Raw genomic sequence first — 72,089 nt, forward strand, 5'->3', positions numbered from 1 at the left:
ACCATCATACAGACAACATAAATACAAACAAAGATCGAGTAATTGACCAGCTAACATATACCAACACACTTCGAAACGTGGCCTAGCCTCAAACACTTCACCTTATCGGAAGGAGCAAATCAACGTTACCTTAACCACGGGTGGTCCACAACGGAACCAAAAAAGGACAATAATCTGGAATCCATGTTCGTCCACATGGAACACGACAAGCTATTCGACAAAGAGAAACCAAGGTCATATCAATGTCAAGCAACGCGATTTTCGATCTGCAATACATGAAACACAGCCTTCACCATCAAGACACAACCTTCACCATCACAGGATATACACATTGCAAGTTGACGAACATAATGTATGGAATTTTCTTGGAGCAGTGCGAACTTGAAGCATACATGGGCCAAAAAAGTGACACAATACACACCCATCTGCAAAACCACATATCAGCAATACGCTGTAAAATGAACGACCTGGTGCCAAACCATTTCAACTTTCTTTATCACACAAAATTATCGGAATACAAAAAAACAAATATTGCACGTCGGCCAATAGACTAACCAATGAAATATTCTAGATAAAAAAGCTCCACACCCTCAGCAACAATATTATCAACCGAAAAAAAAATAGAACATCACCACTTGGATCACAGAAAGGTATCCCATGAAATGGAAAGGGCCTACTAAGACAACCTATGTAGCTAAGACTAGGCGAAAGGCCTTGGCCAGGATCACTTCCGATTTGCTAGGAATAATCAAGATAACTGCCTAAGAGAGAGAGAGAGAGAGAGAGAGAGAGAGAGAGAGAGAGAGAGAGAGAGAGAGAGAGAGAGAGACAGACAGACAGACAGACAGACAGACAGACAGAGAGTACTTTTATGTTTCATTCAATTACTATGCATTATAATACATGACTCGACTAATTATGTCAAAATATATGAAACATAATTTTACGACATTAAAATCCCTTAAAATACAATAAAATGTAAAGAACAACGTTTTTTGGCGAGGACCTCCAGGACTGTCATTAACACTGTTTAGTGACAGAGAGAGGGGGATAGACAGACAGACAAACAGACCGACATACAGGCAGACAGACAGGGATGGAGATACAGAGGCAGACATACATTGTAAACACTGGCTGATACTCACGGATGTTTGAAGTCGCTGCTTTCAGTGGTGATCTCCATGGTTGTTGGGTGTACAGGGGAAGCCGTAGAGATGCTGATGTTGGCTGCATCTCCCGCAAACTTCTTGTCATTCTCCAGCGCGCCAAAGCCTTCAAGGGCCATCCAAAACGTCGTCGCGAAATCTATGACACCCCCGATGATAAGATACAGAACGACGACGAACGAGTAGTCGACCAGGTAGGTCTTGAGACCATTTAGAAGATACAGCATTCTTGGAATATGGAACTTGATCAACCGTAAATTACCATTTCAAACGCTGTCGATGATCTAGCAGCAACAGACGAGTGAGTCTGAACTGCGGGCATCTGTGCTGCAGGTCCATCCATGCACCACTGTCATCGTGGTATGTACAGAGCATGCGCAGGATCTGCGATCACATCTGCTGGTTACACTTGTTTGACCAAAAGGTCTCTATGCAATTCATTTTAAGACAATAAACTGATAAGATGGTATTCTACAACTATCAGAAACTAAGAATGAAATTGCCTTTTTTGTATCAACCGGGCAAAAATTGAAAGCCATTTCTATTAATTTCTTTACAAGAACAACATTGCTTAAGCTTATAGGTTCACCAAGAAAACTGCATAAATACGCAGCTGTATATTTTCATAAATATTTATCAGACAAAAAAAAGACCACAGTTAATTAACGTTAATCGAAGTTAATGCGTGCAAAATAATATAACCCGTTAGTTTTATTTGTATCAACAAAATACACCATGTGGTACATCGATTTCACAAGCAATTCAATAACCAAATAATATCATTGCCGTGCAAACATGAAACTGATTCCTAGTGCGGAAATAGCATGTATTTGAAATTATAAACCAAAGCTTAAGTATTGACTTTTATTGTCGTTCACAGCTACCTATTCTACCCGAATTATTTCAAGGAATCTCTATCTGTCATTCCTTTAATTTGTAGTATATACATGCACTGGTCAGACAACCCAACCCCGCCAATATGATGACGTAATGCAAAAAACAACCATCGCAAAAAATTATCATTCGCGACCCCACCCATCATAAAGCACGAGTATGCTGATCTATGCCTTGTTTTGGTTTTCTATAAATAAAGGAATTGGTTTATAAAAAGCAAAACTATATATTACATCAGTATCGGCCATATTCTGCTGTTATTTGCCCGATAACTTTCGTGTGTTGACCTTGCACAGTGACACGCATGAGTGAACGTACAATTTCTGTTAAAATTAACTCAGTCAAACGTCATGGTTTTCGAACCGTTTCTAAAAAAAGGGCTGATCAAGAATGACTGTGCAATGCGCTGCCATTCTGTGAATGAAGCGGGTACGTATCGCTAGTGAGGTGATACATGTAGAATAGCTTACCATGATAGAAAATAACAGATAACCATTTTGGGCGTTTCTATGTGCTCGCACAGAAAATAATATTGAACCATATTGAATGTTGCTCTGTGGTTACACAGAATGTGACGCTAACCTTGTTCATTGAATCATTGAGAAAAGGTCATGGCTGTAAAATTTAAAGTGATCTTTTTAATATATTCACCGTTTCTTCCCTAGGAAAGTGGGAACGGCTGAGATAGTAAGAAGACTAGCTGGATGGCAGTTAGATAGCTTACACATCAGTTTCCATTCAGTGAAAAAAATAGCCTTTCCATTTCGTCATCAAAACCAAACGAGATGCGTGATGTTGCATCAATAATTCATACTATGACATTTGTACGACACGCTCTGTCGATAAACTGCCAGCCATATCATCGTTTCGGGGGAAGGCTACAGCCAAGCAATGCTCCTCAGTTGTAGAAGAGTACGAAGGCTGGTCAAGAAGATCACACCCGCTCTTTTCTCGAGACGCTATAATTGTATATATTGTATGATTCTTGAGACCAAAACAAGCGGATATATATTTTTCCTCTATGACAAACTACTCAGTATTCAAAGTTACAATTCTGTCGATGATTCTGAAAGTAGATAATACAGAAATATTCAAATGTAGCAAGCACCGACAGGACAAGAGCTCAGGCGTAGACAATCTGGCTTATCGGTTTTTTGGTATGTCCAGTAATGAGGATCGAAAACTACTATGAAAAAAATTAAAATGGAATTTACATCTGTAAAATCCACAGAGCAGGATGAGTGCTTGATGCATACACTAACTTCCATACGAATTAAATTTCATTGAAACAGTTGACCCTCAGTAACTGCGGAAAATGTTATGTGGTTATACAATGGCTGATGTGAGTGTTACTTGATCATGTTGCCGAATGGTACGCAGACGATTGCTTTTTTATTGTATCTCAAAGCCACCGACCTTATACAAAGAGGGTTATATCTATACAGAGGTGGTTAAACATCCGTCAAAAAGGGCCAATTCCGCATACATACATACATACATACATACATACATACATACATACATACATACATACATACATACATACATACATACATACATACATACATGCATATATACGAACATACATACATACATACATACATACATACATACATACATACATACATACATACATACATACATACATACATACATACATACATACATACATACATACATACATACATACATACATACATACATACATACATACATACATACATACATACATACATACATACATACATACATACATACATACATACATACATACATACATACATACATACATACATACATACATACATACATACATACATACATACATACATACATACATACATACATACATACATACATACATACATACATACATACATACATACATACATACATACATACATACATACATACATACATACATACATACATACATACATACATACATACATACATACATACATACATACATACATACATACATCACATATATACATACATACATACATACATACATACATACATACATACATACATACATACATACATACATACATACATACATACATACATACATACATACATACATACATACATACATACATACATACATACATACATACATACATACATACATACATACATACATACATACATACATACATACATACATACATACATACATACATACATACATACATACATACATACATACATACATACATACATACATACATACATACGAACATACATACATACATACATACATACATACATACATACATACATACATACATACATACATACAAACATACATACATACATACATACATACATACATACATACATACACATACATACATACATACATACATACATACATACATACATACATATATACAAACATACATACATACATACATACATACATACATACATACATACATACATACATACATACATACATACATACATACATACATACATACATACATACATACATACATACATACATGCCAAAGTACATAAAGCAGATTCTGTAAATAGGAAGTCCTATATACAAGATGGCGGATTTTAAGAAATTAATCATTTTAGCTTAAACTGAAAGTTTGTGAAAAAAGCATGGTACCCATGTCCACAGAGAAACATAAACAGAGTCGCAACGGGTATTGTTTAAGGCGTGAAGCGGTTACGTAACCCATCCATAGTCGCCTCGCCTCAGTAGTCTGGTTCCCTGACCCATTTCCCCGGTAGAGGGCGTTGGGAAATATAGGGTCAGGCCGGTACCGGGTAGCCATCTTGAACAAAATTTTTTCAAGATGGCGAAGGTTAGTCACCTGACAGAACATGCAACAACAAATATGGCTGCTACCATGAAAACCCCAGTCAAAATTCGACTGGATCAGAATTATGTTCGAACACTGGTATCCGAACCAAAAACATTGGCACACGAGACGGGAAAAATAAACTGAAAGGATTAATCCAGAAGTACGGGGAAATAGAGGTGATTGAAGGCTGGCTGTGATATCGCAGCAGTACTTGTGGCGTGTATCGAACGCGCTAGGGTCATTGAGGTCATCGCCGACTGTGGCGTGACCCCAATGACCAGAGCGCGTTCGATACACGCCACAAGTACTGCTGCGATATCACAGCTAATTGAAAGCAAACTTTGTTGGAACTGTGAACGACGATTGATTTCGATGGATAGAATGGTGTCCGAATTTCGTGAAAAATGCCAGGCATCATGTCAACGTTCTAAAAGTATCAAGAGGTGTGCTAAATCACAGTGGCAAAATCTTTCTTTCTACCTCCACGGCTTTGTGGTACAAACAAGAAGTTGGTGTCAAGTGAGCCTGAAAGTGCGAAACCCAAGAAAAATGAGAAGAAGTTACAAGTGTTACTTTCATCCAATCACAGCTTGTTTTATTTTAACCCAATAGCGTCCATGTTTACATTAGCCGGTACCTGACCCTATATTTCCCCACACCCTCTACCGGGAAATGGGTCAGGGAACCAGACTACGCCTCAGGTTGCTCTAGCCTCTCTTTTCCGAAGAGTGCCGACCATGCATCCTTCGGTAATTCGGATTTTCGCCAATTGTTAAGCGAAAGTATGTTCGGCAAAGTTTGTGTTGTTGTTGTCGTGTGGTGCTGAGCGGAATTGACGTGCTGGCGAAAACAGGAGTGTTTTGAGCTTCAGGAAAGTGAGTTTTACCGTTTTAAAAATTCCACTCATATTTTTATGAATATATAATGAGTGTGTTTGAACCAAATTTGAAAGTCTTTTATCGATACTGTCTGGTTTTACTCAATGGTTTACGGTCAGTCATACCGTCTTTTACACGTTTGTCAAGGAAGGACATGTTTATGAAACTGCTGGCGTGTTATGTTTTGATTGGCGTGAAGCAGTGTTTCTGGCCTGAGAGCTCACAAAGTAACTATGGTTGCTACGCGACTGGCAGTACGATGCCATCTCGTCGTATTTTTCGCATAATCTCGTGTAATTATCAACCACAAACAAAGCCTCCATAAAGTTTAACACCTTTGAAGCTCATTTTAATATGAAAAGCCAATGGTCTACCGAGACGACCACGGAACAAAAGACATGCAAGCGTTGCGACTTTGTCTGTGTTTCTCTGTTCCTTGTCTAACAGTGTCTCGGTGCAACACTTGGGTGAAAATAAAGGCGGACCTAACTCTCGGGCGTCTGAAGGAAAGCCTCTTCGCGAAGGGTCAACCACTCAGTAAAAGTATCGTGTAGAGAAAACTAATCTTAACAAAGAACACTAATGAGAGAACGTCTTTTTATTACATGTCAACACATTTTCACCTACTCACACACACCCGTATTAAAGCACCATGCCAAAGTAATATCATTTAATTAGCGTAAAGCAATCAACGGCCAAAAAGAGAGTGACTATGAAAATTTTATGGACGTAAGTTAATCAAAGGCCCAAAAGGAGCTCCAATTGGTTTTAAAGCTATTAAAACGAATTAAAACTGGCCACAACAATTAACTAGGGCACTGAAGAACGGCAACAATCAAGAGGGCAGATGGAGGGCGACGCCCTCAAGGTTACATCCTACACAATACAGAATGCCATCGGGCATAATGTATACATCAATCGATCAATCAATCAATTAATCAGCGCATTTTATACAGCGCCCAAATCCAAAAACAGTGTTTTGCTCTATGACACTCAATGGCTAAACCACACTGTATGCTCTTGAAAACATGTGCCTTTTCAGTTTTCTTCACCGGTTTCCAAGTTTGGGGATTCTCTGATGCCGAGTGATAGTGCATTCCATAGCTTAGGTGCAGCAGCGTTTGGAAATGCTCGGCCACCATAGGTGATGGTTTTGTAGTTTGTCCATGTTAAAAGTTTCTTGGTGGATGAACAGAGTGTACGAGTAGGAACATACATGATGTACATGTACGAAGGAGTCTGGCTGTGAATAGCCTTGAAAGTTAACAGCAAAATTTTTGTAGTCAATCCTGAGACGAACTGGTAACCAATGGAGTTAAGGGTGAGAACTGGATGTTTGCCGTAAACTTCCTGGTGCGTGTAATTATTCTCGCTGCAGTATTTTTAGCTCGTTGTAGCAGGCATATTGTTTATCTTGGAGTCTATGCAGAAGTGAATTACAATAGTCAAGTTTGGCTGACAAAGTTACATGTACTAAGGTTTCGCATGCCCGCGGACGAAGTCCGGGGGGACTTATAGATTGGGTCATGTCCGTCCGTCCGTGCATGCGTGCGTCGGTTCACGCAGATATCTCAGACATGTCCTGGTCAATTTCTGTCAAACTTTGCACAAGGATAGTACTCTACCCCATACAGATGCACGTCGATTTGTTTCACAATGCGATCAAATTTGGCCGTGTTAGAGGACTTTTTAGTTTACACCTCCATAGACTCCCGTGTATGAGGCACTTCTCAATAGACTCCCATGTATAAGTCAGTTCTGCACAGAATCCCATGTATAAGGCCAAGTAAAATAAAAATTTAGTTTCTCACCGTATTCATATTGCAAAAAGGATGCAGTGACACAGTTTTTAGCCCCACAGATGAAGTCCAGGGGGCTTATAGATTGGGTCATGTCCCTCCGTTCACGCAGATATCTCAGATATTTTGACAAAATGTCACGTGACCTCGGTGACCTTTGACCTCAAATATACATATTTGTCCATAACTCAGTAACCACAAGTGCTACACCCTTCATAAATGGTATGATTGGACACCTTATGACGCCACATATTGTACCTCATTAATTATGCGCATATCTAATTTTGAGAAAGCCAATAGAGCTAGAGGTCTGATTTTTGGTATATAGGGATAACTTAGCAATACAATTTTTTTGACAAAATGTCACGTGACCTTGGTGACCTTTGACCTCAAATATACATATTTGTCCATAATTCAGTAACCACAAGTGCTACACCCTTATATTGTACCTCATTAATTATGTGCATGTATAATTTTGAGCGAGCCAATAGAGCTAGAGGTCTGATTTTTGGTATATAGGGATAACTTAGCAATACAATTTTTTTGACAAGATGTCACGTGACCTCAATGACCTTTGACCTGAAATATACATATTTGTCCATAACTCAGTAACCACAAGTGGTACACCCTTCATATTTGGTATGATGGAAGACCTTATGACGCCACATACTGTACCTCATTAATTATGCACATATCTAATTCTGAGCAAGCCAATAGAGCTGGATGTCTGATTTTTAGTATATAGGGATAACTATAGGATAGAAAATTTTCGATCAAATGTCATGTGACCTCTATGACCTTTTACCCAAAATATACATATATGTCAATAAATAATTAACCACACGAGCTATGTCCTTTATATTTAGTAGGATGGGCGACCTTATGACCTCGATGACCTTTGACCTTGATTATACATATATATGCATAACTCAGTAACCACAAGTTCTATACCCTCAAATTTTGATAGGATATTAGACCTTAAGATGTCACATCTTGTACCTCATTTATTATGCACATATGTATTTCTTGGCTTGCCAATACAGCTAGAGGTCTGATCTTTTTTCCCGATTTAGAACCATAACTTAGACATGCCTCATGTGTTTCAAATTTGGAACAACGACATAGACCAATATGCCCATAGATCTCAACATATAGCCTACACTCCAGTGATACTTCTTAATGACCACATTTCCCTGCCCCATCAAGACAAATACTCCCCCATTACAAGTGGGGACTATGCTGATCATTGATTTGCAAGTGTAATCTATAAGCTGACTGAACATGTGATTGTTGCCAAGGACCATGCCGATATTGCGAGCAGATGACACAGCTACGATGGAAGTAAAACCAACATAATGTTGACACTATTGACAGGAGCAGGTCACAACTGAACTTGGAACGAATCAGAAGGACTTCTGTTTTATTGTCGTTGAGCTGGAGTTTATTGTGAGTCATCCGTTCCTTAATGTCACGGATACAGAGAACCGGGCAACAGGAAAGTCATGATGGGAAAATGAAAGATGGAGCTGATTGTCGTCTGCATATTTTTGGAAGTTAAGCTCATGCTTGTGAATCAAATATCCTAATGGAGCAATGCAGATGATGAACAAAACAGGGCCTATGACAGAGCCCATTGGCACACCAAAACTGAGTTCTGATGGTTCACTGATGATATTGTTGATTATGACGGACTGGTCCGTTTGCACCAAGTATGAGTTTAGTTGAACCACTACAGGCTTAGATTTTCGAAAATCGAAAATTTCATTTTTTTCTCCATAGAGTTAACACAGGGATGGCGGCAATTTTTACTGTCAAATATCGATAAATCTTGAGTAATTTGTATTTCTAGTACCAAACTTTGCACGGTGACCCCAAATTTTTATCTTGATTTTGAAAGAAAATAATTAAAATATTCCTTGAGGAAAGTTTCAGTAAAAGATTAAGATTTTCACTTTCGAGGCGCATACTACCCAATAAATACATTTTGGGATTTTCACCTCTGATAGTCAAGCTATATGTTAATGCATGCGATGAACTTTAACCTAAAATTCAATGTGCGATACTTACGCCGACAAAATATTCCACATAAAAGCAAACCCAAAGCTAGTGAGAATGGTTCATATTTAAAAAAAACCCAGATAAGTATCAAATGATCTTCAAGGCAGTTACATCATCATCAGCATCATCATCAGCATCATCATCAGCATCAAAATACATGTAACCAAGTAAACTGAAAATACCCACAGGGTTAACAAGACGATTAATCAAATCATGGAGATTTACGAGTGCAGTCCAGCTGCCACGTTATTATCTACGTCTGTATTCACGTTCGAAGTATTACGGACGAGCGCCGACTTTTCCAATTGAATCATTGGATTACGCATCAGTGAATATGCAACCAGCAAGTACCGCCGGGCTTTCTAGAAGCTTGGCAGTCTGGTAGTTTCGATATCACCGGCTGATTGCAATATCAATTATAGGTGAAGAAATAGCCGGTAGCAGTTTTAGTTAATGGATATGCTCAAATTCCTGACTGAGGGCGACACAAACATCTGTTACGGCATGATACATCAACTTAACCTAATATATTACAAACTAATGAAACAGTCTGCTAAGCTCAAAAGTCTTTTAAATGCTAAGCATTTATAATTTATTAATTGTCTGTCCAACCTTCATCTTATTTAAATTATACTTGTACCCCTCCCAGCACCGGGCAATTAGGTTGGTGACCCGAGAAAAGGACATAATGTGAAAACGTAAAGCTTTGCTCTTCCATGAAACACAATGTAGCAGATCATTTACAAATAAATATCAATTTAAATATTTCCGTACAGTTAGAATAAGAGATAATTTTCCTCGGCGATTTGACCCTGAAGCTGGGGTTTCAAATCGTTGAAAGAATATCGGAAACAAAGTAAACCACTTTTTGATAATACTTTTGGCGTGCTATTTGTTTTGTTTTATTTGTCATCCTAAATACTATATTCTCCTTACACCTTTGAGGTGTTCTTTTCCTCATCAGGTTCCTGATGTACACAGAAACAGACGCTGACTAGGAATTGAACTTTCTCTAGAAAATAACGAAGAAAATACTGATAATTAGTAAGAAATATTGTGTTATTTCTTATGAAGGTGGAAACACAATTTACTTCGAAAAGTATCCATGGCAGCATAATCCAACACCTTCAGCAATTTAGTTATTATATGCAAATTTACAATCCCGAGTCTGATTACTAACTTGGACGTGCCTTTTTGACCAGCTAAGGAAATATATTGTCTTGTTGTTGAATTTTAGCCGATGCGCCTGGGGATTTAATTGTCATTTCCGTATCAAACAATGAGAGAGAGAGAGAGAGAGAGAGAGAGAGAGAGAGAGAGAGAGAGAGAGAGAGAGAGAGAGAGAGAGAGAGAGAGAGAGAGAGAGAGACAGACAGACAGACAGACAGACAGACAGACAGACAGACAGACAGACAAGGGGAATTGTATCCCTAGCTGTTCTCGTGTTTAACGCGAGCGGTGCATTTTTTGTAATAGATCTTAGAGTGATACTGAAAAACGTGACACTTTGATTGACTTAGAGGAAATCAAGTAGTCAATCTGAAATCAAAAGAATTAGAAGGTCAACAGATCATTCATTGATCATGTGGTTACAGCTAAACCAAGGACACAACAACAAGTGAGTAATTTATAGGCATCGTTTATCTACAAAGAATCCAAGTATGGAAGGTGACGTCACACTGAAGGGCATCATACATCCGATTCTGTATCACGGGGCTGAAACGAGACAGCATGCTTTGCGAGACGCCATTGTTGACTGGCTAGAGACAGGTACATTATAGTCGTATACCAGTCTATTATGAGTCATTAATTTGACATTGGCTGTAACGTTTCATGATTCTTATGTAATAAAAACATCATGTCTTATTCAATCTGCTCCCTGGATTATGTTCATCTAAGCGACAGCCCTATCATTTGACAAATGACACTCTGTCCGGACTTAAATTAACTTCATCTCCATTAAACTATTTATCATTCCTCGTTACTCACACTACGTTGACAAGGCAACGTTTTAGCGTGGACAGCAAAGTGACTGTTACAATCAGAACGAAGATGAAAAACATCTACAGTTACTCTCATCGAGTTTGATTCTTGACCCGACGGCAGCAGATACCGTGAATGTATAATTAAGAATAGGAAAGACCTTTACTCTCACTGAGGAAGCAGTATGGAAATTCTTTAATTGGAGAACTTTGGCTATCTTTTACAGAAGAATGTTTTAATTCAAGGATCTTATTGAGATCATCTATGATCCAAGGTCTAGCGTAAAATGGCTCGGCCATACCGTAGCCCTCTCCGAGCGTCATCTGTATCTGCAGGTCCGAAACTCTGATCTGATGGATCCACGGTAAAAATAAACACCAGCTGACGAGCTTACCATGCTATCATATTTCAATGTATTCATCATATTCATTTACAGTCCATTAACGTTCTCATTTCTTCCAGAGAACAATTATATTGAGGTACATGTGCTATGCTATTTTTACTACAATCGTGTTTAATTTCTGTGAACTCCTATGAATAGTTTAGTTTTGTTCTAACTGACACGAATACACCATTTTAATTATTGCATTTTCGTCCCTACGAATCAATACTTCGTTACCTGGATGCATGCATGCATACATACATACATACATACATACATACATACATACATACATAAATACATACATAAATACATACATACATACATACATACATACATACATACATACATACATACATACATACATACATACATACATACATACATACATACATACATACATACATACATACATACATACATACATACATACATACATACATACATACATACATACATACATACATACATACATACATACATACATACATACATACATACATACATACATACATACATACATACATACATAACACACTGTTGTCACCGCTCGGGGCGTAGAATTACTGTCAACGTGCGACGTCAACAAAGGAAACATAATCAACGCGGGATTTTTAGTAAAAAAATGTTTGATGTCTTTCAGCCAGCAGAAAATTTACCTACACATGGACTGCTAACGAAGAGTGTTATTAAAGGCGCCGGATCCCTTGTAATCTTTAGCGAAGTGCTTGCCCATGGGCGTGCGCATATTCTGAAAAGGCGTCACAGTTAACGCTGGCAATACATTTACTGCTAAACTGAGCGTATCAAATAAAAATTGATTGCGGTTGATAACCATGTTTAATCTCCTTTAGAGACGCCATCTCGCAGTCGCGGTAAATATCTAAACATGTTCACTATATAAACTATGTCTTTTGTGGAATCCATATATACCCAAAACTGCAGATCACGAGGCTCCTGCCTTCAACCAATACAAATATTGCATTACTTTTTGTCACCTAGGGCTTATATATTATGTAGATTCCAATCACGTCGGAAAAAAATATTACAATACCTTTAAATTATTGAGTACAAAGCGAGACTACTATAGTATGACTTGATTATAAATGCATTTCCTCTTATGAAAATTTCAACCACTTAATTCCTTTTCCCAAAGCTTACCGTTTCAGAAATCTCATTGAATGCGTGTGAGTATGATCCATTCGGGATGACAGTTTGGGAAACATCTATACGTAAGACTTTTCTTGTGGAGGACAAGAAGGTTATTTATTTATTTATTTATTTATTTATTTATTTATTTATTTATTTATTTATTTATTTATTTATTTATTTATTTATTTATTTTGTATATGTATGTATTTATCTAATCTTATTTCATTAATTTTTATTCATTTATAAACATATGACTTACTGTTTTATATATTCATATCATTATATTATTATAACGATTTTACTGATAATTTCTATCGATCTTTATATATATATATATATATATATATATATATATATATATATATATATTATATATATATATATATATGTTTGTTTGAACAAGGTTATTTATCATTCTTTTCTTTTATTTATATATTTTTGTCCATTTTTGTTTATCAGTCTTTGGAAGATAAAATTTTGCATTTCGAAAAACTAAGCCGGTGAAAAGTTTTCTGACACCAAGAGCTTTAAAATGAACCACCTCAAGTGGTATACCAGAAAAGAATTGTTAAAGTTTGAGGGTCCGAATTGTGTCCCCGATGCGCGTTCTACATTAGGCTAGATTTATGAAGCTTCTATGAGACTCGGACATAAAATCTTACTTCTTCTTCTTGACAATTCATGCAGTAATCTAGCAATACATTCATGAAACAAACCAATGCAACTTCCTGAAAATTCAGTGAATACAGTATGGCAATATCAGAACGTTGTAATTAAGAAAAGGTTGGGTCGATATTAGCGGACATCATGATCTCAAAATCATTTCAAGAGTATTTCTTGAGTATCTTCAAGAGTATTTGCAGCCCTTGTTTATAGAGGGCGCCCTTCGTGTTACGCTTGCCTTCAAGAGCCTTCTTAAGGCAGACTTAAACAATTGGAGACCGATAAGTCTCCTCAATGTAGACTATAAGATTCTTGCAAAAGTAATTGCTAATAGGGTGCGGAAGGTAATTGGCAAAATATGTAGCCCAGATCAATGTGGATACATCCCCGGGCGGGAGATAGGTGATAATATTGTCTTTACTAGAGATATTATTGAATACGCTAATTTTACTGATAAACCTCTTATTGTCATAAGTCTTGACCAAACAAAAGCTTTTGACAGGTTAAACAGAGACTTCCTTTTTCAAGTCCTTGACAAATTCAACTTTGGCACTGACTTTATCAAGTGGATAAAAATTCTTTATAATAATACTACATGCAAAATTACGTGTAATGGCTTTCTTTCTCGCAGTATTCAACTTCAGAAGGGTGTGAGACAAGGTTGCCCCTTATCACCGTTACTGTATATCATGGCAGCAGAAGTGCTAGCCGAAAATATTCGTAAAGATGACAGCATATCAGGATTCATACTACCAGACAAACAAGAGGAAAAAATTAAGAGTTTTGCAGATGATACGACTCTTTACTTGAGAAATTTGAAAAGCATTACTCAGTCATTGAAAATGTTTAACAAATATGAAAAAGCAACAGGTGCAAAGCTGAACAAAAAGAAATCCAAAGGTTTATGGGCTGGGAGTTTTAAAAACCGCACTGATTCAGTGGAAGGGATCGATTTCTCAAACAAGGTTTTACAGATCTTGGGAGTTGGGTTTGGAAACAGTAACACATCTAGAGAAAACTGGAAAACAGTGATGGAAAAATTTACGAATTGCCTTAAGATCTGGAATACTAGAAATCTGTCGTTTAAAGGCAGAGCAATAGTAGCTAATATGCTGGCTGCATCAAAATTATGGTACCTGGCATCATTTGATCACGTACCTAAGGAAATTATTAATGAAGCAAATAGTAAATTATGGAAATTTATTTGGAGAGGTAAACGAGAAGTTATAAAAAGGGGTATTTCATTCAAAGATATGATGACTGTGGCAAAAAAGTTGTCGACATTGAAGAAAAAATTAATGCACTCCAATTAAAGTGGCTTATGAAACTATTTGAGAAAAATCCAGATAAGGGGACCCCTAAATGGGCCAGCTTATCAAAATATTTCATAGCGAGTTATGACAATAAACTTAATAGTGATTATCACTACCTCATCTCAATTTCAAAGTCAACAACAAACGAACCCCAATGGTGTATGGGGATATGTTAAATACCTGGAAGTCACTTAGACTTACAAGAGTGAATCTGCCAACATCAAAACAGAATCTTCTTAGTGAAGTTCTGTGGTATAACGACAATATTAAGAATGAAGGAAGTGTCCTCTTTTATGACAAATGGTCAAAGAGTGGAATTTTAAGGCTTAGGGACATCTGGAATGATGACAGAAATGACTGGCTTCAACAATGGGAAATAATTGCAAAAATTAGAGGAGGTACAAATAGACATGTGCAAGAGGAAATCAAAACAGAGTATGAAACACTCCTCAATGCTATTCCAGATTCCTGGAAACAAATCATTTCTTCAAACATCCAAAATGAAGAAAACTATGATATCTTAGACTTAGAGAATTATGGTCTGACAAAAAGTGAGGTCAAAACCAAGTCACTTTATTGGAAATTAGTTGATAAGAAATGGCATGCAGTCAGAGGTCAGATTGGTCAAAAATGGGCTGAGAATCTAAGTCTTACTGACAGTTACAAAGCTACTCTATTCAGCCGTCTTAATTCAACAGAAATTGTCAGCAATTCAGTAAATGATTTAAATTGGAAGATTTTCCATCGAGGCCTAGTCACAGGAAGCTTGGCCAAAACTTTCAATTTAAGTGATGGGAAATGCCATATTTGTGGCCAAGAAGAAACACTGGAACACATCTTATTTGAGTGTAAATATGTTAAAGAAATCTGGCAGAAATGTATTTCTTTCTTTGTCAGAAACCACAACTTTGATAATAATATCAATATCAAAAGATTAGCAATTGCAGGAATCGAAAATGACAATAATGCAACATCTGACATTATTTACTTTATTACTTCCTTTGTAAAATATACAGTTCGGAATATTCGAAATTCGGTTACTCTTGATGGGATTAAAGTTTCCCTTCAATCCTATGTCATGCAATTGAAATGTCATCTCTCCTCATGGATGAATACATTGCATTTCATTTATAAGATGATGAACAAAACTGAGGATTTTATCACAAAGTTTTCAAGCCTTGTAAGACTGGAAGGAGAAGAATGCATCCTGAATGCATTCATATGATGATCTTTGTAATCAAACAGCTAATTATTTGTTTTTTCACACAAGACGCATTGTAATTTTAACGCATTCACAGTTATGTAGATTTGTTTTATCTGTGACTATGTTGAAATAAATTTATCTTTTTCAAAAAAAAAAAAAAAAAAAAAGAGCCTTCTTGTCCCTTTGCGACGGCTAAAGCGCAGCAATTTCACAAGTTATTGGTGTCCATATTTACACTGTTGTTTATGTTTATAAACTTTTTAGACTCAGCTGTGACTGCAAGTTACTTACATTCATCACTGTGGGCAAACAACTAATTATTTCTTGAAATAATATTTTAGCAAGTAGGCCCTTATCATAGAATAAGGCCAATTAGTTTGACCAGGTGAACAGTTCTCGTTGGACGAGATCTCACGCTGGTTATTGTAAAATGGTAAAATAAAAGTGCTCAAACGGGCCCCTCAACTAACAAAGACGTTTAATGCCGAGACAAAGAGCGTTTAGCGTCGACGTTAAAATTACTTAAATGATTTAATACATGGGGATAACTAAAAACAGAACTTAAAATCATGATGTTTTTAAGCTTTTTCGGTGCTGTTAGATATGCCTTGTTGCAGCATGTAGCGTGTGCTTCGCCATACCGGCGCTGTCACTTTTTGTCGTCTGGGTCGGTCGCTTCAACCAACACAGCCGTGTTCGAGGAACGCGTATGTCTATCCTCGATCCCAGGTTTGGAATTTCAGTTCGACGTAGGATTCTTAATATTTGATACTGCTTTCTCTGTTTTGGACTCTGAAATGATGACGAATTTTAAACGCCAGAAATACAATTGTTGATATGATATGATAGCAATAACACCATCCCCAGGCTGGTATGAACTCGATTTTGGTTCTATACGAGCCGTATACGGCACCACAGCAAACTCTTGCTCCTTGTTTGTTTGTTTATGCGTGTTTGTTTATTTGTTACGTATGATTATTTTCATGTACAATAAAGAACCAATAAAGAGTTGTATTTGTATGTTTCCGTCTCTCATCCCTTCTTTGCCATACCTCCGTTTCCGTTAGCCTCTGTTTTTCTATTTGTTTGCCTGTCTGTCTGACAGACTCTCTCCTTCCACCCACTGCTCTGTCTCTGTATGCCGCCCCCCCCCCCTGTAAAGGCCTCTCTGTCTGTCTGTGAATGTTTCTATCTCTGTCTGTCTCTGTTTGGCTGCCTATATCTGTCTGTCTGTCTCCGTCTGCCTGTCTCTGTCTGTCTCCGTCTGCCTGTCTCTGTCTGTCTGTCTGTCTGTCTGTCTGTCTGTCTGTCTGTCTGTCTGTCTGTCTCTCTCTCTCTCTCTCTCTCTCTCTCTCTCTCTCTCTCTCTCTCTCTCTCTCTCTCTCTCTCTCTCTCTCTCTCTCTCTCTCTCTCTCTCTCTCTCTCTCTCTCTCTGTAAAAAATGAAGGCTCCCTAGAACACACCGTCTGATAAGATTATAGTGATAGTGGTAGTTGGATGGTAGTTTAATCAGACAAACTAATTAAATTGATATTCTCACTATGGAGCGATTATCAGTGTATATGCTTTGCGGTAGATTTGGTATCTATACCGTATCAATGTTATGAAACAAAATAGAGTGCAAAAGAGCAGGTAGTACTTGTTAACCAAAGCTGTGTCTGAATTGCACTCCCAAAATAGGGATCGAACCCTCCAGAGCCATTCTGAACCTGTTACCAGGGTCTTTCGATAGTCTACAGTATGAACATACACCAAAGATAGCAATGGCTTTCGCAAGAGCTTTCAGAACGTTTCCTTATGCTGTTCAGATCAGAAATTAATAACAACATGTAACCAGGGGGTTGTAATTGAAGTCAAATGCCGGTTTGCTTTCAAAAACGATTTTTTTTTTCAGTGACGGCATCCCATTTAATTCGGCGATCGGTTTATTTTGTGCCTTTGTTTTATCGGTATGCTACTCGGCGTTTTGAAGGAACCATTAGTTAACCTTCCTCGGATATTGCAAAATAGGTGCCGTCAGTGACTAAATGCATTCTGCCACAAATCGACTTCTCTGCCAAACATGTTGTTAAGGCAAACTGTGCGACCTGGATTGTACGAGAATTTGAACAATACAGTTGAAGTGAAAATGAAATAATTGCAGTAACGGATAAAAGTGTGTTGTAACTACACCATCTCTGAAATAAAAAATGGGGAAGTACTTATAAATACTGTGTTGCGTGACGTGACTGTTCAGCCACCGAAATCGCAATGAATAGGCATGAAAGAATGTTGATTAAAAATAAATGTTTGGCTACGCATTAAATGTGCATTCCGCGGTCGGAAGGGGGAGCTGTAATCGTGCTTCATATCTGTAACTGTTACCATAGCCACTCCCCTGGGTTAAGAGTGATAGATGTCAAAGGTTATTTGTCCCATCGAACCTTCATCTCTGTATGCCTCACACAGGTATAGAATAGCTGAACTGTAATAATCGTTTTCGGACTAGACTGCCCGGGTTAATACTGCCGCTTGTAATAGCGAATGAATAAACATATACATAAAACTGCATATGCACATACATTTAGCAGAAAAAAATATTTAAAAACGGACATAAGAAATATTGCAATATGTCCAAAGTATATATAAGAAGATGACAAAATACTTTAAACTATTTCATAAAAATGCAACCACCATAAAAAGCAGAAGGCCGGTGCGATTACATGTCGGCTATCTCTTAATGTGGTATTAATTGCATCGATCGCCAACAAACTGGACTTTGAACAACAAGTGCATGTTTAGATAGGAGAGAGGAAGTCGATAAGGTGGTAAATTTAATCACGTTTGCACGAATAATACTTCGCACTGAAACAGAGAGAATGCTGGTAGAACGAGTTCTCGAAAGTAGATTATGTGCTGTCCGTGTTCACGCTACAGAGTGTTGTTTTGGTCTCTGGATTGGTCAGCGTCTCTTGGTGTTGTTGTAGCCACCAAATGTAAGTTTGCACTTCTCTGTATAAACCAATCGTTCTCTGTGTGGATGTCTGTGTATGAATGTCTATGTAAAGTGACAGAGGACTATTTGTCCACCTATATGAATGCACTCTACGAAGGCTGCGCATTGCTATAGGTGCACGTACGTACATACATTTGTGTATATGGTATTTTAGATATGACATTCTGGCGGTAGGTAGGTAGGTAGGTAGGTAGGTCGGTCGGTCGGTCGGTCGGTCGGTCGCTCTACAGGTAGGTAGGTCTACCGGTAGGTAGATCTACAGGTAGGTAGGTCTACAGTTAGATAGGTCTACCGGTATAGGTAGGTAGTAGGTAGGTATAGGTAGGTAGGTGTACAGGTAGGTAGGTAGGTAGGTAGGTAGGTTCAAGGAATGGATGTGTCACTAGACCAATATGTTTTCATTATGTGTATGTCCCTGAATTCATGAAACTCTACATACATATAGATACATACATACATACATACGAGAGCGCTACGGTTTGTCGGGCATCACCCTCAGGCTCAAACTTTGGGGTTCAGTTGGTTTCGAAACCGCAGTTTATCATAGCATTCATCTCAATTCCTGTCCTGCAGACTTTATGTGCACTATCAATGCACACCGTGCAATAAACTACATGTACGTACGCCTTTACGTCGGCTATCATGGTTACGGCAGGTTGTATATGAACTTATCACTTCTTTTAGAAAGGGAGCCAGAAGCAGTGGACTTTAAGATACTTAGCCCAAAACGCACACTGGTTTTCGTACTAGACATGAACGAAAGCGCCATTGTCTGATAGAAAGTGTGATACCCTGGCATTACACAATAATACTTCTGGGTTTTTTTTTTGCGCTCAAAACATCCAATAAGACTATTCATTACATTAACGGCTGTTACATATATTGGAATAAGATCAAACCTCGAAACAAAGCAACCACTGTCGTTCCGTTTGGTTTGTTCAATCACAGTCCGTCGGAGGGACTGTTGTTCCGACGTTTATTTTATCTCTTATCTGTGATGGCGCTGTAATTCATCACCAATTTCTTACCTCATCTCCCGCCTCAGCACTTCCCGAGTAATCTCACGGTGAAAGCTAGGGCTTCACATAAAAAGTGACGTGACGAGATGAAAGGATATTTCATGTACTTCAGGTAGAATTTCTGCAACTCTAGACACTTCCCTATTTGCATTCGACTTGATTCCTCCCCAAGATTCTTCAATTTTCTTGTACAATGCCATTGGATTGGATTTCGAATGACTGCCGCCAGAGCAACAGGAAATCGGGTATATTAATTAAGGTCACAGAGACCAACATTGGACTTAAAATGTTTCGGTGTCTGGAGATTGGAGTGCCGCGAATGAAGTTGTTATAGCAACAGGGGCATATGCAATTCAGTTGAATTGATGTTTCAAAAAAAAGAGATTTGTAGTTTCTGTGTGAGAGAGGACATGTCCAACAATGAAAACCGTCTAGAAGGTCGGCGCGATGAATTCTCATCGCATTTTGATGGCAACCTTGATCCTTTTATCAAGAACCACTGTATTTTCCGGCAGCAAGGCACGTCGTCATAGCGATGGCAGATATTCTCGCAGCACAAATGCTGTGACGGTATAATTAGAGAAAGTTTACGCAAACGCTTCGAAGACGCTTTTAGTGTTTCAAGGTATTTATGGATATTGTATTGTTTTTTCATGTGGAGTCACAAATTATTCTTTTCTCTTCTTAAAGTTCCTCGCGGGCGATAAGTCCTAATTTGTGATCGCCATGTCTTTAAGCCTTTGAGCGCCAAAGTCTCAGTATTTTCGTCCCCTTTATAAAATAAACCGCAGTCAATTTTTCTCAGATTTTTGCCAAAATTTTGAGAATAAACTGTATCCAATGAAATGTCATATCCATTCGGCCCAAAATTATAAAAGAAAATACAGAAAAATTCATAAAAATTGGTAAAATGTTGCACTAAAATTTTGGCGGAAAATATTACAGCGCTCTAAGGGTTAAATCATCGTTAGTCACTTCATCAAGACGTTCACTTGTGACATCATGATGAAAGTCGATGTGCAATAGGTGTTATTAGCGTTGCCGCTTTGTTTAAAATATCTTCTGGGCTTACTTCAAACGTGTCCGTTCAATGGATCCGCTTTGGCTGTAATTCGTTATGATTTCAGTTTGCAAAAATGTACATCTGATTCAGATTGATCCAGTCTGTCTCATGTATGAAACCGCCTCGTCGACCTCAATTATCGACGTCTAGTTCTGACTATATAATATGCGAACAACTACAAGCCAATAGAAACTGTCGATAGAGACTTAAGGTGATAGAAACGAAATCTACACATTTAATTTTGTTGTTTTTTTGTTTTTACAATATGTCACAATATATTTTACAATAATTTTCAATATGTGCATGGAATGATAATCATATAACCTAAGCTGTACCCAAACACGATGTAAGCAAGCTAATGTAATAATCTCCACCACAAGAAATTATCCATCAATTCTAACCGGGTTTTTTGTGAACTTCTTGCCAATTCATCTTTTTGTAATGTATGATGCGTGTAATTGCACTTTAATGTGATATTCAGCCGTCTGATTAGTATACTTCGCCGGATACGTGTAGTCAAACATCGGCTTTGTTTCTGCATGAACTCGTATTAAACGGAGAGAGAGAGAGAGAGAGAGAGAGAGAGAGAGAGAGAGAGAGAGAGAGAGAGAGAGAGAGAGAGAGAGAGAGAGAGAGAGGAGGAGGAGAGAGAGAGAGAGGGAGAGAGAGAGAGAGAGAGAGAGAGAGAGAGGGAGAGGCAGACAGATAGACAGAGACAGATAGACAGAGACAGACAGAAAGACAGACAGAGCGACCATTCCGTCAGACGATACTGACAGAATATAAGATGACAGCAAGACGGAGAAAAATAAAAAGCCTAGGGTCAAACAGAGAAACATTAAAGCAGACAGACAAGGAGAAAGAAAGGAATAAGATAAAGAAAGAGACGGACAAAGATTAAAAGAGCATCGACAGACATTATTATTCCTATATTTATATATTAGAATGTTGTGGAAGTGATGAGGCCTGAACTTGCTTTTCTTAAATCAACAATGGAGGGCGCGCTGTACATCAGAAAACGGCACCATCGCTTTTTTCAAAGTTTCTTGATTTGAACTGCTTTTACGGCTAGCTGGGTTGTTGTGTCATTTAACTGACGTACGAACCCCTGTATGTCACGACGTTTTACTTTGATGATAACAGTGGTTTACACGTCACGTCACAGTCTGGAAGAGAATGCGGCTAATAGTCCCATTGGAACTCGGAGCCGTATTGAATCGAGTAAATTGATCAGATAAGAGTTTCTATATGTTAATACAAGTGGGCAATTGCAAACTAAAACAGAAAAATCAAAAAGGGGTCGAGTAAGGAATGTGACCACGTGAGTATGGTTGACCCTTTTACAAAGGTCAGAATGGCTTAAGGTCACAAGACCATTCTTGCTGGCTAGTGTCGATATAAGAGAAGTCAAATCAATAGATATTAACTGCATGAATCAAATCCTTTTTTGTCGGGCTAGTCGTACTTCCGTTTAAAGAATAGACAAACACATATATGAGACGAACAGAGATGTATCCATCATTTGCATAGATAAAATATGAGGCCACCAATCGGAGCTCTAGATTCACCAATTTCAAACGACGTCTTTATCTGTCCGCAAGCATAATTTATACCTCTATGAAACAAAACACAAGAAAGGTGACAAGAGTAAGAATAAAATTACATCTCTAATACCATTTTGATAAAACTTACACTTCTAATATCGTTGCAAAAATTGTTTTCAGGGGGATTCAGAAAACATCTTCGAAGCAGTTGCCCCAGTGGGACTTTGAAAAAGCTAGTAATCGATCGATAGCGTGTATTCTAATTCACGTTGAAGCAATCATCTCGATAACGAGAAAGGGGTCTTCAACTTGGCCATTACTTGGTTTCTCAAAACGTGGCGCAGGAATCACGACAAGTCAATTCATTGTCGTACTGTTGCATTGTTGCATTCAACTCAGGTCATATTAAACACGGTGACATATTACTGAACAATAAAAAAATCAATCTTTTTTTACTGGAAAAAAGGAACAGACATGTTACGGCTTTAGTGAGGTTTATTGCATTACTAATATTGATAATTCAAACTGTTTCTCTTTTAATTTCGCCTTTGTGTGCTCTTTACACCTACGCAAGGTCGATTCACTTTTCAAACGAAATTTTATTATCCACACGAGAACTCTGTCACAAACGGGAAAACAATGTTGTAAAAACAACTTTGTAGAGCCGAAAACAAGCAAAGATTTGCGGGTCTTACAACAACAACACGACACATAAGTATATATATATATATATATATATATATATATATATATATATATATATATATATATATATATATATATATATATATATATATATATATAAATATATATATATATATATATATATATAATATTGCTATCATGCTAACGATATATACACATAAATATTGTATGTATGTATGTATGTATGTATGTATGTATGTATGTATGTATGTATGTATGTATGTATGTATGTATGTGTATGTATGTAAATCAATCAATCAATCTTTCTATCTATCTACCTATCTATCTTTCTATCTATGTGTCTTTTTATCTATCTATCTATCTATCTATCTATCTATCTATCTATCTATCTATCTATCCATCTATCTACTTATCTATCTATCTATCTATCTATCTATCTATCTATTTATCTATCTATCTAAGTAATGTGATTTTGCTAGCATGACAGTGTATATGCTTGTACGTGGCCTTGTATTTGCATGTGTTTATTTACTTGTATTTCATTACATTTTACGGTTGTTTACCGTGATATGAAAACTCTGATTGGATAATGAAAATCTTGATAGCACAATTGATATAGCAATACTTATACCTTTCGAAATGCTTTTTTTTCGAACGTCGAATAATCGTCAAATCACATTGTTGCCGGCTGCGCAGATAGAAACGCCATAGACGATTGCCCGCGCACATAGAAACAACATTCCACATTGTGTTGGGCGCGGGTTACCAACAGACGCGTCACGTTGGTGATTCTCATCGCTATCATGCTAATTCTATTTCTCCACGATTCGCCACGCTGTATTCCCAGATGACAGAGTACATGCTCAAGGGTACCATGGACCTGCCCCGGCGCTTCGAACTCCACTTCGATCGCCCAGTTGCGGTCTACCGCGCCGGGGAGACGGTCTCCGGTCGGCTGCTGGTGCAAGTGGACGACACCATGCCGCTGAGGACTCTCTTCATCGTACTGCGAGGCGAGGCGCGCGTCGAGTGGGAAGAAGACAGCGGCGACTCAAGGAAGACGATACCGGCCACCACCGTGGTCAGCGACAGCAAAGATATCATCAGCATTAAGAGAACTGTTATCGGACTCCGAGGTATTATAGTTGTTTTTTCCTTATCTCATGTTTTCTTTCTTCCTTTGATAAAGTGCCCCGAACAGACGCTTTAGAAAATCGACCTTAACACGGCGAAATAAGCATCTATTGATTTCTCGGTAATTTTCAATCGGGCGTACCTTTAATTGTAAACCCCCAGACTTCATTGGTTGACGTTCTTAGCTAATTCAATGCCTATTTATTGAGAGCACGTCGCCATAGATTGACTCCGTCATAGCCACTATCAAGTTTAAAATATAATGCTCAGTATATATTTTCTTCGGAAGGCAGTGTCAGAGGATAGACTTTTTGACGATTATTGTGTTTTGTCTTCGGTTTCAGTCATACGGTAGCTGCGTGTGATATATAGAGGGCGTTTTGAACTTTCAACTCGCCGTTTTGTTGGGATGGGGTACACCGTAAAAGTTAATAAGACGCGCTCTCGGGAACAATGTTGCTTTATGTCGCCGGCGACGCACACAATAGCGGGCTGAAATAAAATTGTTAGGGTGTACCCTAGCGTTTATTTTCAACCCGCTGAACAAACTCGAAGGAAAAACAGCGACTAAAGGGGCTTTCTGCGCCACATCTTTTGAAGGGGCACTGCCACCAGCCCTTTCGTAAACAACTAGCTATTTAAAGAAAAAAAGTTGAGACCGTCATGCTAATAGATTGTCTAGCCGCATTGAGAATTTCAATATGAACATGTGAGATAACCACGTGCGAAAAAAGTCGCGTCAACAGCGACACATAGAACACTCAAAACAATGTTCTCTCCCGTATTCACTGCCATCATCTAGCTGAGCACAGTACGCTTTGGGTATGCTGGGTCACAGGTGGCTGCTAGCGTTGGTCTTACTGAAAACACAGCAAAAACTGTACACATGTTTTGCTGGTTTATTTATATAGTTCGTACCTAAGTTCATACAAGGTCATTCAGGTATAGTTATTCCGGTCATCTCAGACATTTATATTTGTAACCAATACAAAATTAAGTATTGGTAAGATTATTACTAATTATATTATAGCTCTATCAATTCAAGTGAATTTTGTAACTTTATACCCCCAGATTATTACTGATAATGTATGCGATTATTCAGCATTGTGGCCTAAGATGTTTTCTATATCTACAAATTCACAGGCATTGCCAAACCATAAATTAATAGCAAATGTACGCCTCCTGGCCCAGAGTGGAAACTATATGCACTCCGTACATGTATGTTCTCGCCTCGTAAATTATGTCTTGCAGAGTTTGTTTTCGACCATTATGGGTCGGAAAGGGGTACATTATTGCTTAATTAAATCTAGCGACCGTGATCTAAAACCCTCGTTTATCTTTAGTCAATCTGGGCATCACCACTTTCTTTTATATGTAAAAATAGATGACCTGTTTATGACAGAGGGGTTTCGACAAAGTTTAGGAAAGAACGGTTAGGCCATATCAATTTGTATAGTATAACATGCATGGTTCATTCCCCATACTTTATCATTTTTTTCAGTCAGAAAAAATCAAACTGCCCATATGTACCCATGACCTGTGGCAGAATGCGCGCGCAAGTTGTTCGCGATTCTTAGCGCGCCCATATGGAAATAAACTAAGAGGCGCGGACGCATCGTCGGCAACCAATCGAATGAACCTATTAGAACTCATCAATTCTCTCCCTACGACGCACTGAACACGTCCGCAGAATCCGTTACCAACGGCGTATACGTTGTATTGCTTTGGAGACGGAGAACTTGAGTTTCGTAAGGAGGAGGTATTTTAAATGAACGTTAGGTTTATTAAACGCATACTCATCATTTCGACATTAAAGCAAGTAATCACAATAATAGAACTCAGAGCCGATGACGTCACGTATGTCTCCTGTTTTAATATAACACGTCAGAAATACATGACACATTATGACCAAGAAACCGAATTTCTGCCGAAACAACATATATTTTCTGAAATAATGATATGAGAGAGAGAGAGAGAGAGAGAGAGAGAGAGAGAGAGAGAGAGAGAGAGAGAGAGAGAGAGAGAGCGCGCAAATTTTAGGTACACCATACAATAGCATATGCGTGCATACCACATAGATATACATTCGGTATCGAATCATATTTGGTTCGCGCTGGATTTTGTTAAAGTTTTACCAGGTAGGCCTAATCTTAATCTTACCGCCACGATTCAAACGGTAACATTCTCGACAATCACAAACAAAAAGACAAATGAGGATAACGAAAACACGTACACTTCCATATACTCCTGAAGTGTTTCAGATTATTGACAACGGTGACGAAGTTTGTACGTCACTCTGATGCTAGACATCGCCACTCACTTGTGAAAAAACAAGTGTGTATATCCTACCCGTTTGAATTAACGGCTCGCATTATTCTTCGAACTGACAGTCCGCTTTCACGTGAAACATGCCCGAGCGGCGTTCTCGCTTTACGTGGCAACATGTACACAAAGCGCACACGTATATATACGAACGCACGGGCATCTCATGATAGACGCGACGTACGTCCGCAAGAAATGGCTATGTGCAGCCATAGTGGTGACAGGTAGATCGAGCTCACTTTTGAGCTTAAAATTGAAAAGCAGAATAATTACATTTTTCGGAACAGATTTAAGGAATCACGCGGAGAAAGAAACTGTGGCATCGAGAAACAGCAAAATTCATTTCACGTTCGTCAAACCGATCTGTCGATCTTTTTTCTTTAAATGAATATACTGCGTGTTATAGTATAAAGCGTCGTCACCCCGGCGCTTATAAAAAAACTGCCGGCAAAAATGGTATTTGTTAGTCGCCGAACGTGAATTCGTTTTTCCCGCCGGAGGTTTGGATTACCTGAAGCAGATATTTTCCAAAAATATTGCGTGGTTGATTTGCAAAAATCGGAAATGGATTGAAGGGTGGATAACCGAGAAGATTGTGGCATTGTTTCGCGAGCTCCCCATCAGAGGCTGCAGCGAGGGAAAAGGTCGAACTAATGAAGGTGACAAAATCGAGCGGTGATTTCTGGCGCAACAGTAATTTGAACACGTTTGACTTCGATTTTCAGCCGAACTTATTAAATTTAGGAAGTCAGAATGGCCCTCGGCTTCCGCGATGTACGTGCTGAGAATGCGAAAGCCAGTTGAATAATGTAATTAATTTTTTGTCGCCAAACAATTGGAAGTCATAACCAGACGTAAGGATCATTTGTAGCGTGACCTGCCGCAGTAGGAACCAGACATTCACATCTTGTCGTCTGCGCCTGTCATCATATTGTGAATACGTTGTCATCAGAAATCTCTCAGAGGAAAATACCAGTTGTTTGCGGTTTTTCGTGTGCTTGTTTTTGTATCCTGAATGTAGCGACACTGCATAGGCAACAGTGCCGTCATAGCAAACATATCTTTTTGAGGCCGAAAAAAAAATATGTAACATGCCTCCAAAAATTTGGGTAGGTAGGTCGGAGAAAATTCTCTTTTATTTATATTTTTGCTGAGACTGATGAAATACAATAAATTTAGAGAATTTACTCGTTATTTTTTTGAAAATGCGAAAATAATGTGTAGGTTTTGCTTTTATTTATTTATTTATTTTATTTATTTACACTTTTACTGAGCGACCGAGTTACTAAAGGAGTAATTTTCGTCGGGGCTCAAATAAAGAGCAAAAATCTCAAAAAAGAACAAAACTAATTACTAATTACAGCTTTGAACACACGATCATTTATTTTCATTTGGCCTGACTGAACATTTGTTTTTATTTACGTGTCGATTGAGGTAGTATGCGACTCGAAAGGGAGAGATTTAAATTTTGCTCAAACTTCCCCTGAGGAATCTTTCGAGCGTTCTCTTTTAACATCGAGAATAAAAATCAGGGGTCACCGTGCGAATTTTAGTACCAGAGAAACAAATTACCCAAAGATTTACCGATATTTGAAATTCAAAATGGCCGCTATCCCTGTATTAACCCAATGGAGAAAAATTAAAATCTTCGATTTTCGAAATACCAAGTAATTGAAAGTATTTCTTTCTCCAAGAGCTTCAAAGTAAGCCTCGACAAGTGGTAGATCAGAAAATAATTGTGAAAGTTTGAGAGTCCAAATATCCCCACTCTGTCCTCGAGGCGCGATCTATCTTAAGGTAGAGTGCGCGTCGCGGCAGATATTCGATCTCTCAAATTTTTAAAATACTTTTATGATCTCCCGCTTGTGTCGGTTAATTTTACATTAATATTCTTAAAATAAATACAGTTTTCATCCTCTTCTTGTGCAAATAAAAAAAATGGTTTTCCCTACAGAGTCGACAATGGGATGGGCGGCCATTTTGAATATCAAATCTCGGTATATTGAGAGTGATTTGTTTCCACAGTGCCAATATTTGCGTGGTGACTAGTACTCCCGACGTTTGTTCTAGATTTTGAAGGTTGTTTAAAGGTCTACTTTACGGATGTAACACATAATGTACAGTACAAACACAAATGCAACTAAGTATATTAAACGCAGCGTGTAAAAAAAGAAAACTTTTAGAAATAATTTATTAACGTCATGTTTTCGTGTTCTTCTACTCCGGCATTACTCACTATGTGACAAACAATGTGATAAATCATTTTAAAATGTTTTACAAGATCATCATAAAATGGGACTGATCTGACTCCATTATCTGTACGTTTTGATTTGTTTTCCGTTATGTTTGTTTTGCTTGTAAAAAATATTTTTTTGTTCTTTCTCCGAAGATGACGTTGGAAAGCTCTTCACTCAATTTGCCAAGAAACCCTGTTTGATAAGTGTGCAAATACAAGACGTTAGTGTTGACATTTGAATACTTTCCGGGTCAGAATTCAATTAGCAACAATAACAGAGACTGAGTGTTAAATTTTTTCCGGGGCAGAGTTCAATGAGCAGCAATAACACATTGTGACATCTTGTAGTGTACAAGGCGTTGTGTATGCCAGACTGATAATTTATGTTTTAACAAATTTTAAGAGAGAAGACATACAGTGACTGTTTTCTGGAGTCAAAATAATGAAAATGTCATCAAAAGTTACAGACTGATACTGTCCACTATTAAGGTTCAGTAACTCTAACCTTTTTTTTTCTTTAAAATGTCCGTTTTTTTTAAAGTGAGGGTGTCATTGGAACTGCGCGTGTGCAATCTTCTTATTTACAAATAATGTATTTCGTGCATGATTTCTAGATGCATCACGTCAACATAGCTGCAACATTTAAATTTGACGATATTACATTAATCGCCAACATACCCTAAATACAGTGTTTACATCGGTCGTAGGGGTCCCTGGCAACCTTTGAGCAGAGTTCCGACGACACCCTCCCTTTAATGTCAACTGTCATTAACGTCATATGTTTTTAAATGTTCAACTCCGCACACCATGATGTGATACACAGTATTCAGCTTGTCAACTCAGCCTGTACTGAACAGATTGCATGGTTATCGTTGACGATTGAATTCTCTTCCTGACTAGAGTTCAAACAAGGACGGGGCATTTTACACAATACATAGACGCAATGTTGACAAGTGAAAAAGTGGATGATGTTTCAACATTCTTTGACGAGCAGAACAAGAAATCGACATACAAAATTTAAAAGTGAATATAGAAGATAGACCTACTGGCCATTTACCTTCATAACATTCAGTAAATAAGTGGAGTTATTCCGTGTTTCCTCGTGTGAAATTTTAATCACGAAGGCACATTCGAGGCAGTATTTGAGATGATCATCCCATTTACTGAACAAAAATGGAATTATGCCGTTCCATTAGTTTATAGTCCGTCTGAATAACGACATATGTCGTGTTAGGCGTGCACAGCTCTAAGGAATACCGATATAACCAACAAAAACTCGTGTAAAAGAATAATTACGACGCAGCACGTTTGAGAATAGAAGGGTCAAGGCACCCTACATCTAATGCATGGATTATCTCTATTGGGAACCTTTTAGATTATTATGGTCCATTTTACACTTTCAAATCACTGTATTTTATTGAGGTGCCAAGTTATTAAACGTTTCCGATGATATTCATGAGCTCCGTCAAATGTACAGAAACAATATCAACTTTGCGAAGATTTTGTCGTGTTATCCAATGCTGTAAAGAAACAAATGCGTTGTTATGTAACTTTATGTTACGGAATTTTATGTAATCATTCATAAATGCAAAGCTGCGCGCGCATGTATGCATGCATGCCTAGTTCTCCTCGGAAGTCTCTGGCCGCCCTACTTTTTGAGTAGTGATGTTGCCTTATCGTCCTTGACCTACTTAACCGAAAGAAAAGTGAAACGACAAACTCACCCCATCCCTTCTTCTCCTCTAAGTTCACGCTTTGGCTATATTCTGCGACATGTCGTCGGTATTAAAGATTTAACCTTTGCCCTCTGTTGGTGATGATGAGGTCAGAGGTGGCCGTTAATGAATGTCCGATTCCAACCGCCCCCTCCCCCTCTGCCTTGCACAGAAAAACGTGTGTTGGTTCCAATATCTACCAGTGCAATAAACCCGCGTCAATCGGCCATTCAATTGTAGAAGAAACAGTTACTGTAACAATTGTCGGCTTGGACTTTTCAAGAGGCGGTCAACACAATAGCTGTAAAAATTGACAATATGCCACTGTTTTTGTTCAAGAAAACGTCTAAATTTTCTTTTCCCGCCAAAAGTGCTGTTGAAATACCAAGTATTCGGATATATTGTATATAACGTGAAATGCGGGTGTTGACAAATGAATTCCGGTCAGGTCTAACGTTCAGTTGTCAAAAATAATATAAATATATATATATATATATATATATATATATATATATATATATATATATATATATATATATATATATATATATATATATATATATATATATATATTATGCGTTGACATGTTGGGCACCAGGCTTAGAATTTCTGGAACAAACCTAAAACTATAATTTCAAAACAGAGCCAAAACATCTTTAAACAATAAAGCCCCCCCCCCCCCCACCCACCCAGCGACGGGTATACCACGAGTTTTTAGTAACCAGTTCACGACATATATGCAAGAGTGATAGCGAGTGCATATATGAAGCGGACAGGTCAAAACCGAGTGGTATACCGTCGCTGTGTGTGATTTACTGCTTTTAAAGCATAACAGTTATTGAATTCTGGTATGAAACGTCAAAAAATGATTTTTTTCTTTGCACTTACCGAGAGTTCGCGTAGATCGCGAATATACCACGGTATACTCACTGGTATGATACAATATACAATACATGGATAGTTCAAAGTAATTTGAACTTTGACGCATTTTGCTCCAACCGGATCTATCAAAATGAAGAAGTTTACATAATCATATCTGTTCGCACCCCAGTTCTCTGTTTACAGATCCTCAATCACTATTGATAAGAACAGATTTGGGTCGAATCATGGTGGCTAAACGGTTGTACGTTTAACTAGCGAATGCAATGGTTAGGAAAGAACAATGAGTTCGGCTCTTGAATATCTTCACAATAGTACAGCTTGGTCAAATTCTACTAAATTACAGAGGAGTTCGCGAATGCTTTGTTGGAGATGATGCTAATAAGTGTTCAATGGCGACGTATAGGCTCGTAAAGGATAATTATATAGTCTCCAAGCGATAAATCGCTGATCACGTTTTGTATGGGTCTACTACTCAAAAAAAAATATGGAAGAAGTCGATTGGATTTTTACCCCCGAAAACTCGTTAAACCCCCAGTGATTAATGATATTTATATCTACGCAAGGTCAATAGGCGAGCTTCTCTCTTGGTAGAGGCAGATGAATTATATGATTGATGAGATTATGTGAACTCGTCGGCGATGGCATCGTGCAGGTAAAATGCACATTTAGCAGTATGTGATTTACGAGCCCGTCGCGTCCGCGGCACCATTAATTCCGTGACCTGAAAAATAATGGCGTATGAATCTGACAGATTGGTTGCGAAAGCATGCGCGAGTCTTATACGCTTAAATTTATGGGAAAGTCGTGAAGATCTTGCCAAGGTTTGATACATAGACTTCCTTCTGTTTATGTGCATGTCTTAGGATGGTTGGAGTGATATTGTAAAGCGACACAAGGGCGATGGTATTGATTGATTTCAGGTCCATCCTATCACTATAATCTAGGTTAATAGTTCCGGGGATCCGTGTCTATTGTTTATGTATCCTTGCGCGTCTGACAAGAGTCCATATTTCTATAAGCTATATTGAGTTCGTCCAGTTAGACTGCCTGCTCACTTACAATTGCGACGCAAGTGGCGATCGCATTAATTCTAAGTACAAGTTTCAAGAGAACACAGAGACTTATATAAGCAACTAAACAACACTAATTCCTGCGTGAAATGCAAAATGATTCTTCTCTCGCAGAAAGCTCGCGCGTGTTCCAACAGTGGTACATCGTGAATATAGCATGGATATATTTCATGTCTCTACCAATGAGATCGCTGTATTTGTGCCATCAATACACTGGTGTCATATAATAAAAATATCAAGCTGTCTATGGTCAAAAATGCATTGACAAGATAAATGTTTCGACAGTCCTAAGATAAAATAATGGTCGGCGTTGAATAATGTAACATCAAATAACAATGAAAGTGTAAGGTATTAGCCGCTTAAGGTAGTTCGCGCCTCGAAAGTGAAAGACCATTCTCTTTCAAAATCAAGAATAAAATCGGGGGTTACCGTGCAAACTTTTGTACAAGGGAAATAAATAACTCAAGATTAACCGACATTTAAAATTCAAAATGGCCGCCATCCCTGTGTTAACTCTATGGAGAAAAATACAATTTTCGATTTTCGAAAAACTAAGCCAGTGAAAAGTTTTCTTACACCAAGAGCTTTAAAATGAACCCCCACATGTGGTATATAAGAAAAGAATTGTAAAAGTTTTAGAGTCCAAATTCGTGTCCCCGAGGTGCGTTCTACATTAGGCCTAAGGGTGAAATGACACGAAAACCGAAGGTTGAAAAAACTTTCGTAAGGAAAGGAATGACATCTGTCAGAGACCGCGATTTCTATGAGCAGAATTGTAGATCAATATGGCCCACAGTTATCGGTAATCTGGTACGTCACTAGCTGACGACAGCAAGCCTTAGGATTAATGCTCGTACTGTGCAAAGACGAGATTACCGATCAGTCGTAAATTTCTTTCTCGGATGACATTGACATCTAGTTGGGGCGGTGAAAGTTGAAAGCCCAGTGAATTGAATAATTCTTTTAATGTGCTCTCTCTCTCTCTCTCTCTCTCTCTCTCTCTCTCTCTCTCTCTCTCTCTCTGAACAATGTCGACCCCAAGGAGTTTCAGTAAAATTTTTAAACATCGTTCTCAACTTCATTTCTATATTTCTATTACAACGAGTATGTATGTATGTATGTATGTATGTATGTATGTATGTATATATATATATATATAATATATATATATATATATATATATATATATATATATATATATATATATATATATATATATATTCCTGCATTCATGGATGCCATGTGTTGGCATGTATGTTCATATATAGGCCTATGTATAAAGGCCTGATGAGTGTGTGAATGTAACCCAACGTTCAAACATGTGTGAACTCATTCACAATTCACTGTTGCGACTGGCAACGTCACCATGCATAGTACAATGAAACGAAAAGCTGTCACTCAAATTTGAGTAAATGGTTGTTTCACTTGTGGCGCCATGCCGTCTGTTTCATCGGAGACAAGTGTGTGGAAAGCTAGCGTCGTCGACATGATAACAGGTGGCCAAGGCAACGCGCCTGCTGTTCATTAGAAAACGCTTCACGAGAAAGCATGCTTCGTAAAACAAATTCAATGGTCGCGTTTACGTGGTTTGAGGTTCCCGGCACAGGAACCATCCATACGAAATACTTTCATCAGCTTAGTTTTTATCATACGTGTATGCTTGGATTCTGAGGACGTGGGAAGCTGGCGCCGTATAACTGCGATTGCCATATTCCCTTTGTCGGACTTTTAGAGGTTAAGAAATGAAGCAAACCAAGCGACGGTAGGCCTTGATTTTGACCGTATGTACGAGCGATAGCGATAGCGAGTGCATATATAAAGTGAACTGGTCAAAACCGAGTGGTATACCGTCGTATGGGTGCGATTTATTGCTATTATAAAATAGCGATCAAAAACTGTCCTTTGCTTTAAAAATCTCCTGTTTTCGCTCGCGCTCGATCATCGTACAGAACGGAGAGAGCCGCCATTTTGTTTGTTTACACTGAGAGTTGACATGTCAACAGCCGTCGCGCGCGCGACATAGCTGTCACGCAACGCGCTCGCTATCGTGCCGTGCGAACGGCAAGAATGTTTGTTAGAGCTTTTATACTAGTAAAAGAAATGCAACAACTTTAACAGGAAAACCACGGGGAAACATTACAAGACTCAATATCTTATTTCCGTATTTAGCAACCCGAAATATCCGTGTTCCTCGGGCCTTCAAATTTTTACGCCGGCGACATCGCTTTGCAGGCGGAGAGCGGCTGCAGCCATTATGTTTATTTACGTTGTTTACCATCAAAATGCAAATGTAGCTCGGGAACTGCTCAAAAACTGATGACGTTTATGGTGCATATCTCGACGTTTACCGTGAAATATCACGGCCGATATTTTACGATTATACACGTCACTAGGATGAGGCAATATGGGCATGGTATATATATATATATATATATATATATATATATATATATAATATATATATATATATATATATATATATATATATATATATATATATATATATATATATATATATATATTATATTATATATATATATATATTTTTTTTATTTTTTTTTTTTTATGGTGCATATCTCGATGTTTACCGTGAAATATCACGGCTGATATTTTACGATTATAACGTCACTAGGATGAGGCAATATGGGCATGGGTATATATATATAAAGACTCACAAATAGATCGAGGTTTGCATGGAGTACATTGATATGTGAAAATGGAAAAAAAATCAGTAAAGATCAAATCTACTGCTATCTCTAATTCCAGACATGAGGATAATAAAACGTAATTAGGCGTCGTGTCATGAAAATCGGCATGAAAGCATTCCAACTGCGCCATTCTCTGTTGCTATTTCCCTGATGACACATTAGCGTATCAATTTATTGCGAACTATTTCCCTCTATTGTCCGGCTCGCGTGTTCGTTGTGTGTAACACCATGGTTTATTAAACGTCGCCGTCGAGGGCTACAGTGGTACCGCTGTAATATAGGCAGATCCCCTAGATTGGAAATGTAAATACTCTGTATAGGACGGACCACCTGTTGTAATGTATATATCACGCAGGAAAAGAAATCTCGTTGGAAACATCGGTGTGTAGCTATGGCCATGGAATGAAAGAGGGGGAGGGACGGAGGGACGGACCGAAAGACAGCATACAGACAGACAGATAGATAGATAGACAGACAGACAGACAGACAGACAGACAGACAGACAGACAGACAGACAGACAGACAGACAGACAGACAAACAGACAGAAAGACAGACAAACAGACAGACAAGTACTGACATAGACATAGAGATATAGGGAGAGCGACAAAAAGAAAAAAACAGGAGAGTGACAGAAAGAGGGGTCAGGCAGACAGACTGACAAGCTGAGGAAAGTAGGGAGGGACGGAAAGCAGAGAACAAGACACTATTAGGTGTGCAGATGACAATAAATGGATAAAATAATACGGAGGTAGAAATTTTGAATCTGTCACTCCAACACTCGTTATAGTATCCCTTTAGTATGTGAGGATGATTTATCAAATGCTCGAAATTCTAGTAAATTGCCTGTTAAGGACAATTCATATTTTTTCTGCCTGTGTAGCTCTATATCCAGTCTGATCATTGCGACCACCTTCTCGTCGATTGAAAGGGCTTAGCAATGCGAGTCCGTTGCCATGGTTCGTACAAATGCTTTTAAAGCTGATTATTGTATTTTCTTGCTGTCTTCTCGTGAATATTAACGAGCTGTGTATGTGCATATAATATGTGTGTCTGAGAGAGACGAGAGATGGAGACGGACAGACAGACAGACAGACAGACAGACAGACAGACAGACAGACAGACAGACAGACAGACAGACAGACACAAGGGAGAGTGAAAAGAAACACAATAGATAGACAGGGATAGAAACGGACTCTGAAAGAGACAGGCAGATAGATGGAAGGACAGGAAAGCATTCGGGGTGTGTCTCAAGCTTAATTTGCGCTGCATGATGAGTATACATGCTATGTCCCTGTAATAGATATGAACACATACAGTTTGACAGAGATAAATTTGTTTCAAATGCGTCCGCCTTCTTATTCCCTGTAGATGTAGTGTTTTAAATCAGTTGAGATCATTTTCTGTCGTATACAATTAGTGCTGTAAATCCAGGCCAACTAAGACTTTAAATGATGGGAAAGGGTCTATCGTCTTTTAAGGACGTGTAGGTATACAGCGCTACGGGTGTTGAATCTATCTCCCTGTTTATCAGATAAAAAGTGGAAGTTGTATTGATATCGGCTTTGCTCTATTTGATGAACTGAATTAACTAGAAGTGAAAATGCATCTACTAAAAACATTTCCAGTCCTCACTTACAGTAAATTATGCAATTTATGGCAAAATAAAATTCCACAGAGTTGAGGGGTTCCTTCAATTTATCTATCATGAGGTCTAAGAGTTAAATCGTGCCATTAGGCTATGCAAAAAGACACCTAAAGTGCACCAATATTGATTATTTGATGACGAGGTTTCCAATTATTCTTAATACTTCTTCCCGCGCATAAAGCATGCTTGGGTTTTTTGTGTGTTTTGTTTTTGTTGGTAAACAACATTTATATGCATACAAATATACATTTAAATAATATCGACATTACGGGCAATGCTAACAAAATTACACACCAGCATTGTCTGGCATTGCTGTTGTTGAGAAGACGCTGTGGAACTTTTCAAGCGATTGGTTGAAATTAGCTGCAAATCTGTGACGCCGTACAATTGTTGATGACCCAAACACTGCTTTTTTATGCATAGGTTACATTTAAGTGCCCTAGGGTATTATACAATTTATCGTTTGCCTTTAAATGTTGAAGTCTCGCGTGTTGTATAATAGTGTTTGTAGACTATTTTGTTCCGCTTTCTACAGAAACCTTGCTCTCAAGTGTATCATAAACTGGCACTTAAAAAACAGAGATGAAGTGAAGCGGGCTCTACAGTCTGCAATATGGCCCTTATGGCAAACATAGAATAAACTTTATTGCTCTCTGAGTCACGTATCGCATTCTCTACTTCTGCACCAGTCCTCGGCCTTACAAATACTAGTGCAGAGCTTCTATAATAATACTTCGAGTCCTGGCAAGCAATTAACGGCTTACCATTCCACATGTCTGTTCGTCTCCAGGGGCCGACATCACCGACAACGAAATCGCCACAGGGACTCACGAGTTTGTCTTTTCATTTACACTTCCGGCGGAGCCGCTCCCGACATCCTTTGAGGGAGACTACGGGCATATCAGGTACTGGGTGAAGGCGGTCATAGATCGGCCGTGGATGAGCAAACCAACCACGAAGAAATGTTTCACGGTCCTTGAGACCCAGCACCTTAATCCAAGTCAGCTAGCAGTAAGTGTGGGCTATATTCTTTCACCGTGGGCAAATATCTGGTATAACTGAGGTATCCATCAACATGTATACACAAAGTCTCAAAAACTTAGATCATGACCGTCTGCGGGTTTTAAAATGCAAACAAATCAAGCGAAGACATAAAAAACACGCAAACTAAAAGATATGTTGATTTTTGAAGACATTATAAAACTATCCGAAATACAGTAAAACATAAAAATATCAATTTCATATTCAATTAGCAATGTAGCAATTGTTATGTATTTGTTTGTTTATTGCGATTTGTTCATAAAAATTATGATACCTAATAATTCACAATTCGTTCTTGTGACCCAGTGTAAATTTACAGATAAACTCGAAACAAACGTGGGCAGTTTTCTATGCAGACCTGCTCCCATTAGCTTGGAGGCCAGCACAAACAAACATGGCTACTGTCCAGGTAAGTGAACCATGCCAATTCTGCCTGAGTTTGTAAAAATATTTCAATCACTTGACAACTTGAGCGCTAAGATCGGTGCTCACTTATAGTCTACGACGTGAAAAATCTTCTCTTAACTTTTCTTCCGAGTTTCGAACAAACAGTAACATTTTTTATGATGGATGCTTCCCTTCTTCTTGTTTCAACCGCTCTCTGATATTTTTTCTTTGTTTTGGTTTTCAATCAGTTCATCGGTATTAAGGTCGCATGTGCCTTAAAAGTGAAAGCCTTAAACTTTTACTTGACGAATTTTTCAACCATTCTCTTTCAAAAACAAGAATAAAAATCGGGGGACACGGTGCAAATTTTAGTATTAGAGAAACAAATAACCCAAGATTTACAGATATTTAAAATTCAAAATGGCCGCCATCCCGGTGTTAACTCTTTGGAGAAAAATGTAATTTTCCAATTTCGAAAAACTAAGCCTGTGAAAAGTTTTCTTACACCAAGAGCTTTAAAATGAACCCCTAAAGAGGTAGATCAGAAAAAAAATTGTAGAAATTTGAGAGTCTAAATATCTGTCCCCGAGGTGCGTTCTTACCATCTGAATGTAAGTAGAATCCACTTTGCATTGCACCTCCATCTAAATTTCCATAAGGGAACGCGCCACCCAACGTTTCGCGCGTGCAATGCGAGGAATACAGGAACTCTAAAGAGAATATCTGCTGTAGCCCATAATTTTATGTTTGCGAACACTCAACTTTGTTAGCAGGGGAAAATATGAAATGTGTCAAATAACTGACAAGTATGTCATGAAATTCCATAAATATCGCCTCTGACGAGTGTCTCTTACTGATACTGATATGTCACGTTTGGCGCGAAATTAGGTCTTTTCACGGTAACATTCCGTTCTCATTTCACGTAGAAAAACACTCCAAGATCCATTTTGGTAATCACAGAATATGAAACATCTTTCAGTAACCATGGCAACAGCGCGGACAATAATATTTGTATAAATACTACCTGCTTGCCCCATCTAAGCGGCACTTTTGAGGTTGTGATTAGCATTATTAGATGAAACCCGTCAGCACAAATATTTGTAAATTAATATATAATTAGATGTGCCAGATTCTTGAATTTTTTCCTCAGGCTGCCAAAGTTGATTTTTTTTGTTGTTGATATTTTCATAATAACGCAGACACAGGGGGTAGCATGGGAACATTGTCGAAACTTCTTGAAGTTGTGAAAGTGTGCAATATGATTTAGTGTCTGTCATTATGATAAAATAATGCATATTAAAATGATGTGATACGAGATCACCTTTGCACCGTGAATATATGTAGCCATTTGACAGTAGTACACTTGAGTGACCACCCCATCTATGAGGACATCCGGGGACTTCTAATGACCGAAATTTCAATTTACGTTCGACTGTACGGTGATGGACCCGGTGACGTTGACTTTTAACGGAGAAACGCGAGGGGTGAAAATGTGAAGTCACTTTCACAATAGGTCAGACGATGCCCGCAACATCTGTGGAGTGACATGGTGTATGGACAATGCGAAATTTCAAATCTTGCAATTAGAATTGTAGAACTCTTGCGACGGTTTCTGTTGAAACAGCCTGTAATGAACATGCCTTGCCTCTATCATTTCTGAAGATTCTATGAAGCCACATGCAGTGTTGTCCTTAGAAGCCGGGTGCCGGGTAAATAACCCGCCTGTTTTGCATTTTTTCCCGGCTACTTTTAACGTAATTAGATTATTTTTATAGACCTATTAATTTCGGGATCGCACTGCCAGCTGTTAGACGGCACACGTACGATTAGCAGTTTCGCGACCCCTTTCCCCACTTGGAACTGCACAAACATAAAACAGTTTCTAAATACCCATTTGTGGCTTTTTTGAGCCCGATCTTTTACTTGTTAAATAGTGTGATGGGCTGATGGACGCGCCTATGGTGTTGGCTTTGATCAAGCAGCGTGATTGGTTTGATTAGTATGAAGGTCATCTTAGGTCATCTTTAACGATGGCGTCAAAAAGAAATGTGGCGTCGGCCACTGGCACCTTGCCGATGGAATATTTTTTTCCCCGAAGAAAGCCCGTTCAAAAGGTATACTTGATTCCAACGATACATTTAGTTTATGTATGAAAAACTTCAATTTCGCTGAATTTGTGAGAGAAAAGCACCGAAAAGATGTAATTTTGATCGACGATTTGAAGTTCACGAGACTGGCAAGCTAGTTTTCCGCCGCCGCGCTGGCTGCAAACGTCACTACGAGTATGATAATCTTCTCAACAAATCAAGTTATTCTCAGAGCAATACCGATGCATTTCCTAGATTTAAAAAAAAGAGCTAGAATTGAAATTTATTTTAGAACCAACTGTTTATTTGAATGGGTATTTTATTTTCATTGATTATTTTTACGTACTAGAATCCACGGTCACAGGCATGTGTGTTGCCGATCGTTAATTACACAGTCACAGGCAGTTGTGTTTCCGACCGTTTTACGCTGTTCTCTCTGACAGCCTCGTCTACCTACTGATAGGCTATACGTGTCTGCGTGTATACGCACTGTTAAAATTAAGGGTATGTCAGGATATTTCATTTTATTGGGTGTCATTTTTAGATAATAAGGTTCATCTATAGAGTATGTTACTAAAGGACCACGTCAAAAGATCGATGTCGGATAAAATCTAAATTCTTTAAAAAGTTTTTCATCCGACAAAAACAATATTCTAGTTTGATTTGGTTGAGAAATCTTAAAAAATGATGATGTAATTACATATTTTTGCTCCCTACATTGCCGTAATTGCAACTGGAAAACTCCTTTTCTTCTAGTTTTCTGAAATAATGCATTTTTATATCGGTGCGTGTGTTTACATTACAGTGAATTATCTTACCGATTTTTTTAAACAAAAGTAAATGTGTTTTTCATTAGAATACTGTCATTATTTTTTATTTTCCATCCTGATTGTGTTTTAACCCTTTCACCCCCAGTTCCCTGTATACAGGTCCAATTTTACCATAGAAAACAATGGATTGGGACAAACCATGGTGGTGAAAGGGTTAAGTATGATTGGAATTATCACAGTAAAGAAATAATGGGAACATCTGATAAATATTCATCAATGAAGTTTGAAAGAATTGAGTTTTTTATCCGACATCCATCTTTTGACGTGGTCCCTAAGTTAATTAACTCTTTTCTGATTGAATTGAATATCATTTTTTTAAATATCATCATGAAAACAGTTATATAGGTAGGCCAGATGGTGAATACTTACTAGTATTAATTTAACGTAGATTGTACTTATCATATATTCTTTCTGATTATAATTTTAACATTTTTAGCGAGTCCAGGGTTATACTTACTAGTAATAAAGAATGGGAAATGAGCAATGAAATGAGCAGACTGCAGGTGACTTTACTGCAAATAAAACCATAAGTACCGATATGTCATAAATAATACAAACAAAACAAAATCATGTCTGTTTTGTTGTATGTGAGCCACGTCTAAGACACACAACAAAAGTACTGTTTCAGTCTCAGCTAAATGTTCAAAGTATTAGTCAAATGTCACCTTAGATGCTACCATGAGAACACTATTTCCACTCCAAAATTGCATTTTTCGCCTTGCGAGAGGGGGGACACTCCCCTCTCGCGCTCTCCCCCTCGGTCGCTTCGCTCCCTCGCAGTCCACCCGTCTACTTTCTTAAATTACCTGGCTACTTTTAAATATAAGGTAACACTGCACATGCAAAATACATATTAAAGGCGGGATTCAAGAAAGCGATAGGAAGGCGGGAAAACGTACAGCAAGGAAAGTCAAATCATGGTGTTAGGTCTACACCTGAGTTATCACGAGAAGCGAATACCGTCTCGCGCTAAAGTCAAACTTAACCTTTTGAGCGCCAAAGTATATTTTTGTCCCCTTTATAAAATAAACCGTCCATTTTACTCAGATTTTTGCCAATAAATTGAGACAAAAAATGTAGCAAATGAAATGTGATGTCTATTTGGTACAAAATTATCAAAAAATTACAGAAAAATTCATAAAAATTGGTAAAATTTTGCACTAAAATTTTGGCGGGAGAAAATTACAGCGCTCAAAGGGTTAATAAGACAAATGAAGTTACTACACCATAGGGGCATTCCAAAGTATGATAAAATCATTATAAATCAAAAAATTATATTTCATTCGACGTTGAAGCAAACGAATTCGGTTGTCTCGGTCAGTAAAAATTTTGATAGGATATCATATTTAAAATGCACGCACACAGAGACATTACACACAAGTGGAGGTTCAATATTTTCCGTATTGCTCTAGTTGTGGTATATCCATAACCATACGTCAGCACGAAGAGGGAAAGAAAATAAAGTCATGAGCTGTGAATTATTCATACGATAATACTAAAAGCTCAACTTGAGGGATTTGCGAGGTATGAATTATTTATATCACCATCGTTTTTGAAATCACGACTTGTTGAAAATAGGAAGAATATTTCAAGACAACTTTTCGATATTTGTCACGATTCCATAATATGACTGCTTCGAATCATAAAACTGAATTACTGGTGTTAAGGGAGCTGACACTAAAAATTGTAGATGTATTTTCAAAAAAGAGCACTCTGCCATTTTATGCCTGGAAACTTTCCTGCGTAAGGTATCAATTAGTTTGTTAAAATCACATATATTATTGATACTTGAAAGGGCGTGTTTACAGATAGGAAGAGCGGGCTTTTTCTCGCCAAGAGCGGCTAATAATAGACTACTTTTCGTGTCCACACGACATTTCAGCATAAACCTGACTGTTATGCTCAATGCGTACCAAAGAGGGATGTAATCTACTGTAGCGAGGACTGGAAATTCTTAGTATCTGGCAGTAATGTGCGGTTACTACACTGTCAAACAATTTTGGACATATTCTACGTGGTTGTAACCAATCAGTGTATCGAGTCTCTCAACCCATTTCCCTGTATGGAGGTCCATCTTTATGCAAAAAAAAACAACAGGGTTTAGTCAAACAATTGCGGTCAAGGGGTTAAAGTGCAAGTAGCTGTATCTTTTAGGGGTTTTTTTCACTATTTGTGCATGTCGACGATATTTAACTCCCCGAAGCATTTTGAGACACACAGTATTTACCTTGTCAACTAAGTCTCTAGATGTACACACTGAATTGCGTGTGTTGACAAGTGAATTCTAGTCTAGACAACAAATCAAAACTCAACAACAACAACAACAACAACAACAACAACAACAACAACAACAACAACAACAAACAACAACAACAGACTGAGTGCACATCTTTTTACACATACACGCTGTGGTGACAAGCTGTATAGTGGCTGTTTGGAACAACATTCTTTGGAGGGGGGTTGGACAAGAGCTTGCAAATGATGTAGAAAATAATCGATAATAAACAAAATAACAAAAGATATATATATAGCTACTGGCCTTTTAAGCCTCACGCGATTTCGTGAGGGAAAGACATCGATTTTTGCGCGTCACCTTCGGCATTGTAAGCACCAATGAGTGCATTTTACGGGTAGATTTTCTACAGTCTATTTCGTTGTAAATATGAATCTCAACACTCCATGTCTCGTAATAAAAACAGCAATTTCAAATAAAACAGCGAAAAGAAGTACTCGTAAATTGCCAAAAATAGCACTTCAATGGTGATTAAACCAGTCTGGATTTTTTTATTCCGTTTTCACAATTTTTTACCGTAAAATCACCCGTGAGTCAATAACGTCATCGGCAAATTATGACGAACGTGTCCCCTGACGTGTTGGTGATTCGACGTTTACAGTTTCTCAACAGATCAAAAGCTGCTTTTACAGGCAAACGGTAAATTTTCGCTCTCTATACGTGCGCCGTGAAGCATTTTAGGGCGGTTTTATCGACATGTGAGCAAATCAGTGCTTATCGATATCCTAGAACAATGCATCACGGATCTATTTGTGTACACGCAATATATATCTACGCTCCAGACTTCTCAATATTGCTGGCGCCGGTGTATCAGCTAACATCAGTGATATCTTCCGCTTCAATGAGAATATAATAATCAACGACATTTCATATTTTATCTCAAGGCAGCGACCGTCATAATGACAGAAAAAATTATAAATCTTAGAATAGATGACGCGATTGGGACTAATTTTGGGATAATTGGATCTTCATATCGTTCAAATTTCTCAAAAGTGTTAGGTGCCCTATAGCTGAATGTTGCGATATTACAAATTACTCATAAAAACAAGTGTGTAACTTAAAAGGAAAAGCAGATGAGCTTACATTTGCAGATTAAACCGACATTACTTCACCATCCAAGTATTCCAAAATTAGTTCCAATCGTGTTAGATGTTTTATTTCCACACGAACATAGAAGTTACAGCCTCTTTGACCCTCCTTAATTTAATTTATAATCACATTGAAGGAAATAAAACACATGCCCGGGTTCTATTTGTGATTTTTCATCTGCATTTAATACTATCCAGCCGCACATCTTAACTGGTAAATTATTGTCTCATTTTAACATTCATCCTAAGATTGTTGGTTGGGTTTTGGATTTCTTAACTGGGAGATCACAACATGTTCGAGTGAACGGCACTTTTTCTGATGTATGTATCTCATCTACTGGCTCACCGCAAGGTTGTGTACTGTCACCACTTCTGTATATTCTATACACCGATGATTGCAGAAGTCACCATGATGATAGATTTATAATTAAGTTCGCAGATGACTCTGCCATAATCAGTCTACTCCAAAATCATGAAAGAAATCATGGGCCAGTGGTTGATGACTTTGTAGAGTGGTGTAAAAGTTCTTTTCTCGAACTTAACATTGATAACACCAAAGATTTGTGTATAGATTTCAGGAAAGACGCACCATTAGCTGATGTAACAATTATTAATGGTAAAGAAGTGGAAATTGTTGAGAAATACAACTATCTGGGTTCTATTTTGGATAATAAGCTGCGATGGGAGGATAACATTAATATGATTTTATGTAAATGCCAGCAGCGTCTGTTCTTCTTGAGGAAATTGAATTTCTTCAAAGTTGACAGAAGAATGCTTGTGCTTTTTTACAGATCATGTATTGAAAGTGTCTTAAGTTTTTCACTCATTTGCTGGTTCGGAAACCTCACTGTACAGTGCAAGAACAAACTTGGTAGAATAGTAAACATCTGTAGTAAAATAATTGGAGTGCAACAAACTAATCTCAGTACATTGTATAAAAAACAAGTTTTACACAAAGCCAATTCTATAGTCAGGAATAATCACCACCCACTTTACAAGGAATTCAATATTTTACCATCTCGCCGGCGTTATAGGGTTCCAATAACTAGAACAAATAGATCAAAACATTCATTCATTCCCACTGCAATTTCTGTACTGAATCAAAACAGAAACGACTAGTCATCTCTGCTTTTAATGTGTTTTAACGTCACTGACCTTTTTTAAATATTTTATACATGTCTTATCTGTGTAACTTTTTGACTTGTCCGCTGTCGTACAAAGAATTGCCCATGTTTTGGGATAATAAAGAGCTATTGTATTGTATTGTATTGTATAAATAAGTAAATAAATAAATAAATAAATAAATAAATAAATGATGTATGCAATAGCATACCAGAAAGTGTAGATGTATGAATCTTAAATCAAGAAAACGTGCATAATATTGTGAATTTCACCAATACAACAGTCTAAGGTATGCAATGCACATTGGACAAGAACCTATGGTTTCTGTCGTAAAAGAATTCAAATTCATGAGGATTTTCCCCCACTCTTTCATAGTCATGTTCATATGTCATATAGCAAAGAAAAACAGCATTAAAAAACGATTTAAGGCCAATACAAAGTCATCCGAACAGATTTAAGAGTCTCGCCCACGTTATCATGTTATGTCCACCCCTCCCCTCCCCAATGTCCGCATTCACCGTTAAAAACCATGGGTTTGGGCTAAATTATTAATAGTGAAAGGGTTAACACTCGTCGATTTCTCTTTTGCAGTTTCTAAAAAAAAAGGTTGATATGTAGAATAACATTGAAAATAACATAAATAATAAAATATTTTCGGCAAAATGGGTCGCTCATTATTAAGTGGCATACAGGGATTATCCCAAAACAGAGAGTTTGCATAATAAAAAAAATATCGGCGTTCAAAAATTAAAATGATTAATTAATATGGATATCATAAAATGTTGTGCAACTTTTGAAATTGTTTTTTAATAACAGCTTTATAGAATAATTGGTGACCGATAGTTTAATTTGATTACTGATTTATGAGCCCACAGTATGCACAGAGTGCAGTCTGTTTACTAATTAAAATAATGCGTACAATGCGGCGCTGTTCTTGCAGCATCGATGCGGCCTCTGATAAGCCGATGGCATGCAGGTAACCGGTTGTAAACATGTCAAACAATGATACATTAACAATATAATAGCAAAATGTCATTTTTTTTAATATTCTGTGTAAACGTGACCTTCGTGGCATTTTAATGCGCTCTCAATGGAGCATCAAATAGGTTCTGCAATAATGACAAAATCGCGGCTGTTCCTAATGGATATCGCTTCTGCCGCTATGTTCGGTCGATATAATCTATAGTCAAGCGCGAACGTTTGACCTTATTGTGATTACAGACAACTGGTGCTTGTTTCCTTCTAAACGTTGTTCCGATTGATCAACTGACAATGAAATACATGAAATTCCCTTCTCTGTCAAAATAGAAACATGTCATATGTCACTCTCAACGCATGTCAAATGTTGTTAGCGATAATGCACCTATTACATTCAAGTGCAATCATATATTCCGTCCAGTGATCACTGTGTGTGTGTGTGTGTGTGTGTGAGAGAGAGAGAGAGAGAGAGAGAGAGAGAGAGAGAGAGAGAGAGGGGGGGAGGGGACAGACACACAGAGACAAATTTGATTGACTCTGGTAGAGTCAGACAGTGGCAGAGACAGGTTAAGACAGACAGAGACGGAGACAGGAATAGAGAAACAGCGACGACGTGTGACTTGTCGGGGCACAAATAATTGAATGGCAATTAAATGAAATTAGATTTGCTCGTTTCAGATGTGTTTTGCCTCTATAATTCAACAGTCATTTCGATTGGTTGTTTGGCCTCAATTATTAAATTTTAACCCGTTACTCCCTGATTCTGCTTGGTAGTGTTCACAAATATGTTGATGTATATTTTATTTGAAAAAAACGTGTTATTATTTTATGTCAATTTCTGTGAAAATGAGCTTTTTAGATGAGTTTTCGGAGGTACGAAAAGGTATGAAATTTCAAACGATTTCTGTAAAAAATTGATATTTCGTATAAGATGTGGAAAGCGCATCCTGGTAATATATATGCAGTGCTTTAAGACATATTTGCAAATAACTTGAGAACACGGAATATGCGGCACAGTGTCCAGCTGAGGAGAACTCACCGTTGCTTACGGTAGTCTTCGTAGGCGCTTGCTAAACTACTCGTCATCTTTACTGACCTACAATATACACGAACGTGAGCACCGGCCAGAAAACCAATCAGCGATGCATCCGAGCGAGCTAGACCACGTGATATATAAACAAAATCAGGGATGACTATATCGTATAGGCAATGGTCTTTCATAGTCATCCATAAACTGCCAATAAGCTACACTAAGAGTTTTCATATGTTTGTTTGTTTGCTTTTTTGTTTTGTTTTCCATTTTACCAACTATGCAAACATATCAATTTAGTCGCTTGCGTCACTTGCGGTCTTCCCGTTGACACGAGCTTGTGTTGAAGATCTATTAAATACAAAAGTCGACTGTGTCTTTAATAATGATCATATCATATTCGAATTCGTCACTTCCGGTAAAACTGAGCTGTAAACAACATCGTGTGCTATGTAACCAATTAGAACCCACGTTCTAAAGTTAGCCCACCGTTGAGATTTTCTGTTCCGTTGGCCAAAAAAAAAAAGCAGTGACGTCATTTGGTTTGACAGAGTGCCGATAGCTCGGGGTGGAATTTCTTTTTCGATCGGAGTAACACAAGCATAAAATCTTTTTTTGCACTCGTTTTTACATGTTGTCATGACAACTGCTGTCATCCTCAGGTAATTTGTTTCATTCAAATAAATGTCATTCTTTCCGTATTTCCGCCCTCTACAGGCGAGGCAATCCTGTTGTGCATTGAATGCAAAAATTACAGCAAGCACAAGTTCCTGGAAGCTAGGGGAACCTTAGTGCAGCGCGTCCACTATTACTCACAAGGTAAAGGAACTTTGTAAAAGAGATTTTTTATTTAAGGAGGAAATAAATGTGTAACTTGATTTGTGAATTAATTTCTTGTAACAGAAAGATACGAAACGAACACAAACAACCAAATACAACATGAATAAGACAAAAAGTGCACGTGATATGTGTGTGAAGAGACCTTGCTTTCTATTTGTTTATCAGCCATCGGTTAATCCTTTGAGCGCCACAGTCAATTTTTGTCACCTTTATAAATTATAACCCAATATTTTTTCCAGAATTTTTTCCGCTGTTTTGATCAAAAACTGCAGCCATTAATAAGTGATATCATTGGGTGCAAAACTGTCAAATAAAATTTAAAAAAAATCATAAAATTAGTAACATTTAATTTTGAACGTAAATTTTGGCGGGAAAAATTACAGCACTCAAAGGGTTACTTTTATATTTCTGTCACTTTCAACCCAAAAGCGGATGCACTGTGTATGGAGTCATTTTCAGCATTCAATATTTTACAAGACGTTGTGCAACATATTTGTCTGATATTTTTGACCACACTTATTTAACTTCAAGTGTAGAATTGTAACTCTATCTAATATTACGTCAGCTACAAAGATTTCTTTCTTGATCTGCCTTTCCAAGTCTTTGAATGCCTGTCATCGTCTGTCCGCTATCCTCTTTTCTCAAGCTGTCTCTATTTGTCTATCTGCCTGCCTGTCTGTGTGTAACTATCACCAATCTAACAGTGTCTGTCTGTCTGTCTCAATCTGTCTCAATCTGCCCCACACCTCCCTCTCTCTCCCCTCTGTCTATCTGTCTCTACTCTGTTGTCTGTCTGTCTGTCTGTCTGTCTGTCTGTCTGTCTGTCTGTCTGTCTGTCTGTCTGTCTGTCTCTCTCTCTCTGTCTCTCTCTGTCTCTCTCTGTCTCTGTCTGTCTGTCTGTCTCTCTCTCTCTCTCTCTCTCTCTCTCTCTCTCTCTCTCTCTCTCTCTCTCTCTCTCTCTCTCTCTCTCTCTCTCTCTCTCTCTCTCTCTCTCTCTCTCTCTCTCTCTCTCTCTCTCTCTCTCTCTCTCTCTCTCTCTCTCTCTCATTCACTCACCCACTCACTCACTCACTCACACACACACATTCATAGCAAATCAATTAAAAATATTCCCATTGCCCAGTAATTTTAGTCAGATGGTTTTGCGTTATCGCTCGTGTGGACTTTGCGTCACAGTTTCAGAGTTCTAATCTTCAAATCATGCGTGTGCAACATGCATATTGTATCTCCGCAGACAAAGCCAAATCCAGAATGGTTGATAATCCGCTACTCCATAAAAAGGGCGATCCGCCGGAACCTCGCGGTGTTCTCAGGTGGAGAAACGAGGCGTTGATTATCCCCTGCGTTCCCTTGACAACCATGTGCGACTCATTGATCACATTGACCTACTTTCTTAAGGTGAGCTGAAGATGATAGCGAGACACACTAGTTTTCTACTTTAAACCAATCTTCTCTTAATTGCATAATTTAGGACCAAGAGTAAATGTATCATATGAATAGAAAACATACATATATAAAATTTCATGATATAAATCTTAATATCTCGATTGTAAAAGTCTTGAACGGTTTCAGATTGTAGAAGCAACAGATTTGCATAGACGCAAGGAAAAATATACATTATTCTCTGTTTCTTGCATTGCGTAGTGATTTAATTGTAGTGGTAAAAGACCAAAAGCAGAAAATGAATTGCGCCCTCTATCGACAAACGTTTGCTTTAACGTTTTTACTTCATGACCTCCCTCTTCCGCTTGTCTTGTCCCTTCCCCCCTCTCTCCCTCTGTCTCTCTCTCGTTTCATGCTGTCTGTCTGCCTAACTCTTTCTGATTTCCTCTCTCTCTCTCTCTCTCTCTCTCTCTCTCTCTCTCTCTCTCTCTCTCTCTCTCTCTCTCTCTCTCTCTCTCTCTCTCTCTCTCTCTCTCTCTCTCTCTCTCTCTCTCAGATATCCCTCATAGGCATGAAGACTGAGAAGGAACCCACAATGCAGCTGTACCTGCCGGTCATAGTAACTGACGTCAAGTGCGAAAAATCACGGAAAGCATCAAGATATTCTGTCCAGTCGAACTTTTCTCTGCCCGGCACGCCTGACACGAAGGAAGACATGATATTTACAAGAACCACTGGTGAGTCACACTTTCATTTTACCTTTTCAGTCTCGCCAATATAGGATGAAAGACGCGCAAAAGGAATTTTCTCCATTTTGTGGTATATGGGTACAGTTTGTCGCATATGGTTATTCAAATGTTATATAAAAGATGTAAACTAATAAATATAATGGAATCACGAAATAATGTTATGCAATTGATATTTGTACACGCCGCAGGACAGACTCAGTAAAACAACTGATCCGCTCATTGTAAATGGGCTGACCCGACGCCTAGTTGCAAAACGTGCACGTGAAAGGTACAATTCAATAAAATAGAAAATTTACATTGAATTTCAAAATAGCATGAAATATATACAGATTTTAAGGAAAAGAAATAAATCGTTTTTGCAAGGCATATAGGAACTACTATCGTTTTGAATGATCACGTGAAAGGTATCGCCATCAGGTATATGCAGCTTGGAGTTTTTTAAATAAATAAATAAATAAATAAATAAATAAATAATGCTTCGCTAGCTTTGGTACATTTTCCATTTATTGGCTCTGTTTGTGAAGAACGCCTTCTATTTCTTCTCACAAAACAATGTCACAGTGTGTAGTTTTCAGTTTATCGCCTAGAACACCTTATGTTTGTATTAAATTTCAAGTTTAGTATTTGACCAGGCCAGCCTCTTCTTCATTTGGAAAGAGTAGATAAGATTGCATGTTGCACGCACTGCGCTTCTGATAACTTTCGATTTCAACAACTTCAGACAGACGACGAAGGAAAATATTCTTCGTTTCACAGAACAAAAGTTAAGACTTTGGTTTGGCAGACTAGTAGAGTTAATCATACCACAGTATGTATTTTTTGTATTGTTGTTTATGTTTATATCATTTGTGTTGTTGTTGTTGACCGATAAAATTCAGCCAACACGATACAAGCAACAACAACAACAACATCAGATTTCTGGGTTCCCTGTGATCATATGTCTAATGCCTGCAGATAACATATATCTTTTATTTTCCTTTTCTGAACGCAATTCCTCAGATTTTTCACACGAACACTTCGAACACAGCATGATGGGAGGGAGTGACGTCAGAGATGAGACGGACGACAAGTACACGTTAGGCGACCTAAGGTTCACGCCGTTGTATCCCTACGTGTACGCTGCTGTTGACTAGAAAAATAATCTATATTGTCACGAGGGGATGCGTTCGCATCAACCAACCGTCCACCAGATAGATGTAACAGAGCTTTCGTTTTTAACACGCTCTTATTTCCGTCCAATGAACTACAGAGACTCTCCAAAAGTCACTTTTCAATACTGCGTTATTCCGATGTAAATATGTATATTATGACAGGATTTTAAATACAGTGTAAATATTTTGCTATTAATACTACTGTGAGTTTTTTTTAATTTCCGTGTCCCTTTAATGTCTAAGACGTATGATTGTCATTGTTTTATTCCTGCGTGAATATGTGCCGTTGTTCATCGGAAAAAAACCAAAATGTTGGTATGAATTCATCCTTCGTTGTGGCGAGGGCAAAACATGAGGTGTAGACCAAAGCTTAAAATGACACCCGAGGTCATGATGAATCAAGTGTCCAAAATATCAAAACCAAAGTAAACGAGCTTTCAATATTTCTTCCAAACAGAGGGCACGGGAAAGTTTCTTACTTGAGTGTTAAAGGGCTATTTTCTTGACAGGACATCCTTTCCAGACTACGAACAGGCTACGTTTTGGGACTGGTCAGTTACTTCAGCGAGGGAGTGGATCCATGGGGTTTATCAACCTGTTTTGACTTTGGTAATGGGTTAATGCACAATGTTTTTGAAATGCTCAATAGGGGGCGTTAGTGTGGTTTTGAATTGAGACACGGACTCATAATTGCATGAATACGTCATACCAGCAACTCATCCAGATAAGGTCTGTAGAGGTCCATGCACCATGATGTCGAAAAGGGTGCAGGTATGATGCAATGGCCAGCGTTAACACAATTCTTTAGATTTTTCACGTGAACACTTCGAACACAGTATGTTGGGAGAGAGTGACGTATATATATGACCTATATGTGACCTGATATATATATATTATATATATATATATTTTAAAAGCGGCTCACATTTTTCGCGGCAATCCACACGGCGAAGACTGAATGGTGGACGTAATTAACATGGGAGAGAGAGAGAGAGAGAGAGAGAGAGAGAGAGAGAGAGAGAGAGAGAGAGAGAGAGAGAGAGAGAGAGAGAGAGAGAGAGAGAGAGAATACCGAGAGAGACCGAGAGAGACATAGACGGAGATAGACAGAGAGATATAAGTGTAATGTGATAGACGATGCAGGTGTCGCTTAATCACATATTTGTAAATTTATAGACGTGTTTGTTTGTTTGTTTGCTTGTATTTATGACGTATATGTGTATCCATTCGCATACTTATAGGTTTGTACGTACCTACGGACTACTAGGTGGTGGGTATGTTTTTATTACAATACATGTTACTGCGATATAAACATAGAACGCGGAACCTACCGATCCAAACAAACGGAATGGAAGGCTCAGCTAGTTAAAGTGTGTTCAGCGAAACTCTTGTGTGACGGATCGGCTTTATCGTACAAAACTATGGAACATCTACGTAGATTTCTTCACAAAAACGTTATTTGTATAACATCCGGCATTCTGTGTCCTGTACCTGACAAACAAATGGGACAGGTCCCAGCATCTAAGACACCGTGGGGTCCCAGTGATACAAAAGAGCTTCTCATCAATCATATAGCAGTATCAATTATAGAGCAAATGCAATTAGCAATACGTTCGGACACGATACAGGCTAATCAAAGCATGATAGATGGCCGTCCGTGTAAGATGTCCTTCCCGACAAACCGTCTCCCGTATTGCAGGTATCAATGGACCGTATTCAGCACCCGGCTCATATGCGAACGAAACGACCGCGCCCACTCCAACTTGTAGTGGGCGTCGTTGCCGGGGAAACAGACCGCGACTAATTTGAGGGTTTGTAGGTCCCTGTCAAAGATGACCGAGTAGGTTCGGCAGATAGACTCCGTTGGTTTTTGTTAAATATTTTGGTTTTTTTGTTTGTTTGTTTGGTTTTTTTTTTTTTTGGGGGGGGGTTGGCTTCTTGTGTTTTTTCAGGACGTCGTCAATCACTGGCAGGGTTCATTGCACTTCAGGTTGTTTAAAGTTCCATTAGCTGTATCTTCTGGCGATTTTTCCGTTAGTTTTGATTGAAATGATCACTGGCTCATGTTGAATAGCCTGTCAAATAACAGAGAATCGCATATTATTCGGAAACATTACGTGCCCTACAACAAATAACATGTGATTTTACAACAAAAATTTCAATTTTTGTCCGGACAGAAATACAAACTCCGTTGACACGCGGATTGCAACGTAGGCATTCTTCTGCACCTGCGCGAGCCATTTACAGCAATTTCAAAATAAATATTCATTACTTATGCCCGGTACTTACGTCGTAGTTCATTGTCCGAGCACGTTGCATAGCCAGATGTATGGCAATCCACGACGCAATGTTATCTCGCGTGATCGCGGCGTCACCATACCTGCGTTCTCCCCAGCACGCTGAGCATGCCAGACGTCAACAAACGAGCTCGGAAGGGCAACACATTTGAACAAAAATTAGCAGTTTTATGTGGCTATAACATCACTACTCATCTTCGTTTCTTCGTAAAACAACATTTGCAACAAATATGAGCCTCCAACATGGAATTTTCCGAGGTAAAAATGGTCAAAAGTTACAAATAATGGCCCTTTAAATTCAATAGGTAAAAAGCCAATAAAATCTCCTTTGCTGATTTCTATAAATGAAAAGTTATAATCTAAAAGCAGTTGACACCTGAAAACGCCATCGCTTCTTACCGATATATACAGCGATTCCAAACAGTTAAACGTATTTTCGAGTGTGTACATGTGATTTAGATAATTTTTCTCGCCTATCGTTTCCCTGCACAAAGCTCAGAGCATAGAGGCAGAACGTCTATCTCTACTCCAAGCTCCAAGCAATATCCACGTCTTCTTGACACTACAGGGTCAAGGGTCATAGGACCGAATTTTATAAAATCAAGCTGCGATAAACTTGTAAAGAGTGGACTCCGAGGTATCGCGTTTTTAATCCAAACGTGCAAGATATACAAACTGAAAATAGACTTTGGCGCCAACCACGTTCATGATTTCTAAAAAAAAAAATCTTAAAAACTATGAAAGTAAAACATTTTCAAAGAATATGAATTTCTTGAGTTTAAAACCTTGGCAGAGCAGTGCTTGGATTTGCATGTGTCGGCAATGGTACTCAATCCAGGGTCAATATAGTGTTAACAATTGATGTTAAGTTAACTACCAAAAATCAGCCGTTGCTATCCCATGTTTGTTTGTTTTTATTTGGAATAAAAACAAAGAAATCACTATTCTAGCAAACTGATATACACTCACCACGATGTAGTGATAATACCGAGATAGAAGATATAGGTAAGAATAATTTTCTGTCATTGTGGCTATCAACTTGAAGCGTGTTATTGTATGTCATATATATATATATATATATATATATATATATATATATATATATATATATATATATATATATATATATATATATATATATATATTAGTAGTAGTAGTAGTAGTAGTAGTAGTAGTAGTAGTAGTAGTAGTAGTAGTAGTAGTAGTAGTAGTAGTAGTAGTAGTAGTAGTAGTAGTAGTAGTAATTTATTATAGTGACTAGTGATAAACACCAAGCCACAACGGGCTTATTAGTCACTTTAAAATAAAGTTAAATACATGTGAGGAAAGCTGTTCCTAGAAAATCTAAATACAAACAATTACATTTTCACAGTACAAATCAGGTAAGTCATTTGAAAGCCAAGATCAACGGCTGAAAATTAACGCGTTATGTATGTTAGCGATTGTCGTCTTTTGTAAGCTTTACAAATAACTTTGATTGTACGCCCACTGGCGTTATTAATTAAAAATCGAATTTCTGAACATCTGAGTAATCTTCAAAGTTTCTACAAATATTATAAACAGCATCAAATAAAGTTGTCCGGTAATCATTGTACAAAGAACAATGTAATAAAAAATGCATTTCATCCTCAAGGGCGTTATCGTTACAATAAATACATTTTCTATCTTGTACAATTTCTCCTCGATATCTGCCAGTTTCCACACGAAGTGGTAATATCCCAAATCTAAACTGAGCATAAAGTGAGCGGGTACTTCTCTCTAAATTATAGTTTTCCCTTTGATAGGCCCTTTTAAAAATCTTATAGGTACGTAGTTTGGGTTGGTTGTTTACTTTGTCAGACCAGTGAATTACTCTGTCTGCTTCAACTTTTTCTTTAACTTTTACCAGATCACAACAACCTCCATTTTCCGAAACATCAATATCTAAATAGTCAAAAATTTCATGCAATTCATAACTAAAATTATTAATACATAAAGAGTTGTCCCATAAGAAAATTCGTTTACACAATCGGTTATGATCCATATTCACCAGTCTATTCCAGTATCTGACCATGTTGGTCCAGTGTCTAGTTTTTGATGAAATCCAACAAGTATCACCTTCAATGGCCGAGGTGGGAGCAAATTTATGAACTCCTAGAAAAAATCGAAGAGCTCTATTTTGGATATTGTCACACTTTACATGAGATGCAAATCCCCAGATAGCAGAACAATAGTCCATAATAGGTACTACACAGTTGTCATACAATTTTGTAAATGTACAAAAACCCATATTTTTAACAGTTTTAAACTTTGAACAAATTTTACCAAGAGCTCTGCTTGCAGATTCTTTGCTAAGTATCTCAGACATATATTTGAAATGTAAAGATTCTTCTAACACAACCCCAAGGTATTTACATTTTGTAACATACTCTAATTCAGCACCTGCTAATCGAAACGTGAAGTTACTTCTCTCTATACCTCTACGTCTGAAATGAACAACATGTGATTTACTTTTATTTATCAAAAGACGCCATTTTCTACACCATGAAGTAATGTAGTCTAACATCTTTTGCATGTTCTCTTCGTTGTGCGAAATTACAGCAATATCGTCGGCATACAACAGAGCTGATACATTATCATCGCCTATTTGAATGCCACAATTTAACTCTTTTAAATCTACAACCAAGTCATTGATAAATATAGAAAATAAAGTTGGTGAAAGATTATCACCCTGCCTTACACCATGCAATGTATTGAACCAGTCAGTATAATTGTCATTAACTTTGACACAAGCTGACGTATTTGAATATAATGATGCTATTGAATTGTACATTTTCCCATCAATGTTATTAAGTAAAAGTTTATACAAAAGGATATTTCTATCTACAAAATCAAATGCTTTCTGTAAATCAATAAAAGTTACAAAAGTAGGAAGACTGTTGTTCATTCTGTTTCTAATAATGGATGTAAGAACAAAAACATGATCTTGACAAGACCTGTTTTTACGAAATCCATCCTGCTTGTCAACTAAAATATTATTATTATCTACAAATACAGTAAGTCTTTTATTTAGAATTGAACTATATACTTTTGAAATGACAGACAACAAACTTATTCCTCTATAATTAAGTGGAACTCTCACATCATTAGTTCGACACTTAGGAATAGGATAAATAATACTTTTACGCCAAATACTGGGTATCTTGCCAGAATCAAAACACATTTGAAAAAGATGAACTAAAACTTCAATAACATTGTCATTTTTAAGCACTTCATATGGAATGTTATCAATACCACTTGCTTTCCTATTTTTACCCTTTAATACGGCACATTTAACTTCAGCAAAAGTGAAATTTTTATTCAAATGTTGATTTTGTTCATATAACGGATCAGATAAATTATTCTCTAACACAGACTTATGATGTTTCACATCACTATAAAATTGCTCATCAAACTGATCCCTAGCGTCACTGGTTTGTGAATATAAAGCAGAAAAATCTCTCTTCCAAGAACCTAATACAAAATTCGAGTCAGTAATAACATTATGGTCATCATTATAAACTTCCATGGGTATAGAATTCTTAACCTTTTTACTGGGTCCCAAACGCTCAACATACTCCCAAAAACGTGTAGGATTCGCAGTACAAATTTCCTCAATTTCCATTTGAAGACCAAGCTTAAATTTACGTTCATGAGATCGCAACCGTTTATCAAATGAATTTCGGGCAATCTTAAATTGTGTTCTAAGGTAAGAATACTGTGCATTCCCAACCTCATGCTTCTTACATTTAAGAAAATCCTTTTCTTTGTCTCGCATATTTTTCCACAATACTTTTAACTCTTCATTCCATTAAGGTTTGTGAAACTTACGACGTATATATATATATATATTATATATATATATATATATATATATATATATATATATATATATAAGCCCTACTTTGAGTTAGGGCTGCACCGTACTACAGTTATGCAATACTGGCGAATTCCGAACACCCTAACCCCAGCGGAGATGAATGTACATGGTTTGCGCGGAACAGAGATTGCCGAGCCATGACTAGATACCTTTTTGTTTAATATTTAACCAGAAACTGATCATCATTGTAATCAAAGGCCAAAAATAGGCAAATGGCCTCTGGATTACAGGTTATTTATTTGTGACCAGATTTCAAAATGTTTAAAATCTCTTCAGTAATCCGCAACGTACACTCATTATCCGTGGTGATCTTTGGCCTTCAGAATAATCGTACTCATCAAACAGTTAAAAATTAAACCACAGAGAATCGAGTTTGTGCACCTGGTGTTATGTTGTTGTTTTTGTCTTTTTTGAAGATTATATTCATTTTTTAGGATACCAGAAGCTGTAACATTGATGATTTGTCATTATTTTGTCTATGGAGTCAACTACAGTTTCTTGTTCTACTCCCCACAGCAAGTTGAAAAACAAACTTATTCATGTGTAGACCGCATTTTTATAGTTGGCGGGTAAATCCTGATCCCGATTAGAATTCAAATGTAAACAATAACAGTGTTTTTTACACATAAAGACGCTGTGTTAACACGCTCAATAGTCGATGATTCAACATGTTTTTGAGTGTAGAACGAGATCTTTGAATCGACATTCAAAGCAAACAAAAAGTGATGAAAAAAATCATTAAAATTTACAATTAAGTTACCTTTAACGCTTGTACAGACCTTTTGACATACAACTTAGGTAAAAACTGTCATAAAATGATATATCTACTGTCCATTCAAATATCTTTTCGCTTTCCAAGGTCCCTTGTCTTGGTAGCTGGATGCCCTCGAAATCAGGTAGTCAGACCCGTGCGAGCGAACGATGCACCACAGCATACATGCTGAAGGACAATGAAGGCGTTAATACAGCTGACTTCACCGCTCCGCACCTTTTCACAGCGTGCATATTAACTCTGTTATTCGAATCGTCATTAGATGGCAATTCTTAATTCCTTGTTCATATTGTCCTTTAAAAAACATATGCATGAAATTGTTTACCCAACGCCTACCTAATATATAACTTTTAGTTAAAAGACAATAAAAAGGGCACAAATTTCCCTTACATGTACGCAATGGAATCTAGCAGACGGCAAGGAACACTGAAATATTCAACATGAACGAGAAATTCCTAGAAAGCTGGCGATTGCGACGAGCATCATGATTGACAAAATTGATGAGATAACTTGCCGTGGTATTATATCAATCATATCTCAATCAACTATCTTAAGTAGCCCTAGATTTCTGTCTGTGGCTTTCCAAGTATACGCAATTATCTAATTGGATGTATCCGATTCCTGGAAGACAAGATTAACACATCTGTTATTGCCTGTCTCTCTGCTCCTATCTGTCTCTGTGTTTGTCTCATCGTGTCTCTGTATATGTTTCTTTCTGTATCAGCTGTATGTACCCGCCCACCCGTCCTTCTTTCTGTCTCTCTGCCTGTCCGTCCGTCTCTATCTCTACCTCTGTCTGTCTGTATATCTTTCCGTCTTGAGTACTGCTAATCAGTGTCTGTTTGTCTCTCTATCTGTCTGTCTGTCTGTTTGTTTCTCTGTCTGTCTGTCTCTCTCTCTCTCTCTCTCTCTCTCTCTCTCTCTCTCTCTCTCTCTCTCTCTCTCTCTCTCTCTCTCTCTCTCTCTCTCTCTCTCTCTCTCTCTCTCTCTCTCTCTCTCTCTCTCTCTCTCAGGGTCCCTTTCCGACGATTGGCATTATTAAATGGCATTGCAGAGTTTGGATCATGCAGTCATATTCATCTATATATTTACACAGATGACCAGTCAAATATAAAATATTACCGTTCATTTGGCATACACAGAAGGCTCGTTCAAGATATCTGTACATGTCTGTTATTCTAGGATTTCTATAGTCATAATATGGTATGCTAAAACGTTCGTTTCTTTTTGTCGATTTCCTTTCGTTCCGAAGGCATGCACACAATTATCTGTCGTGGACCGGTCTACTTATCGTTCGCCCGTACAAAAAACCTCTTCTCCTTACTACATTACACCGTGCACGGAGACGAACACACCTTAACGATGTTGTGTAAATCTCACAGCATAGATACACCACGGTCCCTCTATAGAGGGACCGTGGCTACACTAATCCATGGGTACAGCCGGGGAGAACGGAGGGGATTCCTGAGTAGGGCTTACAATGATTTCTGAAGGTATCGCATTTAAATTCCATCGGGGTGTTGAGTCAAACCGCGGCAACAGTTTTCCCGAGCGCCGACACCCTCTATTATGTACAACCGAATATATTTTCTGCATATACAGAATATCGCGTTAAACAGCTTGCAATATCTCTCTCTCTCTCTCTCTCTCTCTCTCTCTCTCTCTCTCTCTCTCTCTCTCTATATATATATATATATATATATATATATATATATATATATAATCTGCGTGGAAGATCAAGTAAATTCTGACAGGCAAAGGGAAATATCAAACGTCTTCTAAAATATGCAACGTGTCCTAATAGGTGTTTGGATTGTGTATATAAGAGAAGGTAAATATCGTCGGAAGATTTCGATTTTTTACGAGAATTTAGCCAGAGAACGCTCTATTCTGATTTTCCGTGACTCTAGGGTCAACTTTTTGTGACGGGGCAATATAACGGTGTTACAAAAGCCTCTTTATATTAAATCGCAAGCAATACGTGCGCTATCTGCCGGGCAATTTTACCGATTAAATTGGAGTGAAAGTTGTAAAGGAATGCTGACAAAACTTGAGAGAGTCCTTTATCTTGCCGTATAAATCACCCGTTATTTCACAAGCTGGCACGACTATGCAGGATTCTTTATGGATTCTACGCTCGAGATGGTTGTTATTATTTATTAGGAAGCGAAAGACGATTTACTCACCTGAAGTTGAGTTTAATAGAATCTCACACCCCCAAGGGACCTGGGATCAGATTTCGCACACGAGTTGGGGATATTTCCCACACCGACGATCCCACACTGTCCGGGGCAAAGAATATGGGAAATGTTTTACCGAAAGGCGTTAATTCGGGCATTGAGGGCGCAGGGCCATAGGAATTCATGCCATCGGTTTCATTTTAAGTGTACGGCATACAGCAAAGCCCGAGGGATACAGAATTCTCAAGAGTACTCGAGACTATATGTCACAGCGGCGTTTTATCTTTGTCCACATTCAATGCCCCTAAACATAAATCATTTTGATTTGGTACATAAAACACGACACGTTTGCTGCCAAGCAATTGTTGAAGGTGCAAATAGCCAACCAGATGAACAGCTTTTGTCTGTGTAGGAAACAAAAACAAAATACTTGCTGTGACAATTTAAGGGAAGAGCAGTGGCAAAGAAAGTCAAAACCTACTCAGTATCCCAGTCTCCTTCACAAAGCAATTGATGAGATATTCTTTGGGCAACTCTATAAGATATAACGTAGACAATTAACATTTGCCCAGCTGACACTCAAGTGTTTCACATGGCATTACAAATGGAGAGAGAGAGAGAGAGAGAGAGAGAGAGAGAGAGAGAGAGAGAGAGAGAGAGAGAGAGAGAGAGAGAGAGAGAGAGAGGGGGGGGGGCAGACACAGGCACACAGCCATGCAGCCTGACGGAGACAAACAGTTAGACAGAGAAGGGAGGGAGGGAGGGAGGGAGAGAGAGAGGGGGTCAGAGGGGATAGAAGGGGAGAATATACAAATTGAGGGAAGCAGACGGGCCTGGCGGACAGGGAATATATAAAAGGACAGAAAAGGGGTCTACAGACCAAAAGACTCTGGGACAGTGCTGAAAAGAGAGACAGAACACTACATCTATATTTTCGTGCCACCGTGCTGTTTCCATGCCAGTAGTTTGTATGATAGGACATTCCATATTGCTTTATTTTGCACTATACTCTGTAAATAAATGTCGTATGTGTTTTCACCGTTGAATGGACCGTAGGCTCGGATAATGCCAGTGGATTTGAGGCGGACACAACAGAGTTGAAGGAATTACACCTGTATTCCCAGTAATGGTATAAGGTTGTAAATGGCAGAAACGGGTCGCGCAACACACTCACAAATATGGAAAGATAGATTGTACAAGAAGACTTATGGTATATTAAATATAACGGGATCAATGATCATGGTATACGTGCGTGATTCCCTTAAGTCCAAAGTGCCCACTCAATATCAACAAAGGGCTGAAAGGGGTCTTTGAGAGATTCTATACGGTATTCAATTGCTGACAAAGAATGGTCTGGTCAACCACGGCACGGTTTAAACACAACCCTGCAATTTTAAAACAGCTTAAATCACTGGAGCATAGCATTATGCGTTGCACTTTGTCTCCGGAGCCATACACGAGAAACGACATTTAGACAACGTTTGTCTCAAAAATTATGAAAATATTGATTTATTTTTCTCGATCGAGATGAAGATACGGACAGAAACAATTGCATTTAATGTAATAAATTATGCTTGAAATCATTTTTCGATGATTAAACGGTTCACTGTCAGAGGATATGAAGTTCGGAATTCATGCTGCTGTCCTCGGTGAATTTTAAGTCTGGATACATGGGTCCAGAAAAGCGTGCCGGCTCATTCTATGTTCCACCGACCAAAAGAAGGAGAAGAACAAAGATTGACTCGAAATTAGGACCGGAAAGACCAAACTTCACGGAAATACATTGAAGTCAGAGCCGTTAATAGCAATTGCATGCATTTTTTAAATTCTTATAGAAGACGATTAATCTTGCTGATCGATGCGAGCTTGGCGACTAGATGGCGGACATCCTTATTATTGCAATTATCATCCGCAATACAATAATAATGACGTCATTTGCTGTGGCAAAAGAATGAAATCGTCTTGTTATAATCGTGTATTAATTCAGCTTCTTTGATACTTTGAAATCTAAGACAGTTTTTTTTTCGTTAACAGTCTGACAGCATTTCAGCGAAGTATTATCGTACTGGTAATATGCGTTTGTACATTGTTCATATACCTTTAGTTGCTCAGGGAAAAGCCGTGTACATATAAGTTTTATCTGATGACATAGTGGAAATCTACTTGAGTAATTACCAACTTAAATGTTGCTTCTTAAAGCCCCACTAGCTGTAACTCTTCAAATTTGTTGATCTCAAAATATCTTCCTATTCCTCCCTGGTTTACTCTGAATTCTACCATCTGAAGGGATATTGGCTTTTACTGCATTCGGAAACCATTCCATTGTGAAAAGTTTGGCAATTAAATTCAAATTTAAGCGGTCATTTTGATTTCCCACCATTTTCAAAAATTGGTGATGTTACATAGGAAACAGAACATACAATGTCACAGTTGAAAACATTCACCCCTATATGCATTACATTGGACTGCTCCGTGCAGTTTATGTGAAGATTTCAGTGCAGATATCGATATGCACAGCTTCCACGGTTTTTGCTTTTCCGCATGGTTCTGTAATTTAATGTTTAGGACTGGTAAACATTTAATCGCAGTGTAATCTTTATCTTGCTAAAATTTGCATATACAGTCCCAGCGGCTATTTAATGATAAGTGTATACACAAACCTAATTAGTACATTCTCACATACTTGTTTTAGCTTTAAAGTAAAATCATAAAAATAATGCTAAAAGATATAGCTAGTGGGGCTTTAAATGAATCTTCGAATGCTATAAAATATACCAAGTTAACAGAGTGATTAAAGACGGGATGGCATAATGTTTTGTATATAAATAAAATAATTGTTTCTTAAAAATGGCAATAAAAATTCAAAAGCAAAAAGTTAATCAGGTTTTAGTTGCACTTTTGGCAATTCAGTAGTATGCAATTTAACATTTTAGACTGCATATTTGTCAGTTTGTGTTACGGTTACACTACGATATGGAACGTGATTTGGATAATTAGCTGTTGTGGGGAATCTTTAGAAAAACTGGGGGTAGATTTTTTTCCGATCTATACTCAGACTGCAGTTTAAAAAAAATAAAAAAATAAAAAATAAAATACAAGGTATTTGTTATGTAGGGAAATGAAAAGGGGAAACGACAGCTGAGCTGGAGAAACCCCTAATCATGGTGTTAACAGTATCTGTTGTGAGATATTCGCCTAACAGAATCCTAGTGTGCCAGTCTACACAAACTTCGCGTATCTCAGACTTGACAAAATCTACCGTTGGCATCCGGCATGCTGATTTCGTTTTTCTTTAAGTAAACTGTCAGCCTGCAGGACTACAGGAAGACTTCATACTTGCAGGGGAAGTTTGATTATGAAATCCGAACTAAACTTTTGAATAATACTGCGCTATCATGGTTTACAATTTGTCAAGTTCATAAGGACGGTAAGGTGATAAAAAAGATGAGGTAAAATCTAAAAATGGCGTGTTGTAAATTGGCTGTCTGCGGGCAACCGCAACCTATTGTTAAGTAATGACATGTTTCACATGATAGTATCTGTGCACGATTGTTATCATATTATGTATTTACATGTGTTACAGCATGGCTTTCAAAACATGAGTTGATAATCAGCGTGGCGGCGATAGTGTGTAAGCACCTATCTCTACGTTGAACGCGATGCGATGAGATACAGCTACGTCTAGTTATTACATGTAGTCGATAGCGGAGTGAACGGGCAATGTGTAAATGGCTGAACTCTGTTATGTTTAAAATCAGCAAAATAGTTTACATTACAACAAAAAAACTTGAAAGTACTGTTGATGGACGCCAAGGTTAGGGACATAGCACAAGGCCATTCCTGGCATTGTCTCTTTTACAGTGTTTATAAGATCATTTGCGACTTAAATGTACCCTATTATCACCGTGGGTTCGGCTCTCAGACAAGCCGCATTCAATGTGTCCTAGGTCGTGCACACAAAAAGCCATTGATACGGATAAATAAATTCTCCCTTCGCTGCGGAGACTCCCGAGCTGAATAAAATGTCCAGATTGGCCGCAGCTTGTCGATGTACACCCAACCTTTTTAGCAAGCCCATTGCACCGTTCCTGAAGCCGAATGGAGTACATATATTATCGTGGTGTCAACACAAAGATACCAAGAGCTGTACAGGGCTCATTAGCGGGCAAATATAAGTCGTTGTGACATCTCACTGTGTAGACATGGGGTTAGATGATTGACGTTGTAGACCTCGTCATTGCGGGAAGGGTTTGATTTTTGCCTTTGGTCGCGTGGAGCGGTAGAACAGCCACTGTTTCAACTTCGGTCGAGCTGGCCGGTCTCGGTACGTGTTGGACGTTTCCTTTGCCTCCCGGCTTGAAGAAAGCCGCCGTTTTGTGGCTCGAGACCACATGCATCCCCCCTGGTCCTCGAGATCGGAACGATCCCTTCGCTAGAGCAGTCCGTGGCTTTCCGTCCGCCTCGTTTTCCGAATCGCCGCTGTGGCTGTCCGCCAGCTTCGAGAATTTTTCTTTACTGTTTTGATTGTTAAAGATTAACGATGTATTGGTGGCTTGTCGTTTAAGTTGTCCATATTTTGCATATCCGTGTTCCTTTGAATTATTGCTGGCCTGTCTTTGCTGTTCCTCGGCGTCTTCGGCCATCAAATACATCTTCTTTTTCTCCAACAGGTACTTCGGATTCGCCTTCAGAAGTTTCTTGTTTTTCCGTTTCCACTGACGGTACATAAAGCTGGGCTTGATCAGTGGGGGTAACACGGGGGGCTGGGGTCTGCGGAGGGCGTTCATTTCCAGCTTCATCCTCTCGCGGAGCTCGGGTTCCAAGGTGGGTTTGTTTTTCTTCCCCCGCCTCATCTCCACCCTCTCCTTCCATTCCCAGTATTCCCTAAGCTCCGTCTTGAAGTCACGGAAGTCCAGAGAGTTGTGGCTGCTCCCGCTGGAAGACGATTCGCTGACCTGCCAGTCGCGCTCGCGCTCGCGCTCGCGCTCCTTCTTTTTCTCGTGGTACCAGTTGACCAATTTCAACCTGTCGGTAAGTTGTCGGTGGGTATAAGTCATTTGTATGATCACTTGCGAGTGTTCCTTCTCTATTTTGCTGATTCTCCGGTCGAGGAGCGCTTCCTCCTTCATGTTCTGGACCATCGCGCGTGTCCAGTAATCGACAGTGTTCGTGTGGTTGTCGCCGTTTTTCTTGCTCTTGTCTCCGGAACGTCCACCGTCTCCGTCGCTTAGATCCCCCATTTTGGTTCACTATATTTTGCCTTCCCCACAGTTTTTATCACATTTATGACGTCTAGCGTCTGTCACGCACGTCGGCAGCCCATGGCCGGCAAACAACTCCGAAGAAAAAGTTCAACCTTCCTGGTCGGTCATCGGTTTGTGTTTCTCGGCAGTGATTGCCTTGTTCTTATAACTGTTACATATATGGCTTGACTGAACTGTAACACAATGCGCAGGGCAAGCGTTTATCTACAGAACCACATATATATAGCGCCCATCGTTAATCGGATCTACCCCCCGGTGACGGGTCATGCGACAATTGGTTGCACTCGAAAAGTCAAGATACGTGTGTCCCCTGAGACCTACAATGTCCCTAACACCGTGAAGGAAGAACTGTTGTCTCATGTGAAGGACGAATTGAGCAGCATTCCTTAGTTGTAGTAAAAAGTCCAATGACGTCCGAGGGCTCACCTGCGATCTAAACCCTTATTACCTTGGCAACTGTTTATACGGTGCTGAGAAATCGATTAACAAAGCTTCAATGGTCCTAAAACACTGCTGGCGTTGACAATGGCTTCATTACGTTGGCGACAATTCCGAGCAGGGGCCCTGTCATTCCCGGACACATGCATCCTGCTGGGTTATCATCAGAATTCCCGTTAATCTCGACATTGTCTTCCGGGGAACGATGGCTTTAATTAATATCCTCAGGTCGTCTTCCGGATCCCGAACAACTTCGTCTGGTCTCGACTGTGAAGCATGAGCTGACCGCATTCGGTGTACACCTTCTGCTCTAGTGGCTATATGTCTCAACGCACCACTGACGCAGTGTTGTCGCACATTACTTTATCCTAGTAACAACAGGGCCACCATGAGTCTCCTGGCGACGGGTCCGTCGTGTGACCCCGTAATGTCAAGATCTCCCCTATTAAACATTAAGGTTTCGGTCCCATCACGACACAACACAACACAGCGCAGACAAGCAGTGGTCGCCCAGCGGCGGTTTTGCTCGTTCTGGGCGTTCGCGTTTTGAAGTGCTATCCAACTCGTTGTCCACTGGTCTGAGAGTAGCCCTGTTTTCGTATAGAGGCACATGTAGTCCGTGGAGTTGTACAACGCAACGGGGTCTCCGTCAATTAGTTGCACCCGAAATTCAAATGCTCGATGCACAATAGAGCGATCGGCCATCCCCCTTGGTTCATATAGATCTGAATACAGCCCTTTTTAATACCTCGATACACCTGGCTACAATGGGCTTTCGCGAAAATCTTCTTTCATCCCTTTACAGTTTGACGGTCCGCGTCCTTGTTCTGTGTGTACAAACGTCTTCTAAGGAGTTGAATGGGCCTAAACAAACGCAAACATTGTTGGTAGTGTTAATCCCACACGCGGCGGTCTTTTACTTGGGTGATAAATTCTCTGCGAGGCATGTCGACTTCGACGATCAATTCTTTTTGTACCCAAAGTAAATCGGTGAATCGCGACGTCTGCGTGTCTATTTGTCAATGTCGGGTGATAATGACCGTGAAAAGTGATAGTTAGTTGGCTATAATGAATGCTTGGCGATAAAATTTATTCCTTACTGCCGTTACAGCTTGAGAATGACTGGCCCATGGATAAATAATTTACCACATATCGTTTTTTTTTGTGATCACCAATAAATGACCAAGTAATGTATACTACCAAAAGTCTACATAATATTTCGGTACCGGTGTTCTATACTTATTTGTTTTGGTGTGTTGTTTTTCTTTCCTTCTGACGAACTTTCCGGTGGCATCATAAAATTTAACGTTCAGTAGTCTTTATTTAGTTTCTGGGCACAAAAGTTACCATCTCCTGGTGACGTCACATTCAACTTCGGGTGACATCGACAAGGGAGAACTGACTACCAAGAGCTGAACAAATAAACATTTCGACTTTACATCGACGGTGTATCAGCGTCTATCATCGGCACGTCAAGGACACCGTACTAGAGTAAACACCACTTCTATACGTCACGGCGTTATTTAAGGTAGTATGCGCCTCGAAAGTGAAGGACGTAAACTTCTGCTCAAACTTTCCTCAATGAAACTTTCAACCACACTCTTACCAAATCAAGACTGTAAAAATCAGGGTCGCCATGCCAAGTTTTCTACAAGAGATACAAATTTCCGGACTTTTATCAGTATTTGAAATTAAAAATGGCCGCCATCCCTGTGTATGATTCTACTATTATACGGCGCAAAACAAAATTTTTGATTTTCAAAAAACTAAGTTGATATTTTTTTTCTTTCTACACGAACTTTAAAATGAGCCCGCACAAGTGGTAGTCAAATAAAGAATTGTTAAAAATATGAAAGTCCGAATCTGTCCCCGAGGCGCGTTCTACCTTAACACATGAATGTGTCAAAGATTAAAGGAATTGGCAAATCCCTGTCGGATTTCAAAATACTTCGCCAAGGCTAAGGTTACCACCAAGGCCGGTAACGTTGGCAAAAATTGAGTGGAATAACAAACAGCAAATATTCGTTCAAGTTGTTCTCCCGGGTCTTTTCGTTGCGCGATCAATCATTGCTAATTCAAATTAACCTAGAAGTACACGTTAAAGTTCTCTCATCAATATAATGGCCGTCAGAAAATGAGCAAAATTCGTGAACGGCGGTGTGCGGTTTGAAATCAAAGAAGGTTGAAACATTTTCTCAAATTTTCCTCCGGCAAACTTCAAGTCGTTCTCATTCAAAGTCGGGAACTGAAATTGGGTGGGTGGGAAGGTGGGGGGGGGGGGTCAATGTGTAAACGTCGTATAGGGCGAAACAAATGAACACAAAATTTGCCGATATTTAATCTTCAAAATTCACTGTCTTAAATACATCCTGAAAGATTGAATTTTCGATTTTGCACAGAAAAAAAGTTGTTAAAAACTGCATTTATTCAGCAAGCTTCAAGGTTGGTCCGAATAAGCAGCATATCATGGATTCTAAAAACATTGTACACTTTTGAAAGTTCAAACATCCCAGTCTGTACCCGAAGCCGCATTCTACCTTCAAGTTGCTGGAAAGTGTCGGTGGTATTGCCAGATAAACGACACAAAAGTGCAAGGAACTGGTGAATATAGGCATTGATATATGTCTGGTCAGCACAAAACAGCACTGTGAAGATCTGAATGACTGGGCAATAATTCTTCCTTGCATAATAGTATCTATTTACAAACTGTTGGATCGCCCACAATACAATTAATTTCAGGTGAATACGCAAAATTGCCCCTCTAAGAATGCCAGGCAGGAGGTCGTTTCTGGTCGTGGCGAGTTCAAAGAGTGGATTGTGGGAAATTAGAAAGTTAATTAGCCTTACGAAAGGGGACAATATTTCGCAGATTCTTGTCAAACCGATCGAACTCCGTATAGAAGTCGGTGAATAACAAGGATGGCAGGGATTGCGCGGAGAAATTTATTTCTTTGGCGAAGCTGTTTACATGGTTGTCAGGTTTTACTGGCAATCGGCGTTAAATTACAGCTCATAAGGAGGATAATTTGAGTCAAAGGTGCCCCTGAAGAACGATTATTGGGATTTACAGAGTGACACCGTTACCCAGTTGTGAGCAACATTCCAGTCTGTCTGGCAGATCCCCAGCACCGTGTACGCCACTACGGTAACGGGCGGATTGCCATGGGATTTAGTGGTCACGGTCGGGGGTTTTTATGAAGAATTGCTGGGTGATTTATCGCGCAAATTCTACGTGCAAGCCATATTTAGGCCTCGGTGACCGCATTTTCGATATGTTTATCATATCTCGATAATCGCGAGAAGCCCTTGGAAACGGTAGTTCTAACAGTTTGAAAGACTGCACTCTGACACGTGACCGTCAGTTACGCGGAATCTCTGAAACTGATATTGTAGTCATCGCGAATGGCTTTGGTGAAATTTCAAGATATTTGATGCGATAACTGGGAAAATGACGTTATTTTGATAATTGATGGACGGGTTTTATTGGTGTCCAAAACGTGTTTAGCCAATGATACGCCGCTTTCTTTGACTCGACATGGCGATAGCGGCCTCAACTCGGAATCGAGAATTTTGACGGCGTCACGCGTGTGTACCGTACTGCGCTAGGGAAGCGTCGAATAGTTGTTGCGGGGATATAGCTCCCTATGTTGTCATGTTGTCCACTTCAATTGCGTTTAATGACTGGCCGTAAGTAGGTTATTGACAATTGTATGAAGAAGGAAAATGACCCAATTGATCAGCGCCAACGGCGGTCACCATGCAGAGAATGAAAAAAAAAACTGCCCGGCTGCGGAACAAAGACGATACCAAGCTCTGTCTCCAGCTATCTTGGCCTAAAGGGTGTTTTTTTCAAAAAGCCAAATTAACGTCAGTTAAGTAATGTCGTCTGGTATAGGTACCATTTTTTGTAGTGTAATGATTTGGATGTCCAGAACGAGGCGATAAACTTTCCTCGCTCATAAACTTCAGAGGTGGTGAACCAAAGACTCCCAGGTGTTTTTTTGGCGCTGCACAAAAACAACAGGTGGCTTTCTCCTTTGAACAATGTTGTATTTAATTCATTGGGTTGTTTTTGTGACAACATTCGGAAATTACACTGTTTGCAGAGCTTGTATCCTATCTACGGACGAAGAAATTTGAACGATTATATTAATACGCCGTGATGTTCAACTAGTGATCGTCTTACTGTTGTTGTACTATGCGTAGGGGTTGAGTTACTGATACCATTTCGTCATCTTGGAGATTGACATTTTGTTTGAGCACTTCACTTCTGAGAGCACTCTTGAAAATCTTCGCGTGCGTGCATGTGTGTGTACATTTAGAAAGAAAGGGGTAAATTGACAGATAAACAGACTGACATATAGATAAATAGTTACGGAGACAGACAGACAGATAGATAGGTAGAACATGGAGGTAATAACAAGACTCCATGGCTAGAAAGACATTGATTACGAGTTGTGCATTGATATGACACGTGCGATCTAGGGTCTAACGTAAAATGGCACGGCAAAACGGCACTTACGGTTACGCCACCCAGACGTTAATAGCCCTCTCCGAGCGTCATCTGTATCTACAGGTCCCGAAACTCTGCTCTAGTGCATCCTCGATGAAAATAAAAAACGGACCAGCTTGCTACACTATTATATTTCAATGTATTCATCATATTCATTTACTTTCCATTAAAATTTTCTCATTTTTTTCCAGAGCACGATTATATTGAGGTGCATGTGCTGTGCTATTTTTATTACAGTCGTCTTTAATTTCTGTGAACTCCTATGAATAGTTTACTTTTGTTCTAACTGACACGAATACATCAACTTAATTATCGTATTTTAGTCCCTCACGAATCAGTACTTACATCTATAGTCCTGCTCTGCCTCCATAGCAACCCCTCGTAATATTTACCTCCTCGTTAAGAAAGTAACCGGAACTATTAAGTCT

General features: G+C 38.5%; 2 protein-coding genes across 3 annotated transcripts in view; one reads left to right on the plus strand and one right to left on the minus strand.

Moving 5' to 3' along the window:
* Nucleotides 1-1,581, minus strand: part of LOC139115851 (stimulated by retinoic acid gene 6 protein-like) — a 22,237-nt gene extending 20,656 nt beyond the window's left edge. The window contains exon 1 of the mRNA XM_070678245.1: nucleotides 1,146-1,581. Coding sequence (XP_070534346.1) covers nucleotides 1,146-1,393 — 248 coding nt within the window. The 5' untranslated portion in view covers nucleotides 1,394-1,581. The remainder of the gene's footprint in view (nucleotides 1-1,145) is intronic.
* A 17,574-nt stretch (nucleotides 1,582-19,155) lies between these two features.
* On the plus strand, nucleotides 19,156-52,495 carry LOC139116503 (arrestin domain-containing protein 3-like). 2 transcript variants are annotated; one of them, XM_070679119.1, is made up of 8 exons: nucleotides 19,156-19,295; nucleotides 24,455-24,743; nucleotides 38,111-38,331; nucleotides 38,668-38,770; nucleotides 48,894-48,995; nucleotides 50,251-50,414; nucleotides 50,956-51,136; nucleotides 52,148-52,495. In XM_070679119.1, the coding sequence occupies exons 2-8, from the start codon at nucleotides 24,455-24,457 to the stop codon at nucleotides 52,279-52,281; spliced, it is 1,194 nt and encodes a 397-aa protein (XP_070535220.1). In that variant the 5' UTR covers nucleotides 19,156-19,295; the 3' UTR covers nucleotides 52,282-52,495. The 2 variants fall into 2 exon arrangements, with proteins under 2 accessions (XP_070535220.1, XP_070535219.1); XM_070679118.1 differs by lacking the exon at nucleotides 19,156-19,295 and having other exon boundaries at nucleotides 24,359-24,743.
* The last annotated feature ends 19,594 nt before the right edge of the window (nucleotides 52,496-72,089 follow it).

This window comes from Ptychodera flava, chromosome 17 (genome assembly GCF_041260155.1).
Source record: "Ptychodera flava strain L36383 chromosome 17, AS_Pfla_20210202, whole genome shotgun sequence".
NCBI lineage: Eukaryota > Metazoa > Hemichordata > Enteropneusta > Ptychoderidae > Ptychodera > Ptychodera flava.

Excerpts from the sequence above, each read along its gene's own strand:
- LOC139116503 (XM_070679119.1), top strand. The coding sequence starts at position 24,455 with ATGACAGAGTACATGCTCAAGGGTACCATGGACCTGCCCCGGCGCTTC. Across the intron at positions 38,771-48,893 it reads CAAACATGGCTACTGTCCAG|GCGAGGCAATCCTGTTGTGC; the intron begins GTAAGTGAACCA and ends CGCCCTCTACAG. Across the intron at positions 48,996-50,250 it reads CGTCCACTATTACTCACAAG|ACAAAGCCAAATCCAGAATG; the intron begins GTAAAGGAACTT and ends GTATCTCCGCAG.